At 38.4% G+C, this 64918-nt stretch overlaps 2 protein-coding genes across 2 annotated transcripts; both read left to right on the top strand.

Moving 5' to 3' along the window:
- The first annotated feature begins 8851 nt into the window (after positions 1-8851).
- Positions 8852-16452, top strand: TMEM71 (transmembrane protein 71). The gene is made up of 8 exons (XM_075705506.1): positions 8852-8864; positions 11981-12038; positions 13112-13324; positions 14158-14327; positions 14845-15024; positions 15559-15634; positions 16143-16192; positions 16376-16452. The coding sequence occupies exons 1-8, from the start codon at positions 8852-8854 to the stop codon at positions 16450-16452; spliced, it is 837 nt and encodes a 278-aa protein (XP_075561621.1).
- A 13692-nt stretch (positions 16453-30144) lies between these two features.
- DNAAF11 (dynein axonemal assembly factor 11) lies at positions 30145-64100 on the top strand. The gene is made up of 12 exons (XM_075705505.1): positions 30145-30190; positions 30413-30580; positions 33482-33559; positions 35325-35497; positions 36493-36692; positions 37828-38013; positions 41078-41155; positions 43868-43933; positions 45476-45545; positions 46389-46484; positions 53333-53418; positions 63914-64100. The coding sequence occupies exons 1-12, from the start codon at positions 30145-30147 to the stop codon at positions 64098-64100; spliced, it is 1434 nt and encodes a 477-aa protein (XP_075561620.1).
- Positions 64101-64918: the final 818 nt, after the last annotated feature.

The raw sequence follows: 64918 nt of genomic DNA, 5'->3' as shown, positions 1-64918 counted from the left end.
AGAAGTCCGCTTGTGGTCCAGCAGTATGGGGCAACATTTCATGGCATTTTTGTCAGAACAGTTAGGAAATCAAGGAGCCCCAGCCAGTGTCCCCATTTCTTTGCTGCCATTTCAGGTATACCCACCCCTGCCCTGCTGCACCCCTGAGGGCACCCACAGCCCTTACTGGCCCTGACCTGCCTACCCCAGTGCCTCCCCCACCCTGCCCATGGCCCAGGACCTCATTTCACCTAATATGTTCCACCATAAAGCCAGTGAGGAGCAACTTTGGCCCAGACCTTTTTTTATTCTTTTAGCACAAAAACATCTCTGATATTTAGTCTCGTCTCCTAGGAAAATAGGGCTTACACGGCTGCATTGCATGTCTGCCTTCCATTTTCCCATTCTCCACTTACTTCTAAAACTTCTGCCTTACTTCAAGCTTGACAGAGAGATGAAGGTCTCATCACATTATACCAACCTGTTTTGTTAAAATGCTCAGCTGGGCAGGGAAGAGCGATTGCGTCAACTTCTGCATGATAGAAAGGCCCAGTGCTTACTCTCCTTCAGACATCAGAACATCACTAGGCAGAGATGCAGGAAAGGAGATTTCATTACTTCTGCTCCTCACAAAATTTGGTGTTTAATCTTGTCACGAAGCATGTATTTAGCATTGTGAATATTACACAGACCATAAATTGGAGACCAAACTGGATAGGAGATTTTATCTTGCCAGTCAGTGACTCACAAAGAGTTGGAGAGGGAAGAGAGGATTTCATAATCAGCTGAGCATGAGCTCATGGTGTGCTGTTGATGCTGAAAAGACTAATGCAGTCCTTGCAAAGCACATGCACATGGAAATACTGAGTAGGAGTGGAGAGGTGATATTATCTCTGCACTTGGCACCAGTATGTTGTTATTAAAATAACTTACTGTTCAGAATAGCCATCCAAAAACTGGAAGGGTTCAGGAAACAACTGGGAGAATGATTAAACACCTGGGAAAAAAGATATTATGGTGAGAGACCCAGACATCAGTTTGTTTATTTTGCCATTTATTTTTTTTCTTGTGGGCAATTGGATTAGTCCATAAAATAACTACTTCAAATGTCAAATATTGCAATCATGAGGTGAAAGTCAATGGAATAAAACTTCATCCTTTTTTTTTTTACCCTTTTTATAGCAGAAAGACATATTTAAAGTGACTTCTGGTGCTTGTATTTAAATGGTGTCTGCACGGCCTCAGCCTAGCAGACATGCAGCAGCACCTCTGCCCCACTCTATCCATCTGTGTAAGCGGCTTGGTCATAGCCTGGCTCTGCTCTGTCATTGTCTGTCCTTTTCCTGCCACTTGCTTTGTCCATTTGGACACCCCATCTAGCATCAGTTACTATGTCCTCCTCTTCAGTTTTTCTGCCCATATTTTTTCTTTCATCCCAGAAACTCCCTCCCCTCCAGAAATTCCTCCCTCCTTTTGTGAAGATGTACACTATCTCACCAAACACTTCCCTCTTTCCTTTTAAAGCCCTAAATTTTCCAGACGCTGGGAAATATCCTGAGGTGGCTGAGTTTTGGAGCATGTGGCCTTCTGTGGGAAAAGAAAGTGGCTAATAGCCATTGCCATGGACACCAAACAAAACAGTAAACCTCCCCATGGGTTTGAGGCACCAACCCCAGTCTTTTGCAGTTTTGAAAGACACTGAAGCTGGACATTTTTCACTCAATTGCTCACTGGTTCTTTGCAGAATGCTTTTAACTCAATAAATGCTTTCTCCAGGAGAGCTGGCTGTTTGCTGACAGGTATTGGAACCACAGCACTGTATTTCACTGCATGCTGGAGAGGTGACATGAAGCTCTAAACCAGAAGTAAGGTTCCCTACTGGCAGTACTATAAGGGTGAAGTACAGTAAGATGAGGATGCTAACGAGTGAGACCTGCTAAGGCCAGGTGGGTAATGAAATTTGCATTTATACAGGTAGTTCCAACATTAGTGGGAGTCCCAAATACATGCAGGGAAAGAGAAGAAAGAGCAAATGCTGACTGCTGATGGGGGTTAAAGGAAATCCTGGGAGGCAGGTGAAGTTGCTGCTTACCAGAGTGGTACCTCCAGATGCTCTGCATGGCTGGAAGGGAGCAGCTACCTGTTCTGGATGAAGGCAGCTTTGCTGTGCCATGTTACGGCCCAGTTAAACTGCTCTCTCTGTATCCAGAGAGTACAGTATTCCAGGTGTGGCCTCACCAGCGCCGAGTACAGGGGGACAATCACCTCCCTGCTCCTGCTGGCCACACTATTCCTGATACAGGCCAGGATGCTGTTGGCCTTCTTGGCCACCTGGGCACACTGCTGGCTCATGTTCAGCCGGCTGTCTACCAACACTCCCAGGTCCTTTTTGGCCAGGCAGCTTTCCAGCCACTCTTCCCCAAGCCTGTAGCGTTGCATGGGGTTGTTGTGACCCAAGTGCAGGTCCCAGCACTTGGCCTTGTTACACCTCCTACAGTTGGCCTCAGCCTATCGATCCAGCCTGTCCAGGTCCCTGTGCAGGGCCACCCTACCCTCCAGCAGATCGACACTCCCACCCAGCTTGGTGTCATCTGCAAACTTACTGAGGGTGCACTCAATCCCCTCATCCAGATCATTGATAAAGATATTAAACAAAAATGTTAAACATGCAGTTTAGCAAGGACAGTTTTGTAGCCAGATTGCCAATGTGAATGTGTAGAGAGAATTTGCAATTTGGACTGAAGGAAAACAAAACTCCAAAACTCACATCTGTCCAACCTGGTGGAGTCCAGCAGTGAGTTTGAAAAAATATACATCACATCTGCCAGCAGGCAGTACCAATCACTTTGTAAAACAGATGTGATATTTTCCTGTCTCCGTTGTGGTCCTGTGAAAACTGGGGTGTCCTCAGGGGCTGAAGGATGGTTGTCGATTAAGAGATTCGCCCTTAGTTTGCAACCCTGCCTGTAAAATGTTTGCAAAGCACTTGTTTATATGAGGAGTCACTTATTTCTTGATACTTGGCCATTGGGTCTGTGCTGGCATCGCATGGACAGGTTCCTGGAAGGCTATAATAGTTCTGGTCTCTGTCCTCAATGGCCTTGTAGGCCACAATCAAATCTTGATCTTTATGCAATGGTGGATAGCATCCAAGCTGTAAAACGACTCTGCATTTAGTGTATCGTGATCCTCCACTGCATACCAAGGCTAACTTTGCCTTTTCCTCTCCCGAGCAGTTGTACTAGTCCGGGACATCAGTTTGAATTCAGCTGGAAAGGCGACAAGTAAATATGGCACAGGCATAGCTGGAAAATTGCGAACAGTTCCACAAAGGCCTGCATACTCTTAGTACAAGCTTCACAAATTTAAACTTTGCTTAAATACTGGCCTACAGGCAGAAAGGAACTCAGTCACTGTCAGACTGCAGTGGTTATTTACATACAAATAGAGAGACAACTGATAAGGGTGCTGTGTAAAACAGCATGGAAGACAAGCATTTTAAAGAACATTATTAGAGTATCACTGTCAATTGTTATTTGTCTTCATTTATGCATCAATCAGTATGATTTGTTGTAGAAATTACCATGACATCAGTATCATCAGTATTTTGCCAGTACCATTGTCTCAAGAACCAGCAGTACCGACACCTTCTCAACTACAGATTTTCAGTATATATAAAGCGTACCATGACCCTTTAGAATTATATGTTGGCCAAAAGCCTTCACTGTACATGACCCTCTATCATTGGTCCATGCAGATCACATCAGGTCTGTCACAGAAACCATCCAGGGTCTTGGGTACTCTGATCAGCGGTACATTGCTGCCTCCAGAAGAACATTAATTTTCATTTTGGGACTCATAATGTAACAAGAAAACTCCTAACCAAAGATTCAGATTATATGTGTCTAGTTAGAGCACCTAGGTGGTACCCTAAAACTGTGTGTATCTAGGTGGCCTGTTCAGCTTTCAGCCACCAAGGTGCTGCTATGCAGGTGGTCTGCCCAACATTAACTGCAGTGACATGGAAGACAAGGAATGTGGGCAATCGAATCTTCACCATATCTTATGGGTTCTCCCTAGGTTGGCCACATTGTGTTGGGTTTGGACACGCCCTTTTATACCCTTCAGAGCTGAGTGATCAATCTCCCCATACTGTCCTACCTGGTTTAGTCCCTGTCCTTTCCCTCTCAGTCTGGGTGTCCTAAGGTGCTGCATGAAGATTTGTGCTGGAAGCTTGATGACCTGCTAGCTGAGGCACCATGAGCACACGCCATTCACACAGCGCTTTCCCTGCCACCTCAAGCCCCGTTGCCACTCATTCTCCATTCAGACCCGTGATCGGTGCATTAATGTTTCTATGCTCTGCAAATAAGATGCTGCTAGAGCACAACTGGCCAACAGCTGGCTCTGTCCTGGCTGCTTCTGGTCACTGCAGACACTGTAGAGTGCTAATTGACGAGCTTTTGTAATCCTTAATAAAATTAAGTCAGTCAGCTTTTACCATAGATGGGTTTGTTGCTTTTCTTAGTGTTCCTCCTACCTTCTTGTTCAGTAACAGTCAGATCTCCTTGTGAGGAAGTTTACAAAGAACTCTGATGAGGACCCACCCGAGGTCTATTAGGGACCTCGACTAAATTCTGCCTTGACTGATGGATTTGAGTATTAGCCTCTTCCTTTTGTTTTCTTTCTCTGTTAAAATATTTTTAAAAGGAGCAGTATTTTTGGATGTAAGTGGGGGAGTTGCAGATTCTAATGGAAGTGCTTCTTTTCCCCATGTATGCTTTTCCACTGCTTTTATATATCAATGTGACATTGTACAAAATTCCTCTCAAGCATATTCCAATGTCTACATCAAGTTGTATACCAACCAAGTTTCCTTCTGATACCACATAATCAAAGAGCAAGGAGATACAACACAGACTGGTCATGGCTTTGCACAGAGAAGTATCATTGTGCATCACAGGTTTGCTTAATTTAGATTCTTTCTAAACACTTTTTGTCTATCTGGACTGTGTGTGTAGTATAATACAGAGGTAGCTGACATAGCATTATTGCAGGTAAGCTCGTGCTGAGATCCAAGAATTGTGGATGTATCAGCAAGCTCAGAGCTAATTCTGTTTTACAGGTCCTATACATTGTTCTCTACTATGCAAAACAGAAATGTCCTTTGTTGCCTGTACTGAAGAAGCAATTAGGCTAAAATAATGAATTTGGGAAAAAAAATTCAAGCGTGAAACTGAGAAAATCTCTGATAGGGTGGAGTGGGATTACCATCTGATGACATTAAAAATGAAGTTGTTCCTCTTTTAAAGCAAATTAATCTTTGTTCATAGAGCTGACCTGATAAGGCTATTAAAATCATACACGATGTGTCAGCTCTGTAAACTGCAATGAAATGCTAACTTTATGCAGGATCAGCCTTCTCTTAAAATTGAAATAAAATGTCTGGATTTGTGATAATTTTTTTTTTAATTACCAGGGTACCTCAAACATTGCTAAGTGGTTCTGCTGCATAAAGGAATGCACTTAGCTTAAAATGTTATCATTCACAAAGGTGAATTAAAATGAGTCTTAGCTTTCCCTGTAGCAATACTACAGGCAGGGAGAGTTTCATAGCCCTTCAGTTTGTCCCAGTGTGGCTGCTCTGAGGTTCTCATGACCAGCCCTTTCCCTGCTAGTTTTTTGAATGTTTCAATTAATTTTCAGATATCTCAGAATATTTTTTACTTGTTGAGTACTATATAAATGGCATTAGCAAAGAGCTGTGATATGGGACAAATGGCCTGATTTGATGGTCACTGAAGCTGGTGGAAAAGCTAAAGGCTGTGAGCTTTCCAGGAAGTTCAAAGAGAGTTACAGAAGCGTCAAATTACTCTCAATTGCATTAAATCAATAAGCTCTCTACTCCCTCCACCATGGCCACTCAATTCACTCTACCAGACAAAATACCCTTTCTGAAAATTGTGTGTTTAGCGTAATAGCACACTGCATTGAGTTGCAGCAGGTTGCTGAGTTGGCAGACTTATGGTGTAATACATGCTAAAATGAGCTAAGAAAGCTAAGACTCATCTGCACACCCACAAAGGAGCACAGAGAGACAACAGCAGGAGGGAGAGCCCAAATAATACCCTGCCCCGGCTGCTCCCAGGAGCCATAAGCCCATCAAAGGTCCTTCTGCACCAGCCCAGAGGAGCACAGGGGCACCATGGCAGGTGGAAACCCAAATTAAGGACTCAGAGGAAGGGACATCCTCTCTGGGCCCCTCTCAGGGCTGTCCCAGAGGACCCTTAGCACCTGTGTCCAGACGTGAAACCCACCCAGATGAATCAATACCAGAGCACCTTTAGGACTGAGAGGGGTTGCTGCCTGGGGACATGAGACACATTATGGCCAGGGGTGTCTCTAAGGGTGATGCTATAGGGAGGGGGCTGCTGGGGACCAGGGGAGTCCCAACCAGCTGTATGTATGTGTGTGATGGTCTGCACCAGCAACTGGAATAGAGCTGTGGCCCTGAGGGCTCATATGTCCAGGTGCCAGCAACTGGGGAGACTGGAATCTAGGGGCAGCTACTGGGCAGACTGAGTGTCTGAGCCCAGCTGCTGGAGGGATCCAGCTTGTACAGATGTGTATACATCTATATGTTCCCACTAGTGGACCTCCATCCTGTTCAGCCAGAGAGGTGGGAAGGATGGGGCCATTGGTGCTTTCTGTGTGAGTGCTTTGTATGTCTGTCTCTGTTATCTGTGTTGTCAGCTATGTATGTATGTATAGATATGGTGTGTGCATGTGCCTACCAGGTATACATGCTCAGACTTGATACTGTTGGGACCTGGGACATGCAGCTGCACCAGCCTCACATCTCTTGGACTGCCAGACCCGGCACAATATGTTTTCCACTGGCAATATGCTTTATTTATAGTGTTGTCAAAAGTAGAGTAAGCCTGGGAGAAGAGTAGAAAGATATGTGGTATTTAGTATTGTAATTTCTCATTTCCTTCCTTTTGTGGGTTGAACTTGTAATGTATGCAACGGGCATAAAACTATTGCACAGCAAGCTTGGTGGTGCATTAATTTCCCAGAATTTGAAATATGACGGTTGAGATGGGTCTTGGGGTGGGGTAGGCAGTTTGAGGAGCAACAGGTAACAAAAATAGTTGTATATAAACCCTTGTGTATGTATGTAAATTATAGGCTAGCACCTACCTATAAAATATTCACTAATGCACAAAGTTTATGCATCAAAAGCTTGTGGAACAGTGAGTTTCAGATATGAATGGTAGCAATTAAAAAAGAAAACATCTCTAAGTCTAATATGATATAGACATGATATATTTTAACTATATAGACAAACATGAAAGGCCAATGTCCTTCAAAAAAGCAGCCCAAGATCAGAATTAACTGCTTCCTGTTGAGAAGAATATGCAAAGAAACCAAAAATACTCCCAAGAAGTAACCTGTGCTGTAAATCAATATGTGTATAGAAATTCTTCAGTAGGTGACCTAGTTTTAAAGACCATTGGGAAATTATGTTCATTGCCTGTAGAGAGACAGGGTGGCCTGGGAAATCCTACTGTGATGAAGCCCATGCATCCATGGAAATAGCGTTGGACTAAATTTCCTCATTGGCATAATTCCACTAAACTGAAAGGAGTGATGCGAAGAACAAACATGGCCCTGTATTTTCACGTTTGAGCCAAAGGCCCGTGAAATGTTCATTTTAGTTCAGCTCCCAAAGAGAAGCTCTTTTGTAACATCCTAATTGCCTAATTCCTATTTTTGTTTCCTTTTCTGTGAGGTGAGAATTTTGTGTTCCTTTATTGTCAGTAGAAGTGTTTTTCCTTTTCCAGGGATAAAAAAAAAATCATAAAATCAAATCAATCATTTTACTAGATTTGTGCTTTGTCAGTGATACATACAGACATCAGGAGAGATGCCTACTAGCACATTTTATCTATTTGTCTGGAGTTGAAGTTTTGTTCCCTAAGGTTGTATAATTCTTCAGTGTCAAGCAGCTGATTTATATTACTTTTGCATGTAACAGTTCTACAGCCAAATCATTTTGATTGCCAGGACATCTTATTCAGGTTCCATTTCTTTATGTGGATTTGACTTTATTTTTGTATACTTTAAGGTATGATGAATTGATACCTTACGTAGTATGAAACATATAGAGTGGAACAATGAATATGTTTACAAATGGCTTTATTCTTTTCTCCTTTCAAAGGAATTTGTCTTAACATTGTGTGGTATACATTTGCAATAATGTTTTAGACTGTGAAACTTGAACAACTCTGAACTCTCACCAAATGCATCTTCTGTGTAATAGTGCTTTTGTAAAATGACTTGTTACTATAGATGGATTTTTCTGGTAGCTGGATCATTTTCCTACATCAAAGCCCGTCAGGCTCACAAGTATTTCAACAAATGGAGTGATTTGGATATACCGTTTCAAAGTTTTCTGAGTGAGGTCGAAAAGTAAAGCTGAAACAAAAATCTGTGTCACTTTTTTTTTATGAGAAAAGGTTCTGTCTGTGTTCTCCATATCATAATTGGAGTAAAACATTATTTATAGTGTATCTTCTGTTTCACAACAGCCTGCGAGAGCGTTCATTGGGCTAATCTTAATCTTCGGTTTGCTCTACAAAATGAATGCTACTGATGTGAGGCTACTTTGCAGGAAGCATGACCTCATTCTGCCTCGGTGCCGCTGATTGCACGGGCTGTTTTCAAAAGGAAACAGGGGACTTCATAGACCTGCCTAAGACCCAGCGCTAATCTCTTCCAGGAAGCTGCAGAAAGAGCACGCTCCACATCTCAGAGGCTCTCGTCTTGATGATGAGAAACTTTTTTGCGTACATGTGTTAATAGTGAAATGGATTTTCCAGGTTTGCAAGATTTTAAACATATTTATCTCAATATATTTGTCATCTGAGGGATAACTAAGCTTTGGATTCATTTCTGTACTGCTCTTCAGGAAGTTTTGTGGGTTTGTGACTGTCGTTATCATTACCTGCAGGGAGGAAAGACTAGACTGCTCTTCAAGAATGACTGATATGTATGAACAAATAAAACTATCTTTGTAGACACTTGTGTTTGGTACGTACAGTAGAATAAAACTGGTTGCCTGGGCTTCAGCTATTTTAATAGTTAGCATTATAGTTTGGTACATACTACTGTAAATATTTAGACTGTAAACATGGACAGGGGATTGCTGGCTACCAATTGAGTGCATCATTGGCTCAAAGATTAATCTAATTTTTGGAGGGAAAGGTGATTAAAATTGACTGGTTTGGACAGTGACTTTTTGTTTATATTATGACATGGGCTTTTGAGTGTTTTGAAAATCAAGGAGGGGTTATTGCCTTAAACTTTTATTTGAATTCTTGACATAAAATATTGCCATGTTCACCTCAGATTCACTTTTAGTGAGATTTCTTAAAGCTGTTGGCCTTTCTTCATGTCGTAGTTTAAGTGTTCTGTATTGATGCTCATTTTGTAGATTACAGATATAATACTACTGCTTCACTGTACAGTGGTGGTTGAGATGCTTTGTTTTGGCTTGCTTATATTGTTACTATAGCTTCTCACGCTATTAATAGCCCAGTAATGGAACTGAATATTAAATGAAAGCAGAACACTGTGCAGCATTGTCTACAACATGATGTTTCCATGCTTTCTCCAGCATTGATTCAGTTACAATTTTCAGGAACCCTCTTCATTAATGCATGAGACAAAAATTTTCATCACCAAAGGTAGCAAAAAAATCCATTGGACTGCCTGTTCTATGACTGTTTACAGAAGCTTGATGTTATCATCACTTAAAGTAGTTTGAAAGCAAATTACAACTGCTTATTAACTGTTCTTCAAAGGAGAGGAAGTCATTGCCTCCCCAGTAATATATTTGGATATGTATATTTCTTACTTTCTGTTATAAATATATGCATATACTCTATTTTACCTTAAATTTTACTTCTGCAGAGGGTGGCAGATAAACAGGAGTCCTGCAGAGACATACCTTGCAAGTTTATGAGACAATTCAAATTAGTAACAGAAGGACTGTGGTTTGTTCTGCCACTTTGATCAGTATGTGTCAAGCACCACCCATATGTAAACTGCTGTTCTTAAAAGTTATTCTTTTTTAGTGGTTGCTACTTTGTATTATCATAACTGAGAAAATCACTTGCAATACAACTGTGTCATGGGTTTCAGTTGCTGGAAAGTTTCACTCTCAGATTATTAAAGAGTGGTAGTAGGTATAATTGATGGTGAGGTATCCTTCTGCATCCCTTTTCAAAAAAAATTGCTCTAGAATCAATCGCTTTTGTCTAAGCGAGAATATATTATAACTAAAAATATGATATATATTGATGATACTATCTTGCACATCCTAATTTTCAAACAAGACAAATAAATCATACTTCTGTTTCTTTTTAAACTCTTTTACAGATAACCTACATTGCCTGTTATCCCAGGGTGTATGAAACAGTCCTTTTCAAGATGGATGGAATATCGCATGGTGCATCGACACCAGGAGAAAGTAAATTTGTGCACATTCATCAGAGCTTTTGATAAAAAAAAACTCTGTTGTGGAGGGGATCTTGTTTGACTGATAAGATTTGGGATTTTGCTGGGTTTAGTTTATATCCAGATCTACAAACCACCTGTCGAGTTCTTCCTGTAGAAGAACATCCTTTTAGAGTTTGGATTAATTTCTTGGTTTTGAGTTTAATATTTTTGCACAATTAAAAAACATTATTTTGCCTCAAATAAGATAAATTATTTCAGAAGCTAATTGTATATGAAAAAAATAGGTCTACAACATGTCAGTCTATGAAATACACTGCCATTCCCACTTTTTGTACAACTTGCTGTGTGACAATCTGACCAATGCTACTTGATCTCTTTGCACCTCCACCAAGTTTCTTCTAGTTGTCTCCTCCTCAAGTTGTTTTTGCCAGGGTTAGAGCATAATTTTCTCATGGTAAACTGAAATGTTTTTTTTCCAAAGTGTAGGGAAAACAGTATGTATGGAAGTAGGGTAATAGGACTGATTTATAAAAAAATACCCTGGAAAGTTTTACTTCCCTTCTTTGGTGACCCTGCCTGGTTCCAAGGCTCAGTCAGCCTTCACATCCAGGCTATGACTGACAACTGAGCTCCAAATGAGGATAAACAAGATTACCAAAGTGGAAACACCGACCTTCATGTCTTTTCTTTGCTTCAGCTCATAATTGAACATTAAAAAAAAAAATCTTAGATGGGCATTTACTAACAGTGTTATAAGCATGACGCTCTAAAGATATAGGAGAGGTAAGGTTATATAGGGAAAGATCATCTCTTTTATTGTTCCATCTAATAACAGATATAAATTCTCCCTATGGATAGCCATTGCTCATATTTCTTAAGGTTGATTCTGTCAGATGCTGAAACTCTGGCAGCACTTTGCAGACTTGAGCCATGGTAATCCAGACAAATCCTATTTCCTTGGTCCCCTGCCACAGTATTATTGTCAAATCTTTGTCACTGTCGCTGTCCCTATGCCTGTTGTGTCATGTCTGCAATTTTCAACTGAAAAATGTATTGTAATGGTAATGGTGGCCCTTCCATTCTACTCTGTATCTATTGTCAGTACATGTACAGTTTTTGGCATGAAGCAGATTTCTGGGAAAATACCATTAAAATTAATGTAGCTATTTCATTTTTGTCCATAATTATTTCTCTCAAAGTTGTAAGCTGTGCAGAGTACAAGTGTCTGATTATGGTTGGCTCTGATTCTGTATTGTCCTGGCTGAGATGAGTTTCCTATAAACACTATGTCTTTCCTCCATTCTTACATCTGTTTTATCTCCTTTAATCTCTCCCTTAATTTCTGTTTCTTTTTTAGCTGCTTTTATGATCTTTTCAGTATGCACAAGGTACCTGTCAGTGAAGAGGTGTCAACTGTTTGAGCTGTCAGTAGATATGATAATGACTCCTTCTTATTCGGCCTTTGCCTCTGCAGGTTCAACAGCGTTTGATGGAGAACATAGATGCAGCCTCTCACAACATATTTTTCCGAGGTACTGAGGAAAATTATACTTGTTTAATTTCATTTTTATTTTGTTAGAGATTTTGTAAAATCCCTTTTGGGCCACTTAGAATTGTAGTGCTGATATTAATTTAATTACTGCTTTAAATGGAAGTTCAGAAGTACTGCTATGGAGATTAGAAGCACTGGCTTTGCAATTACAAAATTTTGGAGTATCTCTGTTCCACCTTCTTTCCCCTCCACTGAAATTATGGTATCCCTCTGTGACATGCCATATGGGATAGTTAAACCTGCTACTGAAACCCATGTCAGCCACTGAATCTATCCAGTGTCTTCCTTCTTTCCATGGATGTCACTGCATGGCCACTTGGAACTCAAAGGTGTTAAGGAGAAAGGACTCACCATAAATCCAATTTTACTTGAGCTAAGTAAAATGTCTACAACATTTAGATTCTTTCATCTCTGTCACTACTCACTTATATTTTAAATACCACATAGTATATTTTTCTGTGCTATGTTTCATCTCAAAGTCAATTGTATTTCAGTGCTGGATGAAGATATCACCATGTGTAGACTTTATCCCATGTTGTTCTAGCTGCATGACACTCTAGGATTTGTGAGAATTAAAAGTCATGTATCCTTAAATCTTCATTAAGTATGGCTAGGTTATAAAAAGCAAATAAATCCTGCCTGGTTCAGAGGCACTCAGGCTGGTGCAATGCAGAGCAACTCAGAGGAGCAAAATACTGGAATACCTCTGATGGCTTCAGGTAGGTGTAGATCTGGCAGGACTCCTTGGCCAAGAGCACTGCCACAGAAATACACCGTGCCCTTCTCAATTCAAGCTGGCTCCATGCATTCATGAAATGCTCCACCTGGCATGAAGCTCTGCTGTAATGTGAAGCTCTGGAAAGTGTGATGGAGGCACACTCCAGTTGGCTGAAACCCCCTAGGTCCAGAAGTAATATCATTATATCTACATATTTTAAATCTATGTCATTACCAGCACCTATGAGCTGGTAATGTAAATTCATTATTATTAAATCATGGGTTTGCACTGTCTAGACATTCACTAAATTAGAGGGTTTCATTTCTCCTTTTCAGTTATGCTTGTGCCTTTTTGGATGATGACCCTGCTTACGAATGTTGTTCCACAAATCCTCCGACAGGCTCCTTTTCTACATGTCGTCGCAGCCCTCGACTGCTTTCTAATGGCTATTACGTTTTGACAGAAGACAGTTTTCTGTCTGATGAAGAGGGTAACATAACATTGACACCATCCCAGACTAGTGTTACATACAAAGAGAATTTAGTTCGGTAAGTGAACTATGTGCAGATTTTACTCAATGTTCACAATTGCCCCCACATCTCGGGACTTATGTGGAGGTATCGGTGTGGCTGTCTACATTTTGCTTGGCATAAGATCAGCATTGCTTCTTAATGGGAACATCTCAGTTGAGTGCAGTGATTGAAATGGCTTGATTTTCAGCCATGTCTAATCTTACTACCCAAGAACTCTTCAGTACACAGTTGTTGCTATAATTGGAGTTATGTCCAATAAAGAAAAAGGAGAGCTACAGCTCATTTTGCCAGTGGAGTGTTACAACGATAAGGAATAAGAAAAAAGTGTATGTGTGTGTGTGTGTGTGTGTGTATTAAAAACTCATATATATATATATATATATATATATATATAAAAATAAAAAGGTCTCGTCCTGGAATTTTTACTCAAGGAAAAATCTCTCTTGATTTCAGAAGAACAACAGTTTAGAAAGTTATGTAAAATGTAGTTCAAAAAAAGTTAAGTACAGTGGATTCAGGTTGCACCTGATGGGATATGGTAGGGTGAAACTCATGGGTAGCGTGAGACGACTCAGAGCAGTATCAGAGCCCAATAACTGTAGTATCATTTGGTATCACAATATCCAGTATCACCATGTGTGATATATTGCCAAGCTGCTAATACATTCCCTGACATTATTGCAGTGTGCAGCAGTCATTCTTGGTGACACACACAGGGTCAAGAACAGAGCTAGGAACAGCACCCAGAACCTGGTTCTTACATGTCAGTCCTGCAAGCTTTAGAGCTCTGTCCCTGCTCAACAAGAATAATTAACTCTATTCCTTGACAACGTGTCTTTTCTTTCTAGTGTATTCAGGCGAAGGAAGAAAATCCGTCGCTCTCTCGCCAGCTTGTTCAATCTTGGTGCCTCCAGTTCATGGCTCAGCAGCACTGCCCTCAGCAATACGGATTCCTCCCATGTAGATGATCCTTGGCCTGATGGATGCAGTAAACTAGAAGGTAGTCAGAGTGATACTGGTAAGCCCTGACCAGGTGCCAAGTAATCGAGCTACAACATTACAGTCTATATTTAGTGGGACTTGGGTATCTCTTTCTATAGGTTTTGCAGGGGTTGTCTGCATAGGCATGCAGGTAAAGGATAGATGAACAACAGAATTCTAAGTGGTGAATTGAGCTCCTGGCATTAAAACAGAGTATGAGTCCACAAAGACATTTGTGCCAAAAAGGCATTTTTAGACTGAATTTGAATCCAAAGTCATCACCAGTGGTGTTTATGCTGGTGTCATTAACATCTGGCATTGTCTGCTTCCACCTGGCTGTTTTAATATCTTCATTGTGTTACGCTCTCTGCAGTTTTCTCTTTACTCTGCATATTTTCTCCTCCATACATTGAACCTGCCAATTCCCTACCCCTAACAATTTGGAAACCTCCCTGCGAGTAAGTCATTAATTTTCTCCCCCTACAAAATTCATTAACACATAGTCTCAAAGATCTTATTTTGTGCAATCTCAGTTACATATGCACTCTTTGCAGGTGATTCAGACTTTTCTTCTGAATATAATAGCCATGTGCCACAAAGGCAAACTCCAGCATCTAATGGAGCCTCTCTCACCAAAGATGATGAGTTTCTTCAGCCTGAGAAACCATTCTGTGCTTCAAAATCCTGCTCTCCATTTATGATAAACACAAATGAAGAGACTTTGAGCAAGGCAGGTATGTTACATTCTTATGCTGATATGCCTCATTTTTAGAGTGAGCTGAAATTACTCCCATTAACAATATTGATATTGCCCCTTGCAGAATAGAATTTATTTCCTGAAACATACATTTTAAATGACTGACTGAAAACAAGAAAATCTTAAAATTGGTATTTACTTGTTTACTCCTTCCTGCTCACATCTTTTCCTCTCCTATTTTAAGTGATAAATGGAAAAAGAAAAAAGTGAAGAGGAAAATGGAGGAAAGGGCATGGGGACAAAAACTGACACAGGCAATTACTCAGAAAGGCTTTTTTTCTGAGAGCATGGAGGGCACAGTGTCTCTATGGTTGTGGGGGAAAAGGACTCCTGAGAGACACTGAGAGCATGAAAATTAGGTTTCCGCTTTGAATCACTCTAGGTGAATTCTCTTAAAAAGAAGCTGAAGAGAGTGGCCTCGCAGGCTGAAGGTAGTCTTTGGAAACACCTCCTGTCATATATTTACTTTCCTGAAAACTCACAAAAATTATTTTCCTGATTTTTGTTTTAGAATCCAGGACAGTGCGAAATATCCTTTCTCAGATTGTTGCACTGATCACGTGTTTAATAATTTCAATATGTACAAGGTAATTTTTATTTCTTTAATTGTTGCTTCTGGTATTAATGCTTACTCCATTTCAACTGGTGAATAAAACATAAATTAAGGATCACATTTCAAAGTTAGATATATCTTACTGTGAAAATATATTTTCACATGATAGTTGATGCGGACAAATATCTGAGAAATATAGATATGTACAAAAATAAGAAATATATATGCAGATATGGAAACTACTTTGTCAAGTGTGCTTGGACAGAGGTTTTGAAAGGCTGAGAAGAATCGGGATGGTTCCATGTCTTTCTAAGTGAACAATATGGGTGTTTCAATCTGGGAATGCTGAAGTCTTTCTCTCTAGGAGACTATCCTCAATATCTTAAGTAATTTAAAGTTTCAAATTGCAGTTCAGCTACCAGAGTTCAGAGGGTTCATCTGCAAGAACCTTCTCTCCTCCTCTCACCCAGGCTTCACCTCTATTAACCCAATATGCATCCCTTGGTTTTTTCTAACCTTTATGGGTATTATTATGTTCTCAGATATTTTCTGGGAGGATTGTCTGCCACTTTGTTGCTGATAATTTTAGTTTGTAAGTACAGACTTTCTTTATATTCAACACACAAGATTTTACTAAGTCACATCTGAGGACCAAAATCCATCCTTGGATGTATATCCACGGCTCTTATTGATGCTAATAAGAGCAACATGTGGGCATATGGGGACAGAATGTAACCTTCAATCAGTGACAGGATTTTGCATTGGAATTTCACAGTTCTTTTGTCCCAAGATGCTGCTGTGTCATCCTTCTTCAGTCCTGACACATCTTTCAAAACAACTAAGTTTTGGTAAGTGGCTCTGGTGTCATGTGATGAATAGAGGAATTTAGACATTTTATATTAAGAAGAGGAAGGAAAGATTCCTTCTGTTGTTTTCATGTCAAAAGATAGAAGGCATGATCTGAAGTTACTGATGGAGGATTTGGCTTTTCCTGTTACTGATTTGTATTCACAGAAACTTTCTGTTTATTTTGAAAAAGTGCCTTGTCATACTGTGCAATAGGTGTTGTAACACCTATTTGTTAGCAGAAAAGGAAGATAAACCTAATATACCATAACATCAAGATGCAGAAACAGACCAAGGATAATAACTTATTATGAATCCAGAGGTGTGCTTTCAAGCCTTGCACTGAAGTCCACTCCCAGGCCACCAAACCAAGCCTTTTTTTTTTGACTAAAAACCATAAAAACAGCTAACTATGACGCTAGCCCCATCACCACCTTCCAGGGACTACAGAATTTATACGACCTGGCTCCACTAATCCGATGCACCATTAGGTTCAGAACAGAGCTTTGCCTTTGACTTATACTGTAGTCTGACAAATGTCTTAGAAAGAAGTATTAAATCAGCCCAATCAGTTGAGTAAAGGTGTTGATGTTGCTGTTTCAGACTGCTTTATTTCAAAGTTTTGCACAGAGCTGTAGCTTCTAAATCATTCTGGAGAAAGAGACTTAGATATTTAGAAGGTCTGAATTATATCTTTAGAGCAAGCTCATATATAGACCTCCATGCTGAAAGCGTGTATGTATGTGCTGGATGTATGAATTATCACTTTCACTTTTTTTTACACGGCAGAAAATTCTTCTGAGTGTGTAAAATTTAAAATGCTGCTAAGACTAAAATCATTTGGGCTTATCTGAATTTTTATGTGGTGAAATTGAAGGTCAGAAGGATGTTGTTTGTTTCTGAAACTGTGTCAGGGTTCAGGAGTTCAATGTATCCCAAGGGCAGCAAGACAATCTGGCAGACCTCCTAGCCTTTGAATTGAGTATATTGGAAGTTAGAAACAACAAGGCGCTACTTGGAGAGCCATGTTGCAATGCAGTCTCACGTTTTGAGCATCCAAGGGTCTTAGCACACCACCTCAGGTACTCAAGGGTGGTATGTTACACGTTGTTACTACGTCATGAGTCCCAATAAAACCAAGGCCACCCGGTTAGGACTAGTGTGTTGCAAAGGCATGCTCCAAAATACTGCGTTCTGACTTCCTGGATAGTTCAGCCCTGAGTCATAAGCAAAGCTGTTCTTCACAAGAGGAAAACAAATACACTCTGAGAGCTTTTCAGTCACTGGCGTAGAGAGAATACCTCTTTTATGCTCATCACAAGTGAGAAGTTACCCACTCAAACAAGTAATCCTACAGCTTAACTAAATTTGGCAAACCAGGACCTACAAAAATACTGATTATAACAAACTGTGGTTTAAATGGAGACATACAAAAATGTACACTTTATTTTTTTCCCCCCAGGAAATAATTGGAAAGAAAGAATAATTGGTGAGTATATGTTTAAGTTTAGAAAGAATTCCATACTTTTTGGGGTAAGCCCTATTATGAAACAGGGTTCTAGGATGCCTGAAAGGATCCCTGGACTTTTCATTAAGAGAAGGTGTAGCTGAGGGACCCTTGCCAGTTTCCACTGCAAATTACTCCACTTTGCTGTCTAAAACTCCTTTTTCATTTTATTTGGATGAAATATTTTTTTATTGTTTGGCAACAGTTGCTAAATAGTGTAAGCTGTTAAACAAGTGCTGTGCTTCAGCCCAGAGAAAACATGTTTTTCAGTAACGGGCAAAGCAAGTCTTGCTTTTTCCAAGTTTAAACTGAACAGTAGGGCCAGGTGCTGTACTGCTCTAACTTGGTACCATTCCACTGAAGGACTGAAGCAGCATCAACATGTATCAGTCCAGAATATCCAGAAAACACTTACGGATTCTTCTTTTCCCCATTCTTTTTCAGTCAAGCCTCATACTTAGTCTCTAGTTTCTGTTTATCAAGCATTTCTAAGTCTTGGTACAGCTCAGCACCCTTAAAACAAGAGCACTGATTTATTTGTGCTTGGAGCTGGGCATCCAAGTCCTGGCTTTGTTATTTCCTTTATCTCTTTACTTTGAAAGATAAAAATGATAAGAAGGAGCTAAGTGGATCTGTGCCCGGGCTTGTGTTCCTTATAGTGTGGGTAAAATAGCTTCATTCATCAGTTCACTGGTTGAGTGCAGTTCAGCTTCTGAGATCTAAAGTCATCTGCCCAGCTGCATATGCAACCTGGAAAACCTTTCAGTCAGCCCTCAGAAAAAGGACGTTCATCCGGAGAGCAAAGCATTTTAGAACAGTATGCCGGCATTTGATCACTTTGCAGACTTCCTAAAGCCTATGATGGACAAGACATCCTACTCATCCAGTGTGTCAAGCAGCGGACACCAGATATGGCACTTCTTAAAGCCAGTGGGACTGTTTATGCAAGGGCTGCAACACCAGAGCTTTAAAGCTGACTCTGATTTTGAAAGCCAGTATCAATATTAACCAAAGCAGGTACTACAGGATGGAGCGGAGAACTTGGGACTTGTTGCCTAGCAGGAGTAAACTAAATACAGACTGGCACAGGTTACTGCGAGACAGGACTGCCAGCACTTCAAAACAAGCTTGTCTCTTGCCTTTCGTAAAAACTTAAAGGCACAGTAGTTACTTCTGTATATTACAAAATGAGTTCACTAACAGTTTTCATTTTCCCTCCTCCTCAAATTTGTTTTCCTCAGCTCTTCAGCATCAAACTACCGGATACCTCCTTATGGCTGCCGTTATACATGTTACTGTGGAAAAAAGTAACAGAATTGTTAGCATTCTTCCTTCAAAATACAATTCATTTTAGCTTTATTTTTATTCTGGTCAAACTGTGGGTGAGGCCATACTTCTTGGTGACTATCTGAAAGCAGTCATGCAAAATGATTGCTGTACCTCTAGTCTCTTATGTCAATGAAGTCCTACAAGCATGGGACCCTACAAGCATTTTGATAGGAAATTGGTGGTAAGTAGTGTTTTGTAGTTCTCATTCAGGTTTTGGTAAACAGCTGATGTCTTCCAATACTTTCCGCTGATGTCTTCCAATACTTTATATATTAATTTCTTGTAACAACATGCTGTCAAAGATAATGGATTTGGATAGTGGCTGAGTACAAGCAGTAATATATTTCAGAAGCTTTATCGTATCGTGTGTGCACTGCCTTTTGGCCTTCATACTGTGCATTAAGAAAAGATGAAAAAAAGGAAGAAATAAATATTATTGGAAGGAAAGCACTCTTCAGAAAACCAGGAATCAGGATGTGAAGAAGCAATGATGAATCTGAATTACCTGGATTCACGTACAAGAGTACGAGACCTGCAGGTATTAACTTTACTTTGGAAACACTGAGCCCTATTTTTCAGCTTGGATCTTTGCTACAACAGAGACTAAATTACACATAAAACCTGTGGGTAACCAAAAAGTGTTATCTTGTGACTCCAAGCTTTTAATAAGCTGCTTCTTAAAATATCTCCCTGTATGCCAGTTCAGCTAGGACAGCATGGATTTCATCTTCCCGTCCAACAAAATGATGGTAATGACTGAGGATGCTATTGCCCACCAAATCATTCTATAACTAGTGCTGCTTCTAGCCTAGTTGTCCCTTCTTGTATGAAAAGCAATGCCAGCACAGCCCCAGCTGGTAAATCAGACATGAAATGCTGCCTGTGGAAGGGCTAGGTCTGCCCATGGCGTATAATCAGGCTGGCACACACAATGACAGGGATTTGAAAACTCTGCAGCAAAAGCACACAGACGAAAGGTTCTGGTGGAAGAAAGAATCGACAAAACTGAAACACCACTGTCTGTCCAACTCTGTATCTAAGCCAAGCTTAAGCAGTTATAGCTTCAAAAGTCTGAACAAGTAACTCAATGAGGAAAAGGGTACTCAAAATTAAGTTAAAATGCACATTTCTTTTTCAAAGTGTAAATATATGCTGGTTATATTTTGGAAGATAAGCATCAACAGCTCAGCATTAAGAGATCAAAGAGGGAAATTTCACCCAAATTACCAATTTTGCATAGTACTTTACATTTACCCAGTGCATTAAATTGACTTTATATGAAGACAGACCATCTGATGTAACAAGACCAAGTTTTGTAGTTTCAATAAATGGCAGCAATAGAATGTTCTTCATAAAACTGATGTATTATGTAACTATAATAGTAGTTATAATACTCATCCTCATATTTACTTGTAGTTAATGCACTTGAATAATTTTGTCAGTATTAAATAATTCTGCTTTTTTATTTACTTTAACTATGGAGACAACTGAGAGTAAATATCATTGTGTGATATGTATAAATATTTTGTGTTACCTATTTTATTGCTAGTTATAACAGGTCCTTTACTAAAAGCACTTTTAAACTAAAGGATTATAAAAATCTTTAGTGCTTAAATAATCTCCTGGAAGAATAATCTGGAAAACAAAATCCTATCCTGAGAGAAAAGTCCAAGACTGCAATTACCCTGCAGTCATCAGAGTGATTATGCTGAAAACTAGAAAAAAAAAGAGTTCACTCTAAACTAGTTAATTCACTGTACAGTGAAGAAAAAGCTGATTCAGCTTGCCAGAAGTTTTGTCTAAAATGAATTGCTATTATCTGACTATGAAGAAATATAAACTGTAAATCAGAATTGTTCTGATCCAGAGAGGGGGAAGTTCTAGGACACTTTGGCAATCGGAGTTCAAGGGCTAAAAATAAGATGCTTGGGATCTGTTAAGATCTGTCCTCCATGATATTCATTAATGCTGAATTAACAAAGTTCTATTCAGTTACCAGACTGGTTGGCTTTGGCAGTTGCCTTCCATATATTCCAATGGACATAAAAGCAAGCCTTGTATTATTTCCCTGAAAAGAGGCACAAAAATATGTTCAGTCCAGTTGGATGAAAAATTGAACCCAGGATCTGTATGATGAAAAACTGAAGACAATCTTTTCTAACCTAAATGTTGAAATGCAGACTTTCAAAGGTAATTAGTATTTACAGCTTCTGTGAACTAGAGAATCAAGCTTAGGATAATTGTGAACTGTAATTCTAGCAAAGTAAACCACTTGTTGATCAATGATTAACTGGACACATCTACAAACAGAGAGGACTACAAGAATTTTCTGTTTCTGTCCCCAGTGATTAAACTCTTACTCCACTTTAATATAGCACCTTATTTAGAAAAAGAGAATCAAAGAATTTCAAGATACGGATTTATAACCCCCTACATTATCTCATACCTTCCATTACTATTATTTTGTCGTCATTACACCTTGTGTTATGCTCTCCCATTTCTTGCTGTGTTCAGCTGAATTTCAGGGCCATTCTTGAGTATATATCACATAGTGCTTAATATTGTGAATGTTCGTGTTGAAGGGAGCAGTAGCAAGCACGATGATATTTATGGTATCCCATAGCTTACAGTGTTCCTAGTGTGTGAGCAAGTCTGTTTTGTCTTTATCTTGAAAGCATTACTCATAGAAGCCAAATGATACAAAGATTAACATTTTTTAGTTCAATGATATGGAATAAACCAGACTGGTACAGAATACAGGTATGGCCTGTCCAGTTCTGCAGAATCTGCTCTTTGATGCATTTTTTTGTGAATTAGCTGCAGTGTTTTGTAAACCTCTTTGTACGTTTTAATATAGACTGAGCAAAACTGTTGCTTCATTTTATATTATTTCTTTTTTATGGTTTCTCATGCTGCTTTTTTCCCCCCCCCTTATCTCTGGCACTTACATATCAGTTAAGTTGTTCCTGTTTGCATTTCTTCCTGTATTTGAGGGTATTGTCATTAATGAAGATTATTATTAGGAATTGCATATATTCCAATTAATTTGTTATTTGTGAGCTTATATCCTGCCATGTAGATTGTGTGGTCTTTGGGAGAGGATTTATTGGTACTTTGGTGTGAAAAATGAAAGTCTTATTTTGTTACACTTACTAAGTAACTGTTACCACCATAGCATATAATAATAATAATAAAAACAACAACAACAACAAAAACAACAAGACCAAACCCAATAATAATAATTTAATAGGAAATAAATAGAAAGACGTAGGTTCAGATTCTGAGTGGCTATCAATCAGCTGATTTCCACCAGCTAAGACTCTGACCTGCAGCATTTAAGAGCTAAGATTTGTCCATGGACATCAATTTGCTAGAGCTGTAGCACCTTACCTGAGTATATACTGATGGAATGAACACATATGCAGAATACTTCTGATGCATTGTAATAATAATGCTATAAAACTTATTTTTGCCATAAAACAGAAATATATTTTATATCGCATTGTTTTACACATTTAACAAATAAACTGGTAATGTATTAAAGCGGTAAAGTGATTTTCTTCAGGGAAGGCATGCCAGACAGGACCCTTTTTCTTCTTCTTCTTCTGCAACTCCATTCTCCTGTTTATAATTGGCTTATTACACTATCTCTGTCATGTACATTTGTCATGTACATTGCTTCAAGCTATGAATTTGGGCTTGTGCTGCTTCAAGCTCCTAGTACATAATTCGAGTGAAAAATAGCTGCATGAAAATAATAAACACAATAAGGTCAATGTCTCTAAATATGAAATTTGTATTTGATTTGAAAATAAATGAATGCAAAAGTCTCTTGAGAAGTTGTACAACACCGTACCTGCAAGTTACATTTAATTTTGTATATGTATATTGCACTGATGTTGTACAGGCTGCAAAGGTTTTGCTGCATGAATCATAGTGTAAGAGCAGCTCATATATAGACCTCCATGCTGAAAGCGTGTATGTATGTGCTGGATGTATGAATTATCACTTTCACTTTTTTTTACACGGCAGAAAATTCTTCTGAGTGTGTAAAATTTAAAATGCTGCTAAGACTAAAATCATTTGGGCTTATCTGAATTTTTATGTGGTGAAATTGAAGGTCAGAAGGATGTTGTTTGTTTCTGAAACTGTGTCAGGGTTCAGGAGTTCAATGTATCCCAAGGGCAGCAAGACAATCTGGCAGACCTCCTAGCCTTTGAATTGAGTATATTGGAAGTTAGAAACAACAAGGCGCTACTTGGAGAGCCATGTTGCAATGCAGTCTCACGTTTTGAGCATCCAAGGGTCTTAGCACACCACCTCAGGTACTCAAGGGTGGTATGTTACACGTTGTTACTACGTCATGAGTCCCAATAAAACCAAGGCCACCAGGTTAGGACTAGTGTGTTGCAAAGGCATGCTCCAAAATACTGCGTTCTGACTTCCTGGATAGTTCAGCCCTGAGTCATAAGCAAAGCTGTTCTTCACAAGAGGAAAACAAATACACTCTGAGAGCTTTTCAGTCACTGGCGTAGAGAGAATACCTCTTTTATGCTCATCACAAGTGAGAAGTTACCCACTCAAACAAGTAATCCTACAGCTTAACTAAATTTGGCAAACCAGGACCTACAAAAATACTGATTATAACAAACTGGTTTAAATCAGTATATACAGGTAGAGGGGTTTGGAGTGCAGTTGAGCCAGGAAGAAGGGAAGGGTGGAGGGAAGGTGTTCTTAGGTTTGTTATTATTTCTCATTATCCTGCTCCATTTAATTGGCAATAAATTAAAGTAATTTCCCCAAGTCGAGTCTGTTTTGCCCATGATGGTAATTGCTGTGTGATCTCCCTCTCCTTGTCTCGATCCATGAGCTTTTCATCACATTTTCTCCCTCTGTCCTGTTGAGGAAGGGGAGTGAGATTGCCACTGGGTGGGCACCTGGCAGCTAGCCAAGGTCAACCCACCACACCTTACTATATTTCAATTTAATTAATTGCAGATTTTATATTTCTTTCTTCAGAAGTATCATATAGAATCTCTGCAAAAGGGATGAAAAAAACCCATGTTTTTAGCATAACGAAATAACATAGGTATTTCTGTGCAATACAATGTAGACAGTATTTAAAATACTGGACACAGCAAGAACAAGATTTTTTTCTCTTCTTCTTGAAGTTGATTATGAGCTATGCTCTCAAGTAAAAAAATCAATAGTCCTGGGAAAAGGTGCAGCTATAAAAGTCATTATTTGAAGGGGCCTGCAAATTAGTATGAAATAAATGGGTAAGTAGTGGAAGGCCTCGGCAGTGGCCCTTCTTTAATCTCTGTGGCTCTGTACAGTGGCCGTGGGCCACATGGTGCTGCCATCCACCCAGCTGTGCAAACATCCCTGTCCCAGCATGGATTTGTTACTTACCAAGTCAGACAGACCAGGACAAGTACTAGGGATTTAAACTAACACGCATTAACTACTTCTGCTCTTTTGTGCCTCGTCATCTCCACAAAACCTAGTAGCTTTAATTTAATGACACCTCCTTTCTCCTATCCTCTAAATAGCAATACAGTTAGAAAATTGCAGAGTGGGTGTGAGGAGTTCCATGTATTACATCAGAGGTAAATGACTCAATAAATTAATTTATAATAAATTAATTTGATAATTTAAAAAACATCTTACGGCCTTGTTTAAACTTATATGTGAATTTCCTGTTAGTAGACGATGACCTATACGTTTGATTAGACCTTTAGGTTAATGAAGACCTGTGTTAGCAAAGAAGTATGAAATACATACAGACTTTCCTGATATTTCCACTTTGATCTGGTGACAATTGTGCCAGTTTGTGTTTTGTAACTGAAGTTTTGGAGTGATTGATGAGGGCTGTTACAAGGTTGTGATTGAGGCATGACATGGCAATGAACAGGATATATGAACTTACAAAGAAGAAAATATGAACTTAAATCTAAATATGAAAAAAACTTTATTATCTTGTGATCAAATGTACACTATGTTGGAATACTTCTCCCACTGCTGAATTAGACTGAACTCAAACTGGTGGCCACCAGATCAGGATAAGATGAAGGACTCCGTAAAGCTCATTAGTGATGTCTTGAGACATGTAGTCCCATCCAGTTTATTTGAAGTTTAAGGTGCCATAACTTTGTCAGCTGGGAACTTAATCAAGTATGTGAAGCGATGCTACATCGTTATATTAACTACAAAATAGAAAATGTCAGACATGAGAACTTCTGTAGCTGTCTGAGCAGCTGCCTGAGGCCTCCAGCCATAACTCTTACTCATTGGCTTTGTTAGAATGGGTGAAGTTATAGTACAGTAATGGCAGGAGAGAATCCACAGAAACCTGCAGGAGGGCACAATATCCATGTCCACAGCATGACAAAGTTCAGGCTGCTGGTTAACCTGATCTATGAGTTAAATATAGTGGTAAGAGATATTCTGAGGCAGTGTTCTGTTGGGAGAATCTCCCAGGTAAAAGGTGGAGGACAGGAGCATTCCCTGTGAGGAAACATTCTTGAAAGGACCTGGGGGTGCTGGTCGACAGCCGGCTGAACATGAGCCAGCAGTGTGCCCAGGTGGCCAAGAAGGCCAACAGCATCCTGGCTTGTATCAGGAATAGTGTGGCCAGCAGGAGCAGGGAGGTGATTGTCCCCCTGTACTCGGCACTGGTGAGGCCACACCTGGAATACTGTGTCCAGTTTTGGGCCCCTCACTACAAGAAAGACATTGAGGTGCTGGAGCGTGTTCAGAGAAGGGCAACAAGGCTGGTGAAGGGTCTGGGGCACAGGCCTTATGAGGAGCGGCTGAGGGAACTGGGGTTGTTTAGCCTGGAGAAGAGGAGGCTGAGGGGAGACCTTATCGCTCTCTACAACTACCTGAAAGGAGGTTGTAGTGAGGTGGGTGTTGGTCTCTTCTCCCACGTAGTTAGCGATAGGATGAGAGGAAATGGGCTCAAGTTGCATGAGGGGAGGTTTAGATTGGATATTAGGAAAAATTTCTTCACCAAAAGGAACAGGCTGCCCAGAGAGGTGGTGGAGTCACCATCCCTGAAGGTATTTAAAAGATGTGTAGATGTGGTGCTTAGGGACTTGCCAGTGCTAGGTTAACGGTTGGACTCAATGATCTTAAAGGTCTTTTCCAAGCTAAACGATTCTATAATTCTATGAATCATGGGAACAGGCCGCTCCCACAGATAACGGAAAACATGCTTTCAGCCCAAAATGCATAAGGCAAACTAGTTGATGAATATGCAGGAGGAGGACAAAAGTATCATACAAACCATAGAATAGAATCATAGAATCGTTGAGGTTGGAAAAGACCTTTAAGATCATCCAGTCCAACCATTAACCTACACTACCAAGTCCTCAATAAACCAATCAAGGGCAGACTAGACTAAACCATGTCCCCAGGTGCCACATCTACCCGTTTCTTGAACACTTCCAGGGATGGTGACTCCACCACCTCTCTGGGCAGCCTGTTCCAATGCTTGACCACCCTTTCCGTGAAGAAATTTTTCCTAATTTCCAACCTAAACCTCCCCTGGCGCAGCTTGAGCCCATTTCCTCTCGTCCTATCGCTAACTACTTGGGAGAAGAGACAAAATGTAGGCAAAAGATATATACCTGAGGAAGAGGCATTTCATATGTGATTGCCCCGCCAAAGAAAGGTGTCAGGAGCAGCCAGAGTAGGAGAAATTTAACTTCTGGACTATACAAAAGCCATTTTGCTTCTTGGGCAGGCACCCAAGCGCTCCTGGCCGCCCTGGCAGGAGGACACGCCAAGGCGGGTACGGAGAAAGCACAAAACCTGGCTGAAGGCCGCGGTGGCGGCCCGGGGGCAGCCGGCCCCCAGCAGCGCCCGGAGCCGCCGCCCCGCCCGCGGCCTACGCCCGGCCCCGTTGCCGTGGCAGCGCGGCGGCGTCCTGTAATGGCGGCGGCGGGGAGCTGAGGGGCGGCCATGGTGCGGAGTGAGTGTCGCCGAGAGCCGCTTTCCTCCCCTCCCCCGGGCTCCTTCCCTTCCCCCAGGACGTGCCCCACTCCCTGGCTACCATGTTCCCTCTCCCCACACTTGCCCCCCCCTCCCCGCCATTCCCCGCACCCCTTGGCAGCACCCCTTCCCCCCTCCTGCCTCCCTTGCTCTCCTCACCTGGCTGGTCTCCCTCCTCCCTGGGAATAACAACCCATTTTATTTCACCAAGCACAGCACAGGGGTGCGCTTGCCTCCCAAAACAGCCCCCGAGAGGCCCAGGCAGGGACCCCTCTGTGTGTGGGGCAGCCCCCGGCACAAGGGGAGCTGCTTGGCTGGATGGCTTGTGTCTGGGCCCAGAGCTGTCAGGGCCGGCCTTTCCCTGCAGTTATAAATTTTCAAAATGATAATTTATTTTTTTTTAGGTAGAAGTAGCCAATGCAGGCGCTTTATCAGAGATGCAAAAAAAACCTGAATGAAGTTAAAATACACCATACTATTACTTAGGAATCCGTAATCTTTTAGAGGTAAAGCAGTATGACCTAAAAGACTGAGTGCTCATACATATCACTCAGGAGAAAAGCTACTGAGGAATTCCTTTCCTCTGTGATTTTTCCTGTAGTCTGCTTTGATTGTATACAGTCACTGGACTGTCAGTCCCTTGCTGGGCTAAAACAGTGCTTTGGAAAGGAAATCCTTCTCTCTGCATGAGGCTGGCAGATGTCTGCTTTGATCAGGCACTGCCTGAAGGAGAACAGCTTCATGTCCTGAACAGTGTGGGATGAATTTGAGTCTTAAAATAATGGTTGCATCCTTCACTTTCCTGAAATGCAGGTTCCCCTGCTGTTTCTTGACATACCTGCAGCTGTCCACCTGCTTATTCTTTCCATTTCTTTAATGCTTTCCTTTGTATCTGCTCCTTTTTGAGTAAAACATGTAATTTTTGGAAACCCAGCTGTAAGATCTTCAAGACCTGTTGTTATCTCCAGTTGATTGATGCCATCCCTTACTTCCTTCTGTGTTCATGGGAATGTGGGAGTAGCTGTGATCTCTGTGATCTGGTTAATGAACTTCTTAGCGAGAAGTAGTGTTACAATGTGTTTTGTCAATGTCCTGGGAAAGTTTTTATTTAAAATTTGTTGTTTTCTCTTGCAAGTTTCTTTTCCTCGTTCCTCTTAAATGAACTAGATAGCATATAAAATGTCAAATATTCCCTCAGTTCCCTACAGCAGGTTCCCAAAATAGGTCTCTAAAGCTCCACTGTAGCTTCTACTAGGAATGATTGTCTCTGCTTTGCAAACCATCTGGTAATGAAAATAGATGTTTTTGCATAATCACTGCAACACTCACTTAATTTTTTTTTTCATCAGCAAAGGGAAATCTGACAGTAATAAAACTCTGTCCCAAATAGTTTGCATGATTTAAAGGATCTAGAGCAATGTGTATGTATGCCGATTGTGGAAAATTTTTGTTTTCTTGCTCAAAAATACCTGTTTGCAGTGGAAATACTGGCATTGAAAGATCTTCCACCAAACACATTACTAAGCAGGCCATTTTTTTTTTAAATTTCCAGCAGATTTGCCAAGTAACTTATTAGAAATGCCAGTGTTTTTCATATTTTCTGTGAAGACTAAAATATTTAGTCATGATTACTGTAATTGTTTTGTCTATTAATTTAATCAGGTTTAATCAATGGGCTGTTGAAGGGAAGATGGTTGTTCAGATGCAGCAAACCTGCCTGACATGTTTAAAAAAGAAAAAGACATTTACCTTTCCCAATATGCTTTATGTGCAGACAGTATCCCCTCTTACGTCAATATCAGTATCACCGTTGTGTAATCCTGTAATTCTTGTCAGATGAAACTCTGTTGAACAGAAGGGAGAATTAACCCTGGTCATCTGTAAATAATGTAATATATGCAAAACCAGTTTCACCTCGTTCCCAAAGACTGTAGATAGAGGAGCTGCGGACACGTGCGAGTTTGGGCTGTACTGATAGGTAGTTTACCCAGCTTGTAGTAGACCAGTCCGTGTGAATGTGCACAGCCATTCCAGGACCACTAATAAAACTGGATGATTTCAAAAAACCTCCCTGAGACAAAGAAGCGATGAAAGAACACTTTTAATTAATGCATGGTAGGAACAATTTGTTTTCACAGATCTCTGTATTTATATTTTTTCTTTTTACTTGTTTTTCTTCAGAGTCTTTTTGAAAGGCTTGCTAGTCTTTTTTTCAGCTTTAACAATCATGAAAATACCTATGCTAATTTGGTAAAACCATAGGTTTTTAATCAGTACTTCACTGTAGTTCACTGCTTGTCAAGGAGAGGAAAACGCTAGTGCTTTTTTGGTGCAGTGGGCTGGAAACAAAGTAATAACATGTAGCTCAAGAGTGAGCACTGGTTCTCATTGAATTTCTTTACCTTCATTATACGGAACCTTTTCACTGTTTGAAAGATTGCCTGGCATTAAATATTACCATGTGAAAACTCTGAACCCAGGTCTCTGGTGTCTTTTCGGCCACTGAAAAAACTCCTTTGCTGGCTGCTAATGAGCTGGTAGTGCTTAAGAGATACCCAGGATTAAACTTAATTCTAACATAAACATCTATAAGCATGAATTATTTATGGTTTTGCCTCAAGCACTGAAAAAGTAAAAAATATCTGCCCACTTCCTGTATTCATCCTGCTTATTTCTGTGCACAGTGTGCTGGCAGAAGAATATGATGGCACGCTGTAGCTAGTTTACTATTTGTGAACATCTGGCATCAGGAAATAAAAGAGCATAAAACACTCCATTGCTTGCCTGCCTGAATGAATCTGCAACCTGAGCTGTGCTGAAAATAATGGGTGCTGGATTAATTTCTGCAGGGGTTGCATCACACTCTTATGGAAGGCTCAACAGCTTTCATATGGATTTTTCTAAATGTTACAGGTGACCTGAGTGTGTTTCACAAATGATGTTTATTGTGGCAGAGAGGGCTGAAGTTACTTGGCACTTGATGTCATTTTTAGCAGATTTTATTTTTGTTGGTGTTTCTACCAGATATGTATTTGGTATGGTGGAACAAAAGATTTTAATGATTTCATAAGCTGTTCGTAAGTCAGGTGGCAGAAAATGACTAAAGGGTGATATGACACCTGATGTTTCTTTCAGTCACTGAAGATCTTGTTAGAAGACGTGCAGAACATAACAACTGTGAAATTTTTTCACTGGAAGAAATCTCTTTACATCAGCAGGAAATAGAAAAACTAGAATATCTTGATAAATGGTGTCGAGATTTAAAAATTCTCTATCTTCAGAATAATCTTATTCCAAAAATTGGTAAGTGTTTTCTGGATATGTTTCTTTTTAAGTGGATTTACATGCATAATTTTGAAATCAGGAAAAAATAGCTCTTGTATTGTACTTGTATTAAGGGAATATAGAGTGAATAACTACAGAAAATGTCTTTGTGGATCTGCTCCTACAAGGTTTCCTTTCCCTGTCTCCTTAATAAATTTCTAAGCAGCTCAGGAATTTACAAGAGAAATTTTAAATTAAAAAGATAGTACTGGGGTACAAGTCACTAGAATATGAGTGTGAGACACCTTTTATTGATTAAAATATCATAAATCCAGATATAACTTAAATATCCTGTCTTTGTGGCAAACAGAGAGACAAACAGTTCAGCATATACTGTGGACTGTGATATCATAGGACTAGCTCTCTTCAGGCTCATTTTTAAATTCAGTTTTTATACAAATGGTATTCTTGGTTAACATTGAAATAATTTTTATTCAGATAAAATACTTGCTTTTGTGCCTAAAGACAACTTTTTACAGCAAAGTCTCGATGGTCTTCCTGCACCACGGAAGGTATAATTTCATATGGTCTGTGTTTTGTGATATAGGTTCACACATTTGCTAGGCTCTCTACAGAAAGATATGACATTAGGCCTTGGGCTGGAAAAGCTTAGACTCTACAGATAATATGTAGATGAAGAATGGAAAGTCAGAGTGCTCAGGAATTATATTAGCATATTTCTTTGAAGTTCCTTAGGAGGAAGAAAAAATAATCTGAAGTGTTAGGGTGAACTTCTGTGCTCAGGACTTGTAGGCAAAGACTTTAAATCCTCTGGAGGGGCTCATCAGGAAACTCCTAGGGAGTATCTTTACTGGTAACATCTGTATTTCTTAGAGTGGAGGAATATTCTGCCAGGGAGAATAAGGGTTTTGAAACTGCTTTATGCTGCTCTGCCCCATCAAAAATGGGACCAAAATAAGTTGTTTTTCTCTCTGCTACTGTGTCGTTACTAAGGCACAAGACTTCATCTTGTTCATTTGTCAACACTCATACCTCCTTTAGGTTAGTACAGTATAACATACTACTGCTCAGATAATTGCTTTTTGGACACAAGATTTTTTCAGAAATCTCATTTTTGAGACATTCAGTTTTTATCTTAATCTAACCCTAGGAGTTGGAAAACTATCCAACTTCCTACTTCATATATTCTTGTATAATATAACAGCTTTCCAAGATAATGCTTTAGTAACAAATGAAAAAAAAAAAAAAAAACAAAACCCAAACTCCACTATGTAAGTAGTGAACGAAAGAGTTGCTAATAGGAGTTGTGTTACGAAGTACTGAATTTGAGAAGTGGTTCTTCCCAGTGGATACCAACATGTCCATGTGGAGCAGACAGCAGTTCCAAGCACACTTCAAAATATCGTAGCTGAATGGTTTATAATGACTCTACTGGGATGTGTCTCTTCTCCTCTTAAAGAAAACCTTTATGCAAGACCAGACTTGCGTACTAATCAGATAGCAAGTTGTAGGGCATCCACTGTATGGATGAGTCCTGGTTTTCTTCACTTGTCTTTCTCACATCTTCATGCATACAGGCACTGCCGTTACAGGAATACTGAAAGAAAAACAAACTGCCAACCTAAGCTGCACAAGTCCTTGCTGAGAAATTAATTTCATCTGTTTGTGAATTATGAAGAAAGTATCTCTCCAAGGTCTTAGTAAACTAAGTGGTAGGATTCATGTCACCAAACTTTTAGACATCTATGTCTTAGGCAGTTACTGTAGACTCCCTTTATAACCAGTGATGAACAAAAGGCTTATTTTTGAGCATGATTTGGTTCACTGGTTCTAGACAGCTGATTTAAGATAAGACAAATTGCACCTTGAAGAGCCTATTTCTCTTTGTTGATTATAGAGGAGCCTAGATAACTAACTCAGCTGTAGACGTGGTCTGTGTTGGTTAGATGAAGCTCCCTCTGCTTGAATTTCTCTGTTTGTCTCAGCAGGGACAGTTTGTACAGGACTTAATCAGTGCGGCTTGTGAATTAGAGTTTGAAGTAAACTTATGACTTCATTGGGAAGGTTTTTCAGTCAAATCTTCGAAATATCTGGTGACTGGGGAGAAACTGGTGAACTGTGACAAAAGTTATACTATGTATCTTGTCTCAGATTTATGTCTCTGGCCTGTGTGTCATGTATCTCGAGGTAATTTGCATTTTTCAGACTTTTTTGGGATGATGAAGATCATTGCTACCCTATTCCCTCTTTAACACATTTTGTGTATTCAAAGGAGGAAATGCTAGTCATTCTGACACAACCCCACACATTGTGAACCTCCTAATTTCAATAGTTCATGGTGAAAATGATACAGGTTAGATTCCAGATTAGGAGGGGGGTGTGTGTGTGTGGCTTTGTTTTGTTCATACTGAAGCCATATAAATCCTTATTTGCAAGTTTTTTTAAAAGGGAGGGGAAGAAGATTCTTGTATTAACACTGTAGATAAAAGGTATTTAAAAATTAAATATATACTAAAGAAGCCAATCTTTTCTATATCAGTGAGTGTAAAACTCTAATTTTATAAAGCTTGACTAAGTATGGCCTGATGCTTTCTGAGTTTCATGACAAATGGAATGTTTCACCATGCTTTTTGGCCAGTCCTCTTGCATTATATACGTGTTTTATGGATTTGTGTGAAAAAATGTGTTTATAACCTCCCTTTTTACTTTTTTATTTTAATATGTATTTTCAGAGAACTTTTTTTTGTTTTGCCTTTTTGTTAATATTAAAGTATTAATGCCCAGTAATCTGATACATATCCTGATTTGTCCTTCCTATTTTTCTGCTTTATTTTTTCTTTGAATTAAAGCGAGCAAATAAAATGATAATGCCCTTTCCAGTGAAGAAAACCGAAATAACAGATCTATGTTTTGTTACAGAAAATGTGGGCAAACTAAAGAAGCTGGAATATTTAAATGTAGCTTTGAACAACATTGAAAGAATTGAGAATCTGGAAGGTCAGATTTTAAACAAACTGTTTTGTCTTTTCATATTGAAACACTTAAGTTGTGACTTAGTGTAAAAGAGGGTGGAAGCCATTATGTATGTCCACCAGTAAAGGTACTTTGTTGATACTCAGAAAAAGCCTTTTTGTGTGCAGCATTTAAAAAATGGTTCTTTGTAACAAGTGCTTCCTACTGCTGCAGTTTGTCATTGAACTTTATTAAATGTATTTTAACTCCCTTTTTGCATACTCTTTCACCAGTGTTGCCAGGTATGATAGCTCTATTCTTTAATACTTTACAAAGCAGTAATCCAAATTTTTAATGAAATTGGTATTTCCCCACTGTAAAGATAAGATAATTTGTTATGCAGGTTAGCTGGAGCAATACGATTTTTTTTTAATGCTATGCAGGCTGTAAAAGGTCTCTCTCATGTAATATTTCAGCAGTCATCTTCACTTTAGCAATCAAGTGTCACACACAAGAAGGTTCTACTCTGTGCACAGGTTGCATTGGCAGTCTGGGGTATTTTTAAAGAGTTTTTCAGATGATTCTTTTCTCTGTCATTTCATGAAGTCCTGTCTGGTTTATCTGTATGTAATTTAATGTTTTGGGTTGGGTTTTTTTTTTTTTTTTGTGGTTTTTATTTTTAAGTCTACAAGCTGATTCAAGAAGATGGCTTAAATCAAATAAAAATAAGCAAATAGGCTAAATACAAATTTGTAAAAGTTGAAGAAATAGGTAGTATGTTACATATTTGGCAATTTGTTGAGAAACTTGTGTCTGTTTTCATGCCAGTACATTTTAAGTTCTTCTATCAGGCTGCATTATTTATTACTGTGATTTGTCATTTACCTAGGAGTCAGAATATTTGGGAGTGAGCCTCGCAAAAATTTGCATTATTTAAATCCCCTAATAAATAATTTTGAGTTGTTTATTTTCTTTCAGTTCAATTATGCATAAAATAATTGCCAAATATACCTGCAAAGGAAAAGAAATTATTACAATGATGAGCACCGAAACTGAGCATTGTCTTAGCTAACCTTTTTTACTCTTAGAGGCAAGGTTGTGATTCATGGACAGATTATGATAAAAGGAGAGGCTGATAAATTTTGGATCTGAATTTCCCAGAGCATTTTGTTAGCTATTTTAGAATTTCTGTTTATAATGAATTGTTTTGGTTAACAAACAACTTTTTCTCACTGGTATTTGCAATTTAACTAGTGATAAAGTATTCACAACAATAGCTGAATCCATAGAGTACAAAACCTCATCTTGACTTGGAGTGAATTTTAAGCAAACCTTATCTTTACACTTGAATATTGTTAGCTAAGATTAACAGTACACAGAAATGAAACCCATAATTGATCCTGCTCTCCTGAAGCAATTAGACACTTTTAGCCATATGGTGAAGACTCAGTTGAGGAGGGGTACCAAGCCAATCAGACTGTTAAAGCTGAAGTCCAGCTTATCTGGAAATGAAACATTTAATAGCTCATAAAATACAAGCACTGACCACAAAGTTTCGATAGTGGTAAAACCAATAATAAGTTTTCTTATTTTGTATTTCATTGAGACTTTTTTTCTTTCTATAAATATTGTGACCTCATAAACTTAAGCTGTGGGTCTCTTTTTCATTTGTGGCTTGGAAAAGATGTATCCTGATAACATGAAAGACAACAAATGCGGACAGTTTTATGTCCAAGTGTGTGCACATGTGTGTGTGTATGTCGTGTACATTTATGTTATGGACAAATTGAATTGAGGTTTTTTCAAACAGGCTGTGAAGAACTGAAGAAACTTGACCTGACAGCAAATTTCATTGGTGAACTCTCCAGTATTGAAGCCCTAAAATATAATATACATCTGAAGGAACTGTTTCTAGTGGGTAACCCATGTACTGAATTTGAAGGTTATAGACAATTTGTGGTGGCAACTCTTCATCAATTAAAAGTAAGATTTTAAAAATTAAATTTATATCCAAATCAATAACCAGCATTGTTGACTGAACATACTAATCCCAAACAAAACAGATACCTTTGGTAGGAAAACTAGGAGCATTTTTCTTACTGTCCACAGGAAATTAAATTTTATTCTGAAGAAGAAGTGACTTCAGTAAATAATGCAATAATAAATTGGTTCTATTTTGACTAAACCACATGCATTTGTTAACTTTTCTGTCATTTTCATTGGAGATCCTTAAATGAAGTTCTGAAAAAATAAATACACTGTACAGTTCTGGCTTTTTTTCTCATTTGTTTTTATATATACAATGCATTTTAAAATTATTTTCATGGTTGCAGAAAGTTACCAGGTTGTTGTTACCATACCAACAATATGTACCAAACCAACAGTGTAAGGCAGTAGAAAGACAGAAATTGATGTAAAAATGCACTATATTGCATTGGCTGTAAATAGATACTTTAAGATTGAGGTTTTGTGCAATGATGTACTGATGTAATGATTTCCTGCCATGGAAACAGGCAGTCCTAGTCCTGAAATATGTTCCCACAAATTTTTCCTTGGAGAAGCACAGACTCTTAACTTATTAATAGTAGATTCAGCTCAGTTAGTTGGCAATAAACTAACACATTGAAAGAAATAATTTTGTAATATTTTCATGAGCCTGAATCAAGGTCAGACAAATATCAGAAATTGCTGAAGGGACTCTCTCTACTACATAGTCTGATAAGGCCAACTGAAATTCCAGGAAAATGCAAAAAGGAGTTCTCAGACACACAAAACCATTTTCAGATCTGAATAGCAACTTAGTTTTAATTCTTTTTAATATAGTATAACTTACATAGTGCTATGTAAGTTTAAAAGGCGTATTTTTAACTTCATACAGAAAGTAATCTATCAAAATTAACTTACAGTTTAATGGATTTATTGTTTGAATATGTTTAAAATTTCTCACATATCTATATTGATTTTTTCTCTTTGGGAAGTGTTTGGATAGTAAAGAAATAGAACGTTCAGAGAGGATTCAAGCACTTCAAAACTATCCAGAAGTGAAACAGAAAATCAGAGAACAGGAACAAGCTTACCTTCTCAAAAGGGCCAGAGAAAAAGAAGAGGCTCAAAGAAGGATGCAAGAAAGAAAGGACAAGAAACAAAAACAAATGGAATCTAAGCTTGGATTTGACAGGTAACAGTAAGCAACAACAGTTTGTGAATAAACATCATTCTTCTCTTTCGTCTTTAAAAATTCGTGGTTTTCTTCATTAAATATTTTATGTAATTCCACTTAAATCTTTTTGTCTTTATTGTTGATTCTAGAAGAATTATTTCTCCTCATGCATTTTATCTCTAATTAAAAATATAATTAATTACAAACATAATTAATTACTGACCTGCAGACAGTACAATAGAATTTTTGTCCTAAAACTCCAAGCTAAATTGTCTGGGTGCCAAAATAGTGTAATTGAGAGCTTCTTTCAGGAGAAGAGCTGGATATTGTTATTTAAGGTAATGAAGGGGTTCCAGAGAAAGCAGCTGTTCACCTATAATTGCTTTTGCTTTAAAGTTATTAGATATGAAGACTGAAATGGAATATTGTAGATCTTTTGAGATGTAAAAGGCTATGGAATGTTGATTTATATACTTTTTCCACCTAATATCACTGAGATTACCTAGATGGGAAAAGGATTTTTGTCTGGGGTCATCTTCCACTGCAGTTGCCATCCATCTTATTTTTAATGCAATAGAGACTAAGTTCCATGGAGCTGTCTATGGAACTTTGTCCTCATAGATCACAGCTGTATCATAAATTCAGTTTTCTCTCTGTACTGATAGAGAATTTCTGAAGATTACAGAGGCTTAGGGCTAGGAGGAAAAATGATTTGGGTTTTAAGATGGCACTTGAGATGCCTAAGTAAAATGCTCCTACACTTTAAGTTTCTAATCTGCTGCCGCCTGATATTGGGAATGCTTAAACATCACACAGACTGAAGGTTTTCTTTCACCTGAAAGTTGTGAGGGTATCTGAAAATTCTGCTCCTGAAATTAAATCTATTGAACTACCTATCAGGGTTTTCAGAGGGTTAGGCATAACCATAGTATCACTATTTAGTTAAGTAAATGAAAAACATTATGTTGAAATATGTTTTGTTGATTGATGAAAGAAGCAGAGCAGAGAACATTGTCCAAATCTATAAGATACTGTTCTTGGTAGGAATTACACAGCTATTAGTATTGCGTTAAAAAGATATTATTGCAAAAATTCATTAGCAAGTACTCTTCCTTCATCTCACTGGGGTAGTATTCCATGTGATCTTGTGTAGCCCAGACTCCCTACAGAACAAAGAAAACCATCAGGCAGGAGGAGACCGAGAACAAGAAACATGGAGAACCGTTGAAGATGATGAAGACAGAAGATTTTGGGAGGAACCTACACCATATACTCCAGAATCTAGATTAGAAACTCACAGATATATTGAAGAAAAACGGAGAGCTAAAGACAATATAAGGTATGTTTTTGTTTTAATATATTCTGTGAATTGAGGAAGGGAAAATTTTCAAAGGTACAGAGTAGAGGTAGGTGACTGCCTCACATTAAATACTACTGCAAACTTGCAGCTTAAATCCCTGTTGCCTTTGCAAATATGCTTATAAAACCTAAATAAAATGTATAGATTTTTCATTTTGTTTTGTTTCATTTTCTAAAATTTATTTATGAAACCCTTAATCTTGTTTTTCCTCAAATAACATTTTTAAATATAATTTCTCTTTTCAACTCCATTTTATGGGCTTTAGAATTTCCACTTTTCTGTCAGCTAACGTGTTTCATGTAGTTCAATGTTTAATATTCTAGCTAAAAGCATTTATCTGGAGTGCAGGTTGCATTATATAAATGACCTGTTGGCCATGCTACAAAATTTTTGCACAAATGGCATTTCAGGCACCTTTTCTATGTGACTTAGAAATTTTTTCACATACTTTGTCAAAGATATTAATCTCAAGTAATAATATTCTTCATGTTATCTATGCTGTTTGTCATGGTGAATCTGAAGATGTCTGGTCCCTGAAAAGCCTTTAAAACTTTCTAAAGTTGCCACTGGTTTTGCTGACCATGGAAAATTAATGCAGATACTAGCAAAAAAAGTTATTTTATTGCTGCTAGCTTATCAGTTCCACAAACATTATAAGCAATGTCCTTTTTTTTTTTTTTTTTTTTTGCTTATATAACAGCATTTGTGCCAGAGATTTTTCTACCTGTTCTTTTTAAGGGCATGCTTTTTAAAAGATTTATCAAGCCTAAGTATTGAAAAAGTCAGTCCTAGGGAACTCTCCAGGAAATCTGGAAATCTTCATAACTTGTTGCTATTATTGATTCAAGGTCTAGCACTTTCCCAGAAGAACTACTGTGAAACCCAAATCCTAGCTAATTAGAATTTTGTTGTGTTTGGTGATGCCTTGCTCTAGTCAAAAGCAAACGTGTTCCAAATGCTTCCCTCTAAATATTCAAGGAGAGTCCAAACAGCATTATAATAAAGATAGAATAACTCCTGTCTGTTTTTTTCTAAATTTCTAAAGTATTTAAAGGAACTAAAAATCATTTAATAGTTCATTTTGTTTTGGTGGTGACATTTTTGTTAAGTAGCATGAGAAAGGTGAGAACAGAAGAGTGCCCCTGACAACTTCAAATCATCCTTGCTGGTGGACAGGAGCTGAAATGAAACTTTAGTATAAGTTACTCAGTATAAAAGGATGTTTATTTTACTAAAAATTGACATGAACTCAATCAGACCAATACTAAATTTGAACCTATCTGTGACATGTTAGCACATGTTAAATTTGCCAGCTGGGGTATAGTTGGACAGTTGATAATAAACTGAGCACCTTTGGCTATTGCCAAATGAGTGAATACTTGCAGTTTCATTCAAAGAAAAATCAGACAAGTGTAAAATCAGTTGCAGCTGAAAGGTGCACAGGATCTCTTTTAGCTGCTTGTTACCAGAAGGCAGCCTCTCAGCTCATCTCAGCACGAAGTTAAACAAGTTACCTTAAACTCTAATGACCATGACATGACTGAATTTGCCTTAAAATGGTTCACATGAGCAGACAGATTTCATCTAGAAACAGATTATTAACAGCTAAGAGGTGGTGGGATATAATTTCCTGAAGCATTTCTGAGAACTACATCTTCAGAACAGAGTGGTGATTTGTTCACTTTCCATTTAAGCATCAAGAGTAGTGTAGAAACTGCTGGCCCACAAATCCCACATTAATGCTCTGATTTATACTACAGAATAGTATTTAATGCATGGATAGTTGTGACTCTTTCTTAAACACAATTTGTTTTTATGTAGTCATTCCATTAGCTCCACTTGAATGTTTTTATTTCTTTTTCAAATCCATTGTATTTATAGACCAAATCTCTTTTTTATGCTTTTTCCCCCCAAGGTGCTCTAAATCTTACATACTTTTTTTCCCTCATTAGTGATTTACTTTAGTGTTCTCTTAATCTTGAACTTATAATAAGAAATTGGTTGGGGAACACGAAAAGCAATGTATTGCTGTTGTCTTTTTGTGAAATGGAGTTTTTTATATGCCAGCTGAAGTAACCATACACACTATATTGACCAGCTGAAGAGTGGATTAATGCAAAGTGACAATTACAGTGTTGTATTTTTAAAGAAAACATAGCCATTTTTTACCTAGGTGCAAGCAGATTTTTCTTTTTCATGTTACTAAGATTCCTTACTCTTCCTTTTCTTGCTCATGATCTAAACTTTTATACAGGAGAATACCAGTGCTACAAGGCTTAATGATCTTACAGTGATCTGCTTTGTTTTGACAAATAAATTTAAGGTAGCTTGTTTATTGAACTAAATAAAAGTCAGAAACAGCTTAATTGCTGATAGCTGTACATGGATAGTGAAGACTAAAGTCTCCATCAGTAATACGTATTGTATTTTTTGAAGGAAGAACACAACAAAAACTTTAATAGATGTATCAACGAATAATCTATATGTATGCACTTGGGTCATACTGTATCCTCTTTGGTGCTGGTTGTAATCTTTTGACCATTAAAATTCCTTTTACTAGTGCAGAATATTGACTGATAGGTATGCCAAGCATTTGTTCAGTAGAACTAATTAAGTTAGCATGAATAAAATTTTTCTTTAGAATTGCTTGCACATACATCAAATCAGCTGACAGTAATGATACCTTTGATTAGTATGACCATTCATGACTAGAAAAACATCCCATTTCATGTGTTTAAGCAATCCACTGATTTCTTAAGGTATACCAGACAAATCTGATATATTACTGTTTGATAATGGACATTGTGACATGCAGAAGAAGAAAGACGTGATATTACAAAGCATTTGCTCATCTTTAGATGATGCTTTTAATATGCAATTGGACATTTGATATAACTGGTTTTGTTCCTGAAAGAAGTTGTATCCTAAACATCAAATACCAGGTAATTCTTACCTCTTGCCATCCTTTTCTTTCTTTTTTGCTATTAAACATAAAATACCAGAATGTGAAATTCTAAACCATTTTTCTTTGTGTTTTGTTAAGGGAATCAAAAAAGAGAGAGAAGCCTCTTCAGACATTGGTCACTGCAGAAGGAAAAGTTCTGAATGTGAATGTGCCTAAGTATGTAAGCTTAAGAGGTTAGACAGGCTAACCTCTTTATAGTTGATTTGGGCAACTATTTCAAGATACGTAACAATACAAAAATAAGAGGGCTGACAAATTCTTGTTATGGTATTATATTTCTGGTGGGGAAACTGACTTCTAGAATTATATTCTGATGCTGGAAAAAGAATTCATTTTCAATGAGTAAAGTATTGAAGGTTGTTTAATTTAACATCTTGGTCTTTGATGATTGAAGAACTTGTTTTCTGTAAAAGATGTAAGACGTTTTACTCTTTTCCCTTCTATGGTAAGGCTTCTTTCTTTAAGCATCTTGCCAGCAGTGGAAAAAGTTTAACTGGTTTGACGATTGAAGATAAATGTGTATGAGTAGCCACTTTAAATGTGGAAGAATATGTCCAATGAATATTTCTGGACAAAATCATTCTGTCCTCTGATGACAGATGTAAAACTGGCGGAATTGGGAAGGATATATAATTAATTTCTATGGCATGAGGTCCTTTGACACCAAATGAGGTCTGTAGCAACAGAGGCTGGTAATATGGGGAAGTCTCTTGTATTTTATCATTGACAAAGGCACCTGGGTATTCAAGTGTTTTGGAATGAGTTTCCAGGGATATCAGCCATGTGTTACCATGGGTTTCACTTGAACTAAGCCTTCCTTTTCTAAGGGAAAACAGGAGACAGAGAGTGCAAACATTGTTTCCTTATGAACAGCTCCCCAAAGAGCCTCCTACAGGAGACTCTGATGAAAAAGTGGCCTATGAAGGGCCACTTAGCTGTCTGCTGTCCTCTGAACAAGTTTTTCCATCTTAAGACTAATTTAGCTGCAAAATCAAAGCTAAGAATATGCTTACTGTTAGTATGAAGAATGTTTTCTAAATCTTTGAAATTCATAAATCCATGCAAATTCAAGGAATTTGAAAGTCTACATTATAAGATCAGTGCATAATTTTGAGTGGTATAGGGAAAATTAAAGGTGGTGGCAGAACAGCTCATGTTTTTTCCATCTGTACCAGAGGATACTTACCATTGTATTGATGTACTTTTTTTGTAAAAATGTGTTCACTGAAAAAATTTTTAAATAATTTTCTAGCTCAAAGAAGGCAAGTCTAAAATAGTTTAAATCTTGTGTTAATAGAATTTGATTATGCATCTAAAAAGCAGAGACATTTAGAATAAAGCTCTAGCTATCTTTTTAGAAGAAATGCAGTCCTCTGGAGTTCACTGTTAGTAGTGGTCCTGTTTGTGTCACCCAAGTTTTCTGGATTAGAATTTAGTCTGTGGATGTGCCCATGTAAAGCCAGATCAATGAGCAGTTTTTGTCACGGCTTCAAGAAGAATATCATAGTTCTTCAGTGCAATCTGGCAGTGTATTGGAGAGACATAAATAAAGAGATACAAGTAGGCAGATGGTGTTCTCCAAAGTTTTTGCTTCAGTGCAGAAGTCTAATGTCCATAGCAATGTCCAGGCTTCTCTGATGTTCTTTTGGAAGGTTAGCAGGAGGAATGGCTGCATGCTACAGACTATTTCTCTTCCTCAGTTCTGATTAAGTTCCAGCTAGGAAATTTTACAATTCTTTTCTCTTTTTCATCCTTTATATTTTAGTGAATTCTCAAAATTTGTGATGCAGTAAAAAACATGAATGAGAAACTAAGCTGGTTTGTATTCCTTGCAGTTTTCCATTAAAAAATACCCATAAACTAAAAGCTCCATAAGCTTTCCTGCAAGTTCACTGTGTCAGAATACAAGAGAGCAAACAGTTAAAAAGCATATCTGGCAAATATATTTATTGCTGAAAAAATGTATCATCTAAACTCTTAACATTTGAGCTTCTTTCTGTCACCTGAACCCAAAGTATTTTAATGTCACTGAAATATTCCAGGTAAATTACATTAAGCAAACCCCTCTCATTTTATACTAATTACTAATTTATAAAAATCTTCTCTTTTATAAGTGGGTTTTATTCTGATTTTTTCTCTACTTTAATACATGGGATATGTTTGAGTCCATGAGCAGAACTTCTAAGTCTAGACTAGATCTCCTTACAGTTTTAGTAACAGATGTTGTTTTCAGTTTATAACTGGTAAGATTCTTTCACAATTTTAAGAACGCAGCCAGCAGATCACAAACATGCAGCTAATACAATCTGCAGTCTCATTTTCAACAAATATTACAAGGCTTGTAGAATCAAGGATGTTGTGCAAATCATGTTTTATGTAGGAAATGCACAGGCAGATATTTATGCTCTAGGCAAATTAATTATTATGAACAAAGATGCAATTTTCTTTTTTACATCTGATAAGGTTAGAATTACCAAATTCCAGGCTTTTTATGCTCTCATGAAGTGTTTTTTCTATGCAGATGTTAATACTACAGACAGATTTCACCAGCAGATGTCTCTCTTTCTGCATTGACAGACTGATCTTAATTTTAACTGACCTTCAGCAGTATTTTTTATTTTGTCTCTTGTGGGTTGGGTGGGGAGAACAGAAAATAAATGTAAGAATGACTTTGGTTCAAGTGCCAATATTTTTTTCTGTTCATGAGGAAAATTGCAACTGTTTCTAAAATGATCATGTGACATATTGTCTAAATGTTATTTGTATTAATTTGAAATTGCTAGCAGTTGAATCTGAAGTATGCCATAATGTTTGCTTATTCACTCCAATTGTATTTATCCTGGAGGTGTTTCTTGTCATTGTTATTAGGCTCCATTTTTCTTTGAAAGATGATGAAGAAAACAACCAGATCATCTTGGATCTTGCTGTTTACAGGTCAGAGGTTTTTTTTTTCTCTTAATTTTTGCCATTCTTAAGTTCTAATACACAATGTTTCAAATATACTCTTCTCTATAATGGGGACTTTTCAATAGGAAAACAAATACCATAGGTGGTAATGGAATCAATCTTGAAGCCTATGCCAAAGAAATGAAGGTGAATAAACCGAAAACCCTTTAGACTGTTCTGTTACTCCTCAGTGAGGACTGTGCCTAATAGTCTTTTTTGGAATTGAAGTCTTCTGCAGTCCACAGGCAGGTTTCCTCCACATCTGTCCTTTTATACTTACATAAAATCTTTTCCATTCTTCATATGCAGATTAGGGTTATAGGGAATGGGTTTTTTTCCCATTCTTTGGCCCTAGAAGTGCTCTAGTACACTTCATGTCCTTCCAGTTAAATTCTTCCCCTCCCCAAGACAGATTAGGGTAGCCTTGTCCTACTTTTCTTGCTTACTGGAAAGAGCCCTGGCCCATGCTGTTTCCTGAACTGTGCGAGGGCATCACCTGGAAGAAATTTGGTTGAACCAGGCCAAAATATGACAAGGAAACCTGATAACTATTTGATAGTATATTCTACTAAGCAGTACAGTGGCCTTGCCCATGCTTCAGGAAGGGGTTGGAAATGCACAAGCTTATTTACCCATAATAGGAACTTGTTAGAGTAAAGCTTGAACTAGTTTTATACCACAGAAACCCTATTCATGCCATGTGTTCATTCCTTACAGCTCATTAACTTCCCTCAAGAGGCCCGATCCATGTTTCTGAATTATAAGAATTAGGGGTTTTTTGAGCCTCAGAAAATCTGTTCACATGCAATAATGTTGGATATGTTGTAATATTCTGTGCTCACTTGTAAGAAATGCAAACTAAAAAGTCTGAAAAATTCGCCTGAGAAGTAAGGTTATAAAAGAAGGGAAATAGGGAATATGTACTTGTGCATTCACTAGTAGGTCACAGGAACATGAATGTATGTGTCACATGATGAAGAGCAGGTGTTAAAGTAGACCTTTTTCAGGTCATGAATTTTGTTTGGCAGTACTGAAATTTAAAAGTACTGTGTTTTCTGGGAATGTAAAGTATTTCTGTTCATTTTTTTCCAGCAAATTCTGTGCAAAAAAAGAACTGTTATTATAAATTTACTAGTTAAGCCTTCAGAAAGAAAAGTAGCAAAATACTTTCACAATTTTACATAGCAAATAGATTAATTTTCATATTAGTGTAAACCACTAAACTAATAGAAGAAAGACCTTTTCATTTTCCACAAAGATTTTGAATTCTTCCAGTTATACAAGAGCTGATGTGGTGGACTTGACAGAATTTAGACATTATCTTCATTGACATTCTCTGAACCCACAGGAAGATCATGGTTTTCTTCCAAAGACATTAAATCCTAATAATATTTCATATAACTTAATAACTGAAATTGAAGTTTGTAGTTTATAAACCACAAAATCATCATTAAAGAGCTATATGGTCTGCATTGCTATTTACTGGACTATATTGTAGATTGATTAATTTATTTATATTTTATTCTGAAGACATTTGGACACTTCTCTGCTTGATGTTGATGTCCAGCCAACTTACATACGAGTACTGGTGAAGGGAAAGGTTAGTGTTTTCATATTAAATTTATTCCAAATCAAGAGTTAGTGCTTACCATAGTTATTCAGTGGGCTCTGGATCTGACTTTTATGAGTTACCAGCCGTGCACACCTATGCAGAAGAAACATTCTTTCATACTTGCATTATTTTGGACCACACATAAACTGTGGAAGTCCTAACCAGAAGACATGCAAAGCCTGTAATGATATTTCACTCCCATTTTTTCTCCTTCTCTCTTCTTATTCCCCTCCCACAGTGTATCATAATTCACTTAAGAAGAGAGCTTGCTAGTTGCCCTAGGCTAGAATTTAGCAATTTCACAACCTGGAATTTATAGCTGACAGAAACAAATGGATGTATATCCTTTTGAAAGGGCATTTAAGAATACATTCAGGTTTTTTCACTTCTCAGTGGTTTTAATTTTATCATCAATTTTTTAAAAATTCAGAGTACTTAAATAGTAAACCAAAATCCTTATTTTTGACTGTAGCAACTGCATAAACAAAATTTCTGAATTACTTTATGTCTAAAATAGACTGGATAATCTTTCTCATTTAATTGCTAACACAAGTCAAGCATCATTTTATAACCTTCTTTAGAAATGTCACTTCAGGAATGACAGCAATTCAAGAATATACATATGACTATACTTGTAAGTAAAAGCTGTTTAGCATGCTAGTCATTTATTAGGATTAGTAATACTACCTATAAAATGAGAGGATTTAGACCTATACTGTCCTTAAGATCAAAGGATGTGATAGTGATGTTTCTGCATGTGTTCTGTCCAGGTCAAAAAAAAACCCAGATGTATTTTAGCATGATATACTTCAATCCCATATTTTCTCGTAGCCTTTTCAGCTTGTGCTCCCTGAGGAAGTGAAGCCAGACAGCAGCTCTGCTAAAAGATCACAAACAACGGGTCATTTAGTTGTCAGCATGCCAAAGGTATGTAAAATAATCTGAGGAGCCATCATACAAAGATACCTAAAGTGTTGTGAGTGCTTTGGGAATGTTTCTGAGTTACAGGTAGCATTTGGCTAGCTAAATTTATTCAGTCTAGCCTTTCTCATCGGGACATATTTTCCAAAGAAGGAACATTTCAGAAAGACAATTTAATCATAGAGCCAAACCTTAGGATTTAAGATCCCTTTAAAGGAACATTATGAAAGTCAGTATTAATAGAACTATTTGTATTTCCTTTCTTTCCAACAAAACCAGCTTTTTATATATGAAACTCTTTTCACATATAAAACTCTGCAAAACATGCAGTATTGTGCAAATGTGTAAGAAGATGGATTTTTTTAATAACTGAAAATAAAAAAATTACCTACTTTCTTCTTCCACCTGTGAAATAATAAAAACAAATAAATTTTTTCAAAATTTGTGTGGTACACACATGTATGAAGATTACATTTTTGTTCAAGGACAGGGATGATGTACTGCTCTCATGTCTCAGGTGATCAGAACAAGAGCTGCTTAATTCACTTTCCCTTCATGCTCTCCCTGGCTGAAAAGGATCCACTGACCAGCTGTACAAAGTATGTAATCACAGAGTAAGAGGGTTGTGGCAACAAGGTGTTTCAATTGAAAAATGCTGCACAGCAGTCCCTAGTACTTAAAGAAGCCTGGGTAGAAGTCATATTCCCCTAGTATTCCTAACTGTGCTCTCCTATCTCCCCTGTGCTCTGATGTTTGCCTGTATGGTGTCATGCTGATCAGGATTCAAATCAATTGAGAGTTCTGCTGGCAAGTAAAAGCAAATTGACTTAAAGTGTTTTTTGTATTCTCTCTCTTCCCTGCCCACCCCAGTTCTTGCAGTGTAAATGAGAGCAAACTGATAGGTATGTCCACTTTATTTCCTCTCCACTGTGTGCCTTCCTATGGTTTCAGTAACTGTAGCTTGTACCCTGGATACATAAGTGGTATTGTGATTTGTGGGATGACATAATGCGTAGATAAGGTAGAATCAAAGGTGGAATTGGGCCATCTCCTACCCATTCCCACACATCTGAAAAAAACCAGAGAATAGAGAAGGAACGACCAGTAATGAGGAACAGTCGAAGACATGGAGGTCAACTTGCCTTATTGAAGTAGGCAGTGAGAGAGGTAATGGGTGGACAGCCAGCAGACAGTGGAAGTTTAGAGGCATTACAGCTTAAATAGAGGGAAGATGCAGCAGTGTGAACCAGAATAGAGGACAAAGGGCAGAGGAAATCTGAGTGGCAGAGGTATCTTCAAATTTGGGGCATAATGGGTGGGATGGCAGCAGAAACAGGAAGGCATTTAAGGTGGGACCTGATGTCATCTGGTACAAGACTGGGTTCTTGGACCTGCAGGAAAAGCAGAGATGGACTGAAGGGCTTGGAGCAGAGAGGGAGCTGGAAGTTTTAGGAAGGTAGAGTTCTGGAGATGAGAATGGATTATATGATGGGGTTCAGGGAGCTGTGGGAGAGGTTAATCAACTTTAGCATCTTGCTCTTCTGCCATTATGCCTTTGGAGGGTTGGGCTACTTCTAAGGCCTCTAGGACTACATCATATATTTTTGGCTTTCAGAAATAGGGTAACCCTGCCCCAGGGTAGTTATAGGAAAAAAAATTCTTGATGCTCTAGCCTTACCGTTCTGGCCTCTAGTAAGTTTCTTTGCTGTGTAGGAGTACCGGGACATGGTGCTCCATATGACTCTGACAGGATATATCAGTTACAGCATTTTCTTTTGAAGGAGGAACCTTCAGCTGCTATTCGGGGTCATTTCTTTCTCTGTGTGCTCTGATTTAATTCTAAGACTATGCAACTAGTAGCTGTAACTAAAAATTTATTTTTCAGCTTTTGGCTTTTCCCACTTGTGGTTCTATACCTTCTATGTTTTCTTCTATGCTCCAGTCCCATACCATCTGTCTTTCCCTACACGGACAGCCTCTCATTAAATCACAAACTGTCACTCTAGCATCAAGCATGCAGTTTCACCAGGAGCTTGATGAATGCTGAAAATTTTACTCATTTGGTTAAGATCCATATTTTGTTAATGTTCAAAATTCACTCATATGGGAATTTATGCTTTCCTAAATTTATTTCTTTCAAACTGAGGCCTTGACATTTGCCATTTTGGATAATGTAATTTTCAAATGTTTCTGAACAGTTTTGTTTACTATTTACTTGTCTTTTGGATATTTTAAGTACTATCAATTTTCTATCCCATAACTTGCCATTATTACTCATGTCTTGCTAGTCTCTTTGTGGATGATCAGTGCCTTAGAAAATGTAAATATTTCAGAGTCTCTGGATATGTTCAAATCTGCTGCCTGCCTAGAAAGTCATACCTAAATCAGCAAAATGAATATTATCTCTTCATATTGTGATTGAGAACTGCCTTTATTCCATTATTAACTCTATATTTCACCTACATATCACCTACCTTGATATTTTAGCTACACCTACATATTTTACCTAGCCTGAGGGTCTGGAGCCAGTTTCATCTCAGAATGTCATGATTCACAGATACATGTGAGATGTGAGAAGTTCTATAGAATAACTGAGTTAATGTTCTGAGCTTTGCTGTGGTTTGGTTAAAAACTACTGATGTAGCTGGGACACAGAAAGATATGCATGAATGGAATGCTGCATGGTCTAATATCTTCATTGTCAATGGATCAAAAAAGTTGCAGCTTTGCAGAAAAGGACCTGGGAGTCTTGGTGGACACCAAGTTGAACATAAGCCAGCAATGACCTCTTCTGCCAAAGGAGGCTAATTGTATCCTGGGCTGGATTAGGAGTGTTGCCAGCAGGTTGAGGGAGGCAGTCCTTCCCCTCTGTTCAGCACTGGTGAGACACACTTGGAGTACTGTGTCCAGTGCTGGGCTCCCCATTACAAGAGAGACGTGGACATATTGGAGAGAATCCAGCAAAGGGCCACAAAGATGATGAAAGGACTGGAGCATCTCTCCTATGAGGAAAGGCTGAGAGAGCTGGGACTGTTCAGCCTGGAGAAGAGAAGGCTCAGGGGGATCTTATCAATGTACATAGATAGCTGAAGGGAGGGTGCATAGCAGGATGGAGCCAGGCTCTTTGCAGTGGTGCCCAGTAACAGGACCACAGGCAACGGGCACAGATTGAAACACAGGAGGTTCTCTCTGAACATCAGGAAGCACTTTTTTACTGTGAGGGTGCCTGGGCACTGGCACAGATTACCCAGGGAGGTTGTGGTCTCCAATCCCTGGCGATATTCCAAAGCCATCTGGACATGGTCCTGGGTAACTGGCTGTAGGTGGCCCTGTTTGAGCAGGAGGATTGGACCAGATGACCTCCACAGGTCCCTTCCAACGTCAACTATTCTGTGAATCTGTCATCCTATGAACTTCATGGATTTGCTGACCAAAGATGGATTTGTGCTACTTCGCAGCAATTGCACGTAGCAGGTGCAAACCTATTGTTCTGTGTTCTGTATTACAGTCACAGAATCTGTTCCCTTCCCCCAGGACTGAATTAGAGTGCACAAGCTATATTTTTGGAATATATATCCTTTTCAGATGCTCTCTATCCATACAAATTTTATTAGTATTAATAGGATGTAATCTAGGAAGCAAAGTATAATGAATAAAGATTAGCAACAACTGGAAGGCCAATAGATATTTTTCTTCCAGAACATTATGGCTCAGGTTATCAACAATGTTTGGAATACTAATATGGTATCATCAACTTAATATGAATTCCTTTTAGTAAGATAATAGGAAGAACAGAGTTCATGCAACTTCTTTCAGGCTGTATCAGTGATAAGACAAGCCTAATGACTATATTGCACTATATTTAACCTTTTTGTTCCTGATAATTTTATTTTTATTATAATTGTTTATTTGCAACTAGATAAATGGCCTAGCATGTTCCTTAGGTAACTGAAATGTTAAAAATGCTATTAACCTAAAAATAGTCTCCTATATTATGCTCCTTGCAATACTATCCTGAAAACATATCTCTCTTCTCAGTAACAGAACAGAAAGCTAACTGAATTCAGTAAGTGTTTTTCACTTGCTTTAGTGAGTTTCTGATCAGGTTACTAAGCCTTTCACCATTCATCTTGCAGCCTGTTCATAGTTCCCCAGCCTTTAAAATGAAAAACAAAACCTCTTTCCTTGCCTCTCCAATGACCTTGCCATACCACAGATGTTGGAGAAAGTAAATTCCACATGAAGTAAAAGAAAGCAAACAATTTTCACCTTCTTTTCTGGAAATATTTTTCTTGAATGTACTATTTACTGCACAGCAAATCACTGCAGAATGGGTGTCTTTCTAAGGCAGTGTCTACCAACATTTTTTGGAAGGTCATCAAAACAAACTGAAGGATACAGCATTCAGTGAAATAATATATATATATCGACACTTTTGAAGTGTAGTGTTTATACTGTAATAATCATCTCTACAGAGATTTTGCATGAGTAAAGAGTTGATAGCGACTACATTGTACATGCTTGATTTTCTGGGAAAAATGTTTGTGACATGAAGCTTTTCAAACTTGGAACCTCTATGCTCTGTCAATGTCATCTTTGCAGATGATGCAGAAAAACTAAAAACTGAGAGTTTCTTTAATTGACTTTGACTTTGACCAAAATGGGCATATTAAATCAGTGATTTTGTAAAATGTCATTAGTAGATTACATCAGTAACATTTTAATTAATGTCTGAGAAACAGCATCAAAAAACAGTGTTATTAGCAAGCAGGTTTTCTTTAGGGTTCTGAGACATTCTGTGTCATGTTTTAAAACTTCACTTTTTTTTATTTTAGTGAATCAGAGAGCAGAATTTGGACTTTTTGATTAATTCTTTATTATATAAGCAGTCACAAATGAGTTCTGTCAGCTTTTTATTGCCTAGGCCTTCAAAAGCGTTTAGAAACTTAAAGATCAATGAGACTTAGATTCCTTAATTAATTTAAAAATAGGAGTGGTATATGTTATGCATGTCAATGTAAAGATTATTTGATAGAATTTCATTATGTAATTCTCACTTATCTAGGTAAATGCAGTAATATTTCATTACCGTCAAAGGCATGTGGAGACATACAGCTGTGGAACCCTAGAAATCTGTTCATCCTTTAGAATAAATGTCTCTCAGGGAAACTGTTACTCAGTGGAATTCCTGTTGTAGAAGAAGAAAGCCACTGTAGGAAAAAAATGTGGACTGAAAAGATGACTCAACTTAAAAATACTAATTCTGTTTTCTCAAATACATTCCAGATTCTGTTTAACACATCCATTTCTAGAATTCTCAGATGATGATCTTAAAAGAGCTCTCCTTTCTGTTTTCTGGTTAATGCAAATATTAGCAATAGTTTCATAGAATCACTTTCAGAAAGCTTCATCATATTCATTTAGTCTGTCTTCCTGTATATCACAGGCTTTAAATTTCATACAGTTATCTTTCTACTGAGCCCAAAGTTTTATATTTGGCCACAGTTGAAGTTATGGCAGTTCTTTTTTCCAGAACAGTTATCCTCACTTGATCAATGTCACTAAGAGATGGACAGTCAACTACTGGCTTGATGAAGCTTAAATGCCATTGTTGCATATGGAGTTGTGTTTCAAAACCAAGAAAAATTAGAGAGTATCACCTAATTTTTTTCTTGAACAGAGGTAGGAGGGCACCTTTTGAGCAAAAGAGCTTTTAGGTCAAATAATACTCAATAATTGATAGTAGATGTTCTAGTAGGCAAATCCTATCCCTTCCCTAAGTTCCAGGATCGCTTCTTATCAAGGAAGCCTTTTCTGTTGATTGCAGAATCAGCAAGTTTCCTCGCCATCCTTGATGATGTGCTCTGAGGGCAAAGTAAGGAACATTAGTCTCAACGGGATCAAAGGAATAAATTATTGTTAAAAGAACAGAACACTAGAGGGCCTCCTGAGAACAGAGGGAAGGTCCAAAGAAACAGAATATACTAAATCAGAGGGGATCAGCCCCTTCACAATGAATTTCAGAAATGAACGACAGAAGCTACAGGCTCCGTCTTATTTCTTGCAGATTTTAGAATGGAGACTTTAGATTTACTGGGTATCTGGAACAGACTACTTTCAAATGAATTGCACTAAGAAATAGTCAATAAAACAAACTGTGTGTTCCTGTTCTCCTTCTTTTCAAATGCTTAAAGTGTCCCTCTCCCATGATGTTGCTAAGAAGGGAAAGAGATACCCTTTTGCCCTGAGATACCCTTTTGCCAATAACATGTCTTCCAAAAAATGGTGATGGACGTGTTTTCTTTGAGAAGAGGAATTCACTTGGACTTTGAATTTAAGATTCTGTTTTAGCAAAGGAGCTGAGGGAGTTTGTGGTGACTCACACCTTTTATAAAGAGTGAGGAGAAGTCCAGACTGCAGCAGTTTCTTTAAAAAAAAATTCTGAACTAGCACATGGACAACAGAACTGAAATGCAAGTGGAACGCACATCATGAACCAGTTAGTTAGCTATGGAGAAAATCAGTAATGTGCATTATTAACAGGGTGCTAAACAAGACAGCATATATTTAAATACAAATATATATATATTTAAATACTCTTTTATATATATACTCATATATATATATATATATATATTTGAATGTAATTCCATTCAGACCATTTGGTTAAAATTGCCTTATGCATGTGTGTTGTGCTGAGTGAAATGTTAAAACCTAACAGAAAGAGTAAATGTCACAAGGGAAAATTTATTCAGACTCTCTTAATTTTTCTATTTTTGAGGGTTTATTTAAATGCTTGTGAGCATAAATACCAACTTTTATGAGACTTATTTTTCTGTCTATTTTTATTTTAGGCTAAAGAAATAATCCTGGCTAAGCAAAATGTATCAACTTCAATTAAAGATTCTGACTGCAATACACTGCAAAAAAATGCAAGAAGGTAATTCCTTTTTTCCTTTTGTATTAGTTTTATTTTTTGTTTGTTTGTTATTCACATGCCAGAATATATGCTTCTTATTATGTTGTTGCTGAAAGTATGAAAATATTGATTTGTATAGAGTAAAACTATGTCTAAAAGCTTTAGACTAATGGCCTGTCTGGTGCTGTTTATAAAGTGACCTGCTCCAATAGCAGAGCCAAAAAAGCACTTATTTCTGCCCATCAGTTTTGTTCCATCAGCTCATTCAGATTATTAAACTGGTATATACTAAAACTAAATCACCTACTGAGAATTGCCTCTGCAGAGCTCCTTGCTATGTAACCCAAGTCTGAAAACCATTTAGAAAGCAATGATTTTGAATCTCTCTCATGAATGTATTTGCTTGCTGGTACACAGGTTGAGCTACTGCACTAATAAACAGGTTAAAAAAGCAATTCTGTAAGGTTTTATAACATAGATCCATCCTGTTAAATGTGATGTAAACTTCAGCTCTTGAAATCTTGCCGTTAATGACTGCCAGAAGCACGCAAATATCAGTGATGCACTCTTTTTTGTTTTTCCTCTTAGCAAGTGTTACTAGCCATTGCTGGTGCTGTAGATAGACACTAGGGTTGATGGACACTTGGCCTAAGTACAAATACTATGATATATCTTCTAATCTTTCCTTTTCCTCTTGCTATAGGCAATGGTATTCATACCAGAATAAGATACAATAACAACAAAGATGTTAAGCCATTTATCTATTTATATTTGAAGTGTTGCATTTGTTTTGTTTTTTCATTTCATTGTGGTGCGTGCTGAAGGAAAGGGTAAGCAGTTGGTAAAAAATAGCATTATGGATCATGTTGTCTTGGTGTCAATTTTTAGGACACTGGCAAGATGGCTCTGCAAGAGTCAGTTGTCATTAATTCTGCTTCTTATTTCCTATTTTTAATAAAGATCAGTTGTGACTTCTGTTCTTGAATGACCTGCATAATGAGAAGATGGTAGGGTGACTGCAAGAATTTGTTGAGATTCCTAATATGCCACAAGCACTGCACCCTTTCCTTAGGCAGCAGTGATTACAATAGTGAAACATCTTGATTACTGAGTTTTTCGAATATTTTTAAAAGGTCCAAGCCAAATACTTACTTACCATGATATTTGAAAAGTCATGATAGTCAGGTGAAGTCCCTGCTGACTGGAAGAAGGGGAATGTTGTGCCCATTTTTAAAAAGGGAAGGAAGGAGGACCCTGGGAACCACCGACCTGTCAGCCTCACCTCTGTGCCTGGGAAGATCATGGAACAGGTCCTCCTAGAAGCTATGCTAAGCCATGTGGAGGACAGGGAGCTGACTGGAGACAGCCAGCATGGCTTCACCAAGGGCAAGTCCTGCCTGACCAACCTAGTGGCCTTTTATGATGGAGTGACTGCATCAGTGGACAAGGGAAGAGCTATGGGTGTTATCTATCTGGACTTCTGTAAGGCCTTTGACATGGTCCCCCACAACATCCTTCCCTCTAAATTGGATTTGATGGGTGGACTGTTTGGTGGATGAGGAATTGGTTGGATGGTCGCATCCAGAGGGTAGGGATCAATGACTCAATGTCCAGATGAAACCGGTGACAAGTGGTGTCCCTCAGAGGTCCATACTAGGACCAGTACTGTCTAATATCTTCATCAATGACATGACGACACCAAGCTGAGTGGTGCAGTTGACACACCTGTGGGACAGGATGGCATCCAGAGGGACCTAGACAAGCTGGAGAGGTGGACCCAAGTGATCCTCATGAGGTTCAACAAGGCCAAGTGCAAGGTCCTGCACCTGGGTTGGGGCAACCCCCAATATCAATACAAGTTGGGGGATGAAGGGATTGAGAGCAGCCCTGCAGAGAAGGACTTGGGGGTACTGGTGGATGAAAAGCTGGACATGAGCCGGCAATCATAGAATCATAGAATCATAGAATCGTCTAGGTTGGAAAAGACCTTTAAGATCATCCAGTCCAACCATTAACCTACACTACCAAGCCCACCTAAACCAATCAAGGGTAGACTAGACTAAACCATATCCCGAAGTGCCACATCTACCCGTTTTTTGAACACAATGTGTGCTTGCAGCCCAGAAAGCCAACCGTATCCTGGGCTGCATCAAAAGAAGCGTGGCCAGCAGGTCGAGGGAGGTGATTCTGCCTCTTGACTCTGCTCTGGTGAGACCCCACCTGGAGTACTGTGTCCAGCTCTGGAGCCCTCAGCACAGCAAAGACATGGACCTGCTGGAGCGGGTCCAGAGGAGGGCCACAAAGTGGTCAGAGAGATGGAACACCTCTGCTATGAGGGAAGGCTGAGAGAGCTGGGGTTGTTCAGCCTGGAGAACAGAAGGCTGCAGGGAGACCACATTGCAGCCTTTCAATACTTAAAGGGGGCTTTTAAGAAAGATGGGGACAGACTTTTTAGTAGGGGCTGTTGCAATAGGTCAGGGGGTAATAGTTTCAAACTAAAAGAGGGCAGATTTAGACTAGATATAAGGAAGAAATTTTTTACAATGAGGGTGGTGAAGCACTGGAACAGGTTGCCCAGAGAGGTAATGGAAGCCCCATCCCTGGAAACATTCAAGGTCAGGTTGGATGGGGCTCTGAGCAACCTGATCTACTGGAAGATGTCCCTGCTTATTACAGGGGGATTGGACTAGATGGCCTTCAAAGGTCCCTTCCAACCCTAACTGTTCTATGATGCTGTTCTATGATACTGCTTTGCAAAAGGAATTATTCTTTCCCACAGAAGTACAGCGAAAGCTTTAGCTACATTAAAAGAAACCAGTTAAAAGAAATGTCTTAGCTTTTTTCCGGGATAAAACTAGATCTTCCTTCGTTAGATAACTGACATTATCTCTGTTCCAAATAGATTCTGCCAACCAGCAGAAGAGCTGGCAACTTGTGGATTAGGAATATATATCTCCTTAGAATCCTCTGTGTGCCTTTAGCTTTGGCTACACAGTAAACATTTAAATAGAAATAATAATGTGAACATGGAAGTAATGGAAGTAATAATGTGAAATGGTCCCCTTTCCTGCTAGCTGATGAACTAAAGATACTCCATGGCATAGCAAAACTCCAAGAATTTGTGTTTGATTTCAATGCAGTTTTAAGTAATTATGAATATGCTTACTGCAGATTTTGAAGGAAAAATACAAATTCTACTGTTAAAATGTTACAGGAATATATATCACAAAAGTAGAAGTAGGAAAAAAGTGTTTTGCATTACAGTTCTTACTAAAAATAGTAAGCTTTGACCTCTTTAGTTCAAAAGTTGCTGACTAGGCAGATGTTAAAAATTTGCTGAATAGTTTTCTCTTAGATTACAGAAGAACATTCATTACAGTGATTACACTTGACAGCTACAGATGTCTTAGCTAAATGCTGTCAGACATACAATCTGCTAAGATATAATGTAGCGCTTTAAATCTCTTTAACTCGTTAGCTAGATTACATGATGATACTATCATTACTTCTGCCACGTAAGAGAGATTTATTCTCTGACTGTATACAAAACTGTGTTTCAAACCCTCAAAGAGACAAGTTTCTATAGGAGGAATTTGACTGATTGATTTATTACAAGGCCTCTATTAATGTAGTAGCTGAGTATGCCAGTCTTTGCTGTAACTGGCCTCACAATTCATCTGTGAGGTACAGAAGTTGAGTTCACCACAGCTGCATAGGTGAAATTCAGATGTAGGTAGGAACTGTCTTTTCTGAAGTCGTACTAGAAGAGTAACAGTTACATAAAGTCAATAATCCTTGTCTCATACCCTCAGCTTTAGACTATTCTTCCTTTAACATGGTGGAAAAGAAAGAAAAAAAAAAGAAATAAAACTCAAAATGTCTCTAAATGTAAATATACGCACACTTGAATTCCTCCAGTAAAGAAAGATACATAGGAATACATGAGAGAGACCTTTTTCTTTGTTTTTTTTTACTGTAGATCTTTATATAGAGAGCTTGAGAAATACAGCCAGAGAATGGATTAATTTGAAGAGGCAAAGGAATGGAGCACCAATGTGACAAGGACAAAAGACTGAAGGCAGAGATGTACTTTAAAGTCTCTTTGTAACATTCCATAACTTTTTAAACAAAGTCTTAACACCTCGTTAGAATAAAGTGTGTTTTCAGTGTAAGCTTCCCTAATGCTTAAACATTAGGGACTCAGCTTTGACTGACAAATTTAACAGTGCTTTTTATTTTTCTGGGTTAATCAAGGAGTGAAAATAAGATGCTATTACGGCCAGACCTAGAAATTCAGGTTCAATTTGCATATGGCAGGTATTGGAGCATATTTCTTGCTAATGGACAAGGTCAATTTGAAATTTGGTATCTTTAAGTGATTGTGCAAAACAAGGTAAGGGATGGAACAGTGAAGTTGAAAATGTCACAGTGATTTTCTGTCTAACTTTTAGAAACTTGAATGCTAGTATTTTATACATTCTCAGTTTGATGAATCCTATTTGTGAGATGTATTTGTCTTTTAGAACAGAATGACCTAGATGTCATCAGCCTTTTATTTATCAGAACTTTTTACCAGTAATGTATTAGTTCTTCTTGATTGTAGTTTAGTCCTTGAAAAAATGAATTTGATTCTACTAGCCATTGTGTATTCATATCTTCCCAATGATCCACTGATCTGAAGACTCAGGTTATAGCTTCATTTCAGATTACAACTATGTAGGGAGATTTGAAAGGCCTTGTATGCAATGAAAGAGGTATTAATATTCCAAGTATTTATAAACCCATGATTATTTGCTTAGATTACCTAGTAGATTTTTCTAAGCCTGTATTTTCAAAAGTTGAGACCAGAGTATGGCAAGTGTCACACATTCACCATCAGTTTTTAACAAACATAAATAAAGACTTGTCTTTCTCAAAGCGCTCAAATAAGATATAATTCACTTTATCACTTTTCTTATTCATGAAAAGGTTTTATTAGTACTTTTTCTAAGATGATAATGACTTCTGTGCTGTTTCATTCACAATTTAGAAGACTGGAAAAAGTGCCTCTCCAAAGCTGTTGGTTGTGACTTGTAAATATCTTTGGAAATCCTGATGCCAGAAAGGAAACTTTCAATCATATGTCAAAACCGGTATATTCTGGATCAAATGTATGAGAAATCTTTAGCAATCTGAATTTTATTGAAATTCAGAAGTTGAAACAGGGGAATGTAACTGTCAAATCATTAAAATATCAAATATGGGGATTAAGAACTGTGTGAAAAAAAGTGTAAATTATCAAAAAAATATCATATTATCAGATAAGTGCTCTGTCACACACCAGATTGTTCAGCAGGCTGCTATAGTTATGCAAAATGGAAGGACTGACTTTATTGTGGAGTCTTTTAATTTTCTTTTTTAAAAGCATTATTGAACTATGTGGAGATAGAAATAGCCTTTCTAAGGGAAAAAAAAAAATACCAGGAAAAAAGAAAGGATTTAATCCAGTACTATTTACTTTTGTATGGTACTCTAATCTTTAGATCATAATTTTCCTTTGAGTAGAGAACACTCAGTAGCACACAGCAGTGCCAAAAACTGTGAACTTCATTTTTTTTTTTAAACCTGAAATTGAAATCATTTGCAAACACTGAGATTTCCAGACATGTGCTGTAGCTGGTCCTGCAAGTATTGTTGTTCTCATCACTATTGTCTTACTGTTGCTCATGGAATAGATTCAGCAACAAGATTATTTTTCTTCTGCTAGGTAGAATTACATGGAAAAAATGTTTAGATGACCTAAAACTTGTTCTTTCTTCCAAAAATTTTCAGGTGGTTTGTCTTGACATTATTGATACCCAGCCTTTTTTTGCATACATTACATGATGAGAGGAGCAGATTCTCAGCAGATCTATATGTCGTAGCTGCACTGACTTCAGCATAACTGAGTCTTGTCGTCAGCCAAATACTTGTATCATGGTAGTTGAAATAGCACTGTGAAGCATTACTAAACAAGTATAGAGTATTTGATCATGTGCACATAAGTACATAAAACCCCACTTCCTTTCTGGAAAAAAATCACCTGTGCTTGATTATCAGTCTTTCCTATTGTCTGTTGCTAATTGATACTTCTAGATAACACGTGCTGATTAAATTTTGAGAATGACTGATGCGTATAATCCTTTCATAGCTTGTTGATGTGGATTGTTACATATAACACTCAGTGTTAATTAATTTCTGGTGTATTGAAGTTTATTCCGCTACTAAGAAATAAGCTATGCAAATTCCATAGAGTTTATTGTATTTTCATGACTGGCAATTTGTACAAATTTAGAGCTGTTAAAAAATGTAAAATACCACTACTAATTAAAAATACTTCAAATAAAGGAAAATCTTTTCAACCATGTGACAGAAGCAAAGGCTGAGGGTAATTCATTTTCATATTTATGCTTTTTTAGCTTTTTCTGAGGTACTTCAGATTAGTGGTTAGTGATTATATTAAGATTCCAGACAGTGTGTGCTCCCTTTGGAATCGTGGAATCATAGAGTCATAGAACAGTTAGGGTTGGAAGGGACCTTTGAAGGCCATCTAGCCCAACCCCCCTGCAATGAGCAGGGACATCTTCCAGTAGATCAGGTTGCTCAGAGCCCCATCCAACCTGACCTTGAATGTTTCCAGGGATGGGGCTTCCATTACCTCTCTGGGCAACCTGTTCCAGTGCTTCACCACCCTCATTGTAAAAAATTTCTTCCTTATATTTAGCCTAAATCTACCCTCTTTTAGTTTAAAACCATTACCCCTGACCTATTGCAACAGCCCCTACTAAAAAGTCTGTCCCCATCTTTCTTAAAAGCCCCCTTTAAGTATTGAAAGGCTGCAATATGGTCTCCCTGCAGCCTTCTGTTCTCCAGGCTGAACAACCCCAGCTCTCTCAGCCTTCCCTCATAGCAGAGGTGTTCCATCTCTCTGACCACTTTGTGGCCCTCCTCTGGACCCGCTCCAGCAGGTCCATGTCTTTGCTGTGCTGAGGGCTCCAGAGCTGGACACAGTACTCCAGGTGGGGTCTCACCAGAGCAGAGTCAAGAGGCAGAATCACCTCCCTCGACCTGCTGGCCACGCTTCTTCTGATGCAGCCCAGGATACGGTTGGCTTTCTGGGCTGCAAGCGCACATTGCCGGCTCATGTCCAGCTTTTCATCCACCAGTACCCCCAAGTCCTTCTCTGCAGGGCTGCTCTCAATCCCTTCATCCCCCAACTTGTATTGATATTGGGGGTTGCCCCAACCCAGGTGCAGGACCTTGCACTTGGCCTTGTTGAACCTCATGAGGATCACTTGGGTCCACCTCTCCAGCTTGTCTAGGTCCCTCTGGATGCCATCCTGTCCCACAGGTGTGTCAACCGCACCACTCAGCTTGGTGTCGTCATGTCATTGATGAAGATATTAGACAGTACTGGTCCTAGTATGGACCTCTGAGGGACACCACTTGTCACCGGTTTCATCTGGACATTGAGTCATTGATCCCTACCCTCTGGATGCGACCATCCAACCAATTCCTCATCCACCAAACAGTCCACCCATCAAATCCAATTTAGAGGGAAGGATGTTGTGGGGGACCATGTCAAAGGCCTTACAGAAGTCCAGATAGATAACACCCATAGCTCTTCCCTTGTCCACTGATGCAGTCACTCCATCATAAAAGGCCACTAGGTTGGTCAGGCAGGATTTGCCCTTGGTGAAGCCATGCTGGCTGTCTCCAGTCAGCTCCCTGTCCTCCACATGGCTTAGCATAGCTTCTAGGAGGACCTGTTCCATGATCTTCCCAGGCACAGAGGTGAGGCTGACAGGTCGGTGGTTCCCAGGGTCCTCCTTCCTTCCCTTTTTAAAAATGGGCACAACATTCCCCTTCTTCCAGTCAGCAGGGACTTCACCTGACTGCCATGACTTTTCAAATATCATGGAGAGTGACTTGGCAACTACAGCAGCCAGTTCCCTCAGGACTCTGGGATGCATCTTGTCAAGTCCCATAGACTAGTGTATATTCAGGTTCCTCAGGTGGTCACAAACCTGATCTTCTCTTACAGTGGGAGGGGCTTTGCTCCCCTAGTCCCCGTCTTGTGGTCCATCCACTCGAGAATCGTGGGAAGAGAGGTTGCCAGTGAAGACTGAGGCAAAGAAGTTGTTGCGTACCTCAGCCTTCTCCTTGTCCGTTGTTACCAGTTTGCCAGTCTTGCTCATTAAGGGGAAGTACGCTTTCTTTGGCCTTCCTTTTCGGGCTGACATACCTGTAGAAGCTCTTCTTATTATTTTTTGCATCCCTTGCCAAGCTCAGCTGCAGCTGCACCTTTGCCTTCCTGACACCATCCCTACACAACTGGGCAGCGTCCCTATACTCTTCCCAGGACACCTGTCTCTGCTTCCACTGCCTGTGCATTTCCTTCTTGCCCTTTAGTTTGACCAGCAGATCTCGACTCATCCATGCCAGTCTCTTGCCTTCCTTGCCTGATTTCTTACACTGGGGGATGGAGAGCTCTTGCAATTTCTGGAAAGCATCCTTAAAGATCTGCCAGCTCTCTTTAGCTCCTTTGTCCCTGAGGGCAGTTTCCCAGGGGCCCTATTGACTAACTCCTTGAAGCACAGGAAATTTGCTGTCCTAAAATTCAGAGTCCTGACTTCACTCTTCGCCTGACCCATATCCCTCAGGACTGTGAACTTTTTGCAACAGCTACTGATAAAGTGATTGCAGGTCACAGCACATTTCATAAATCACACAGAAAACAAAAATGTCTCTTACCTCTTGGGGATGAACATTTTCGAGAATGTTGCCACGAAGTGAATCCATTTTTATTTCATTAAACTGTGTAGTATAAGAAAAAATCTAGCCTTACAAATTGAAGAACATTCAGGGTAAAAAAATAAGTTTTCTTGTATCTGTCTTCATTACCCATAAAATACTCCTCTGAGTAGTTTTTGTTTGTTTGTGCTACTTTTTGAAAAGGTTATCCAGATTTTTAAAGCAGGGTGCTTCTCTGGTCATTTTCTACTCAGTAAAATGAGCAAATAATTCCTGTAGCACAAGAAAAATCTAGTGGCACAAGGCTGAAAGAGGTGGCTAAGCAGATGGCTGCCTCTTCTGTTAGTCATGCTTTCCTCAGCACTAGCGTAGGAGGAGAGGAGGAAACCTCCCATAAATCCCTCTGCATCTCCTCCACTGGGACAGAGATCCTGCACGTGGATGTGGGCTGGGATGTCTGCTCAGACCCCATAGAACGTTGATGGAAAAGCACTGGCAGAATATGGAAGCTCCTTGGCAAAACTCTCTCTTTGTTTTAACAACTGAAGATGGTGATTTTCAATTAAAAATCTTTTAATATACTTTATTTACATATTATTACATATATTACATATACCTGTGTTGTCATCAAAAAAATGCATTCTTTCATTCAGTGACTTTGCTACTTTTTTGTTTGTTCTAGTCCTAATGAGCCTTTCTGATCTCCTGAGTAAACATGTAGTTTTCTCACATCTTTGAAGAGTGACACACTGTCTTTTGTAATGCTGAGCTTGGAAATTTGACCCAAAGTAGCACCCAGTATAAAATGAAAATTAGTACGAAGATGTACAAATAGTGTTGGAATTTGCAGAAATTAGAACATCATTGTACAATTAAATTTCCATTTTGCCATTTTTCGTGTAAGCAGTTACAAATTACTTGAAAACAGGCTAGATTTTTTTCCATTTAATTGTCAAGCTCCTCTATTAGAAAGAACAGTGGCTTTAAATGCTGCAGGCCAGAAAGTATAAGAATACTTCAAATCTCTGATCATCATGTGATGTGGATGGGTTGCCTTAACGTATGGCCTGTACACATTTCTAAGTGTGATCTAAAAGATTATCCTTAATAGCAATAGTATCTGGAAATTCATTTATAACTCTGACCTTTCTTATACTTTCATTCAATTTTTTTTTTCATAATGCAAGCATGGTGAGGATTCATATTGCCAAAACATAAGAATTAGCTGATAAAAGCAAATAAATTCACACAATTACATTTTCTCTCTAAATAAAAGTATTTCTGTTTTCCAAAGATGAATCTTTCACATAGAAATTAATAGACAGCTAGTGTGAAGGAACTGTGTTAAAAATGAACGGAAAGAAAAAAAGAACAAAAACCCTATTAGATTAAAAAACCCCTGTCTTACGTCAAAAGCCAACCATTTGTGATGGGATACCAGCATGTATCACCATGTTCTGATATAAAGCAAATTATAGATGTAAAAAAATTAACTTTTTATGCTTGTAGGATAAGGATTCTTTTGTACAAAACTTCAGAGATTTTGTAGCACTTTTCTGTGTTTACAATGAGTTTTTTATAACAACCAATTTTCAAGCAATAAGAACTCTTAATCTTGGTTTAATTGGACTCAGTAACAACTCTCACACTTAAGTCAACAGATTTATGAACAGGCACCCAAAATAGTTCTTCTCTATTTGACACTGAAATTAAGTTTTTTCCATTTGTTTTCCTCTTGTTTCAGGAGCATACAAGTTGAGAAACTAGAAGTGGATCCTAGTAAATATTCATTCCCTGATGTGACAAAAATAATCCAAGAAAAGAAACAAATTGGGCAGGGACCAATTAGGCTACAACCAGAGAAGATTACAGAGACTAAGAAGAGTTATGTTGATTTTGAAAATAATGAAGATGTTCCTCCCTTAATTTAAAACATTCTTAAATAGTCCCTCTATATGTGGCATTTATGCTTGAGTTGTTTTCATGACCCTATGGGTAAAGTAAGTATAATATGGTTGAAGTTGGAAATATTACAGTTCTTATCATAAACTTCGTTACGCCTGTGTTTTCTGCTGCATTTTCTGTTAGTATATTGCTATATAAATTCTTCTTTTTCTAGATTTTTTACTTAGTAAGCCTCAAATCAGAACGGGAGTCATATAAGTCAGATGTTGTTTCTTCAAAGAATTTGCCGTTTAGCTTGAAAAATTACATATTGCTGTAGAAAAAAGAGAGAAGGAAGGAAGAAAGAACTTGTAACAAGATTTATGATTATTCTGACTAAACTGAAGATAGCAAAAGTCTCTATGTACTCCTTTAGTGTTTTATTTTTCATGAAGGACAATAGCAAAAGAAAACAATGTATTCTGGGAGTGAGACACTTTGCTGTAACCTACCATACATCAGTGAATTTTCCAGCATACTGCAGAACTCCTGGATTCTGGAGCTGGTATAACAATGCCACTCCGTGAAGACTTTGGGAGAGAATAATTCTGAACACAGTATCTCAGATGTGGCACCATGAGGAAGCTGGGAGAAATCAGCCTGACCATTCTTGTTCCTCTTCATGCAGCTACTCTAAACTGTTCCATCTTTTCCAGGATGCCCTAAAAATATCAAGGCTAATTTTTAGCTGTTGGATGGAATAAGGTTGAGCAGCCGTAATGGATGAGCTGCTCCTTCCCTACCCTCCAGCCCTTTAGCAACCAGAGACTCCATTATCATTTTTTTCCCTCAGCTTCTGGATTGC

Source organism: Pelecanus crispus, chromosome 2 (assembly GCF_030463565.1).
Source record: "Pelecanus crispus isolate bPelCri1 chromosome 2, bPelCri1.pri, whole genome shotgun sequence".
Classification (NCBI taxonomy): domain Eukaryota; kingdom Metazoa; phylum Chordata; class Aves; order Pelecaniformes; family Pelecanidae; genus Pelecanus; species Pelecanus crispus.
The sequence above is the reverse complement of the archived record's forward strand: the minus strand, read 5'-3'. Positions and strand labels throughout refer to the sequence as shown.

What these genes read in the sequence shown, in the direction of transcription:
- TMEM71 (XM_075705506.1), top strand. An exon ending in TCACAACATATTTTTCCGAG is followed by an intron (nt 12,039 to 13,111) that starts GTACTGAGGAAA and finishes TCTCCTTTTCAG; the next exon opens with TTATGCTTGTGCCTTTTTGG. An exon ending in TACAAAGAGAATTTAGTTCG is followed by an intron (nt 13,325 to 14,157) that starts GTAAGTGAACTA and finishes TTTTCTTTCTAG; the next exon opens with TGTATTCAGGCGAAGGAAGA.
- DNAAF11 (XM_075705505.1), top strand. Translation starts at nt 30,145, where the DNA reads ATGGAAGGCTCAACAGCTTTCATATGGATTTTTCTAAATGTTACAG. An exon ending in GATTTTTCTAAATGTTACAG is followed by an intron (nt 30,191 to 30,412) that starts GTGACCTGAGTG and finishes TGTTTCTTTCAG; the next exon opens with TCACTGAAGATCTTGTTAGA. An exon ending in CAACTCTTCATCAATTAAAA is followed by an intron (nt 35,498 to 36,492) that starts GTAAGATTTTAA and finishes CTCTTTGGGAAG; the next exon opens with TGTTTGGATAGTAAAGAAAT.